The sequence below is a fragment of the Anastrepha obliqua genome, chromosome 4 (assembly GCF_027943255.1).
Source record: "Anastrepha obliqua isolate idAnaObli1 chromosome 4, idAnaObli1_1.0, whole genome shotgun sequence".
NCBI classification, from domain to species: Eukaryota; Metazoa; Arthropoda; class Insecta; order Diptera; family Tephritidae; genus Anastrepha; species Anastrepha obliqua.
Window position 1 is genome coordinate 120562961 of NC_072895.1, and position 65496 is coordinate 120628456.

The 65496-nt window shown below is 35.8% G+C and overlaps 5 protein-coding genes across 7 annotated transcripts; 3 read left to right on the forward strand and 2 right to left on the reverse strand.

The window, feature by feature from the left end:
• The first annotated feature begins 12661 nt into the window (after positions 1-12661).
• Positions 12662-15558, forward strand: LOC129244913 (heat shock protein 75 kDa, mitochondrial). Its single transcript, XM_054882820.1, has 8 exons — positions 12662-12938; positions 13001-13347; positions 13413-13764; positions 13829-14010; positions 14073-14241; positions 14321-14390; positions 14454-15146; positions 15223-15558. The coding sequence occupies exons 1-8, from the start codon at positions 12809-12811 to the stop codon at positions 15395-15397; spliced, it is 2118 nt and encodes a 705-aa protein (XP_054738795.1). The 5' UTR covers positions 12662-12808; the 3' UTR covers positions 15398-15558.
• Positions 15559-15835: 277 nt separating this feature from the next.
• Positions 15836-17242, forward strand: LOC129244914 (equilibrative nucleoside transporter 1-like). Its single transcript, XM_054882821.1, has one exon. It carries the CDS (start codon positions 15979-15981, stop codon positions 17206-17208), a length of 1230 nt encoding a protein of 409 aa, XP_054738796.1. The 5' UTR covers positions 15836-15978; the 3' UTR covers positions 17209-17242.
• A 2752-nt stretch (positions 17243-19994) lies between these two features.
• On the forward strand, positions 19995-31891 carry LOC129244916 (V-type proton ATPase 16 kDa proteolipid subunit c). Of its 3 annotated transcripts, none has more exons than XM_054882822.1 (4): positions 19995-20134; positions 21333-21459; positions 30235-30424; positions 30520-31891. In XM_054882822.1, exons 2-4 carry the CDS (start codon positions 21378-21380, stop codon positions 30722-30724), a joined length of 477 nt encoding a protein of 158 aa, XP_054738797.1. In that variant the 5' UTR covers positions 19995-20134; positions 21333-21377; the 3' UTR covers positions 30725-31891. The 3 variants fall into 3 exon arrangements, with proteins under 3 accessions (XP_054738797.1, XP_054738798.1, XP_054738799.1); XM_054882823.1 differs by lacking the exon at positions 19995-20134 and adding an exon at positions 20969-21085; XM_054882824.1 differs by lacking the exon at positions 19995-20134 and adding an exon at positions 21121-21276.
• A 10003-nt stretch (positions 31892-41894) lies between these two features.
• Positions 41895-44525, reverse strand: LOC129244917 (senecionine N-oxygenase-like). The gene is made up of 5 exons (XM_054882825.1): positions 44182-44525; positions 43911-44100; positions 43493-43664; positions 42878-43413; positions 41895-42362 (listed from the first exon to the last, which is right to left on the reverse strand). The coding sequence occupies exons 1-5, from the start codon at positions 44376-44378 to the stop codon at positions 42195-42197; spliced, it is 1263 nt and encodes a 420-aa protein (XP_054738800.1). The 5' UTR covers positions 44379-44525; the 3' UTR covers positions 41895-42194.
• Positions 44526-53624: 9099 nt separating this feature from the next.
• LOC129245924 (senecionine N-oxygenase-like) lies at positions 53625-60686 on the reverse strand. Its single transcript, XM_054884368.1, has 5 exons — positions 60345-60686; positions 60074-60263; positions 59827-59998; positions 54098-54636; positions 53625-54029 (listed from the first exon to the last, which is right to left on the reverse strand). Exons 1-5 carry the CDS (start codon positions 60545-60547, stop codon positions 53850-53852), a joined length of 1284 nt encoding a protein of 427 aa, XP_054740343.1. The 5' UTR covers positions 60548-60686; the 3' UTR covers positions 53625-53849.
• Between the last annotated feature and the right edge of the window lie 4810 nt (positions 60687-65496).

Here is a 65496-nt window from a genome sequence, read left to right on the forward strand (position 1 = left end):
GAGTTGTCTTATATTATGCAGATTTTATAATTCATTTCATTTGACATAATTTCGTTCTTTGCTAAATTAAAATAAAATAAATTTTTTTACTTATTATTTTTCAAAAATAAGTTAAATTTAAAATAAAGCAGTTTATTTTGAGACATTGTTAATATTTTTTATAATATTAAATATTTTGTTAAATTAACTTTACAAAGTTCCCAACGCTGGATCTAAAAATAATAATAATAAAAATTTTATTTTCCGCATTGAAAGAATTTCGTATTAATTATTCTTTATATCATTCAAATTCAACTTGTCTTCTTTTTGCATTGTATTTTTATTATATTACTATTTTTTTTGTAACTTTGTAATTACATTGCTTTGTATTACTAATTATTAATGATATGGTTAAATTCATATTTTTTATATTACTTTAATGAATTCATTTCATTGGCTATCAAATTGCAAAAAAATAGGCAACTATTTTTTTTATTTCTTTATTTATCTTTTTTTTATTACTCTCATATTTAATTTCATTTTATTTAAATAATTTCTGTTTTATCTTTATTTGATTATTTTATAAATTCATCATTTCTTTGTTTTACCCTTCCCATTCTGTAATTTTTTATCTCATTTCCCTTTCTCTTCAATAAACTTTAATTTTTTATACGCATCATTGTTTATATTTTTATTTATTTTAATGATTTTTCGTTTAACTTTATTTAGGTGGTTTTTTCTTAATTCTTTGCTGGATTAATTTCGTTATCATATCAACAATCATAAACACGATAAAAAAATAGAGGGTAGTTCCAGACAACTATTTTGGTCGCGTCGCCATTTGATTTTGGTGGCATTTCCCTAAAAATCAAGCTACCAGCTCAAATAAATAAATTATTTTTCGATTGTTGTTTAAAATATTGCAAGCAAAAAATAAAAAAATAAAAAATCAGTGTCCGTGAAAATTGTTCAGTGAACTATTCTTGTCTGCCATCGTCTACAAAGCCTAAGACCCAAGGCACATGAAACAGGTAACAGCCGCCGAGCAAAAACATCACACGGTGTGTATTTCGTTGTTGGTTTTGCACTATAAAATGTCAAAAAAGTATAAAATATTGTGATTTTAGAGTAATATACAAAGTGGCGCAAAATTATTTCGGTTTTTACTAGAATCATTTTTTTTATTAAAATAAAATTTTTAATTATTTCAACAAAAAAAAGTTATTTTAGTAAAAAAAATTATTTTACTAATTAAAAAAACATTATTTTGAAGGATGGAAATCTTTATCTCTACCTTTACGAGATCCATTGCTTGTCTCTTTGTATACTGCAGCTGTCTTATGCTCAAATGTCAAATATGATTGACGTACGACAGCATTTACAAACATTTTAACATCCTCCCATAGGGTGATTAATTTAGTGCCATTTTGTATAAGAAAATATTACAATTATGGGTAATTTCGAATGAAAAAACCCCATTAATAATATTAGAAGCTCGCATCCAGCATACCATAACTTGTATTTTATTACTGCCAACGTGGCAACACCGCTTCAAATGTGTGCAAGTCATGCCTGAATCCGTCTAAAAAATTTGAAATGGAACTACCTTCTATTTTTATTTTTTATTATGATATTAATCCAAGTGCATTGAACAGGTATTAGCAGTAGAGCAAAAACAACTAAATTTATATTACTTTTTTCCTTTAACACCTAGTGAAGCATAAGCCGTCAGCCACGCCTCTTTGGCAACGTAGACGGTTATGAGCTATACATATAGCGCAGCTCGTTCTACATGAAAAGAGTAAAGAGAGTTCTTTTCATCAACAGCAAAGAACAAAAGCAATGTACAGTAGGTTCTGTTTTTATGCGGTAGATACGTTCCGCAAGAAACAGCATAAAAAAAAACAGCATAAAAAAAGCTACTAGTTCTATAGTAAAACTATAGATACGTTTCAAATGCTAAAACCGCATAAATCTGAAATAATGTAATAAAATCGCATAAAAAAGGGCACTAGTCTCATATTATAACTATAGATACGTTCCATAGACCGCGTGAATCTGAAATAATTAAATAAAATCGCATAAACAAAATATTGTATTTTTGAAAATTATATCTTTATTTAAGAAACGTCAGAATCGAAAAATAAATTTAAGTCAGAAATAGAATCAGACAATACCCACATGTTGCGCGTTCGTTTAGGATTTGGCGTAAAATCACTTTCGTCACTTTAGGAAATGTACACGTCTGATCTAGATAGTTATGCAGGCGGTTCCATACTTGTAGGCTTAGCATTTCTGATGTAATCTGTGATGAGTTTTTGCTTAGCTGGTTTAGAATCTTGTTTATATGTACAATTCCCGATAGGTCGACATGCATTTTGTAATTAAAAAAAAAACCGCACTATTTCAAAACCGCATAAAAAAAAGCCGCATAAAAACAGAACCTACTGTATTTTATTATTTTTTTTTTAATCCCTAAAATGAAAAAATCTACAAACAAAATTTGACAACAGGGATACTAAATATTTTTATCTATAAATATTTTTTTCCTTTAACCCCTATTAGAGCACCTCAGGGCATCTCTTTGCGAGAGACCACATAAAATGCGAAATGCCCACTACCTGTTCAGTGCGCCTCGACCTCAACAGCAAAATTCAATCATTGGCGTAACACAAAGCAATAATTTGAAAACAATCAGCTAATACATAAAATAAATTCATATTTCGAAAAAATACCTATTTACTAATTTTAGACTTAAAGCGGTCAAATAATCTTGAGCTTGTAAGCCGCTTTCATAATATATCGACCGGCTTTTAAACGGGCAACATTTTTTAATTATTGAAAATTAACAGCAGCGGTGAGTTATGAGTGTACCGTTCCTTTAGTTAAGCAAACCACTTTTACTTAAAAAGTCTTCACATAAGCGAATTACTAGCTGCACTTACGCCGAATTTGTTAGTCTGATAATTTGTTAGTTTTGATTTACTAAGGCTATTTTTTCTAAACAGAACTTTGTAAAAAATAAAAACGAAAAAACGTAAAAAATTAGAATTAACAAATTTAAAGATTACCGAGCTCAGTGTAAATACAACTACCTCATTTATAAATATTTCACCATATGCTCCTTTTGTCGTTGGAAAATCGAACCTATTGATAATTTTGAAAATTCCAAATAAGACGTTCGAGAGAGTCGAAGTGAAAAAGCGACATATTTTATAAACTTATTTCAATGTCTACAATAGTAAGATGGTAAAATGGTAAAAAGGTAAAAATTCAAATTAAACCAAACGCACAAAATTTGCCTTCAAATTTTTAAAACTCGATCATAAAAATACAAAACTTACATATTATAAGTTATAACAGTCGAAAATAAAAATAAAAACCGCAAAAAATGTGTACTACGAAAACGACTAAAATAAAGTACTTGTAATGAACTAATTCAAAACTTGGGAAATTTTAAAAACTCACAAAAGCATCAATTGAAAAACAAAACATACATAGATACATACATACATAAATATTTTCAATTAAAACTGACAGCTAGACAAAGCGTAGAGAACTACCTCAAATTTTGCATGGGAAAACTGAAAGTTGAAAAAATTACAATTAAAGTATGAAGAACAAAAACAAATACAAAACATTAAACATTAAAGACAGTGCACAGACATAGGACAACTGACAAAAACCAAATACCAAAAAAGAAAAGGGAAATAAATTTAACTTTTTTACAATGCAACAGAAAGCAAAAAATCGCAAATTGATGTAAATTTTGGCATAAAGAACAAATGGCTTAACAGTTTTAGTCACTAAGAGAAATCGCGGAAGTTTGTTTATTCTGAATGTTAAATTTTTCAAAAAATTTAAAAAATGTTTTTCATTTTTATTTTGCTCAGTTACATTTGAGTGAAAAACACATTTTGCTCTATTTTAAATTAAAGGATTTCCAAGGCTTAAATTTTGGGTAGGTAAAATCGTCCAAAATCGCAAAAGCGGCCATTGCGCCCAGCAGAAAGAAGACGAAGAATAGAAGGTGGCGCAAAATTAATCATCCCATTTTGTTTTAATAACTTTTTTACTAAATTAAAAAAATGATTTTGAGTGATGGAAATCTTTATTTAGATCTTTACGCGCTCCACTGCTTGTCTGTTTATATACTGCAGCTGTCTAGCTCACAAGTGTCAAATATGACTAAGACGCCATTTGTGAAAATTATAAATCTTCCGATAGGGTGATTCATTTTGCGGCACCTTGTATTTCTACGAGTATATGATGGAAAGGGTAGTAAGGTACAGCTGCTGAGAGCCAGCGGGACTACACTTTTGGAGTTCCAAGAGGAGTGGGTATTAAAGGGAAAGTTGCTGCCAAATGTGATGGAATAAAAAATTGCGCAGTGAAAAATTGAAGTGACGAACTTGTAGATGAGATGTGTCAAAATAGTCAGTTTTTGTAAAAACAAATAGTTGCAAAGGGTTAATGTAAGCAAAGAATTTAATAAAGCAGAGAACGGAAAGAAAAAGTTATTTGTAGTAAAAAAAATTCATACAAAACTATATCAAATTCACTGCGCGTCGCGCAATCTTCTGTTTTCTTTCAACCAGGAGCTGTTGCGTTATTCTTCGTAAAACGCCTATGCATCCGTATATTTTATTTATTTATTTTTTTTTTCCTTGTTCACTCCTCTCGGGAGCTTAGGGCCTCGCCAAGTTTGCTAGTTCGCGCAGCATCGACCTTCTCCAAGTGTTTTTTGGTCGACCGCGACCTCTGCTCCCTTGCGGGTAGTTTTCTCTATCCATCGCCACTTTCTGCGTTTGATTTGCCGAAGAATGGGTTCCTCGTTCATTAATCTCCACAGTGCGTCGCTACTGCTGGTGTTTGGCCAGAATATTCTGCACATGATGCGGAGGCATTTGTTGATGAAGGATTGAAGCCTCCGTGTGATGGTGTTAGAGACCAGCCATGTTTCGCTTCCGTACAACAATACTGCCTTTACACATGACCCGAATATTCATTTATATGTATATACTAGCTTTAACCCGCCGCCCCGCTCGCGTAGGAGTAGTTTTGAGGGATTTGGGATATGTATGTATATAAAAGAATTACAAACAATAATTTCATAGAAAATAATTTTTTATCAATAACCATAATATTACAATACCCGGCATCCGTTGCTATGCCTCGTTGAATAAAATCAAAACAACCAATCAGAAAAATATCAAGCAAAATTATTTTTATTAATTTTCTATCTCAAACCGTTTTTGAACTTTGCATTTGGGTCATAGTTGAACAGCTTATGCGGATTATGAGGTCTAGAGTGTGCTATAAATAGTGGGAAATAGGAAAAACTAAGATTTTTTAGATTAAATTTAAGCAAATATTCGATTAATAGTGACGAATGAGAGTGGTGGCGCAGCCTAGGGGCTGTGGGAAGGGAGTTCCATCATAAAAACATGCCTATAACCTTCATTGGATGAAAATATTAATGTATACAAATTTTTACGTCATTTGGTGTTGTCGTTTCGTAGTGATGCGCGGACAACGTACAGACATTCACATTTATAGTATAGATTATCATATTTTTTCCTTTAACTCCTATTGGAGCAAATCGCGTCCATAAATATAGAAAAATAAATCAGTTGAGTTTACACCCTTAGCGGCATTTAAACTATGTGGCTTTTAATTTAGGCCAATATTTGAGCGAACGAACTTTTCGAACATCGAAAAAATTCCTTCTCTTGCTTTCGTGCTCATATAACTTTTTTCAATGGCACATTTACATAGAATAATTGTGTTCGAATTTGTTCGAGTCTTATGATTTGACTAGGCATAAATTTTTAAATTTGGTTTACCTAAAATAAGACAGTAAGGCATTTCTAAAGCCTAATCGGCCAAGCGGAAAATCAAAGCGCGTATTTTTGTTTATTTATTTATTTATTCCTTGGAGCAATTCAATTTAATACATTCAATAATTAATTACAAGGTGCAATTCAAATTTATATAAAGGACACAATTTAAAAATGTTCCACTCTCATTCAGAGCATAGGGCGGAGACTAGCCCCTTTCAATGTCTTATTTGACTCCATGAACCAAACCTTTCGCTTTAAATATGCACCGCTCGCACCCACATCATCTTCGGACGACTACGCGCTCTCTCCCCTTGTGGGCGCCACTCGAACGCCATTTTCGCAATATCGGTATTGTCTTTTCGAAGCGCCACCAGCTCCATTTTCTGCTTTTGATTTCCGAGTTGCTGGGCATAGTGTCCGTGAGCGCACAGAGGTCTTCATTTGAAGTGGTGTTTGGCTAGAAAACTCGGCAGATTATTTTTAGGCATTTGTTAATAAAAACAAATAAATTATTGTAGAGCGCGTCAGTGACTTTCCATGTCTCTGCGCCGTACAAAAGGATTGATTTGATGCTTGTGTTTGTCTAATAAATTCAATCTAAATTCAATTAGGAGCCTGCGTAATTAGATTTATTCGCATCAGTATAAACTTATGGAACTAATGTAGGTTTATTTGCTTGATATTATCGACATATGTAAGTTACCAAGGTAGGATTGTATAATGAGACTTCCTACATACAATACTTTGGAAGCTTCTCAGTAGTTCGAGAATTTTACAAAATACAAGGTGGCGCAAAATTAATGATCCAATTTTGTTTTTAAATATTATAATTTTCTTACTAAATAAAGGAAATGATTTTGAGTGATGGAAATCTTTACTTGGACATCCTGCGCTCCATTGCCTGTCTATTTGTATACTACAACTGTCCACTGCAGTTCACAAGCGTTAAAAATTACAAATCTACCAATAGGATGTTTCATTTTGTGTCAACTTGCACATTAGGGAAAATTCCGCGCAGACTATTCTTACGTCGGCCGTGAATTTGAGCGTAACTACCATTTGGTTGGTTCAAATTCAATGCCCACTATAGACATTAAACATGAAATGGTAGAAGCAGTAGTAAAATATCTGCCGCTCGCAGGAAGCAGAAAGCTGTTGTTGTACCTTACTACTCATTTTATCATGCGCTCAAGCATGTCCTCCTCATTCTGCAGTATTCTGATTGACTAAATTCCTATGGTTTAAATATGTTTTAAGTAATTGCATAATTAATCCGCCATCATTATTAATCTAGCGAAAGTTCTAATTTTGCGAAGACTTGAAACATTTATGTGGTAATAAGTAAAAGAAGTAATCTACCGAAAACACAGTCTCCCGGTAACCCTTTCATTTACGAGTATAACGTATTAAAAAAATTAAATTTTAAACATCATACATATGTACATGCATATGCACTTATATACAAACATATTTCGCTTTTATGTGTCGTGCAAGTAAAAAAACGTGTATTTTATATTGTAAATAGAGCCTTTCCATTTAGTGGATGCACACATTGTGCGTCGTGTAAGGACATATTTTCCAATTAATTTTGTTTTTTATGAAACATGCAAGGTAAATAGTTTAGTAAACAACTGCTTTAAACAGAAAACAACTGCTAAAATTTCACATGCGAAAATTTTATGTATTAACGGAAAATAAAAAAATAAAAAATTATTATATTAAAAAAAAAACACCCCACTATATTGAAATTTAAGAGCGCAAATGTTTTAAAACATACCACCTTTTATATTATAATTAAATACGCATGTTTATGGGCGTGAACCATGGAAATATACATATAAACATATGCGCATTTCTTTATAACAATTCATTATTTTAGTTAGTTATTCGGTAATCTCACAGTTGTTTAATCAATTACAGCCATTACAGTATGGCAGTGAAAAAATCAGATTTTGGTACGGTACTTACTATATACCTACATACCTACATACCTACATACATACATGCGTACATGCAAACATTCATACATACATATTTATCAATAGTTATAGCATTGTAATTATTAATCAACATGAATCTCTAATGTAATTACACACACATACATATACACATAAAACTACGTATTGTACGAGTAATATTATTATTAAAAAAATATATAGAATTGTAAATTGATTGTATAACATTCTGGCGTTTCTTTAAATTCATATGAATTTGCTGAGCCTCGCAAGGTAAGTTGTCCCAAATGCCTTGTGACAAACAAAATCAGCTGATCAAGTTGCTGACTTCCCTACCACGGAAAGTTAGAAATCTCACAAATAAGCTTTGTAGGCACAAACATAATCACCAAACAATTTTTGTTGATTTTAACGAATTAACATCAGAGTGCCCTTCCGCCAAACTGTTAATTAACTTTCGCACTTTTCTCGTTACTAAGGCTACCAACTAATTTCAAGTCTGTCTGTTTTGGGTAAGTTGTCGAAAATTGTTTAGTTACTATGTGCGCGCAATCGATCGCGTGTATCGAAGAGAGGTACATACATACATAGGTAGGTAAATAGATTTCTTCCAGCCAAGACAAATGTGTAGTGTGATAAAAAAAATTACTTAATACTGGGTAAAGCACAGCCAAGCAAGCGACGATACCGGTGAACAGCTGACTTTTGCTAGGGGAGCACGTGCCTCCCACTTAATGAGAATTCAAAAATGCGCTTGTATTTGCATAAATAACGTAACCAGTTGAAAAATAGCTCATCGATAACAGTGCTATCAAAAAATTCAACGACGTGTGTTCCCACGGCGGTCGGTTCTACGTTACCGGAACGACCCGGATTTATATCCGGCCAGGGAATGTCACTCCAGCAGCATTCCGCAAACAGGTATGCGGAATGTTTATGCTGCTACCACTACTACAAGTCAACGATGTGATTTGAGAGTGAATAAATATAAATGGAGGCCGCCGTAGCTGTTGTTGTTGTTGTAGCTGCATAAACAATCCCCATACTTACATAAGGGGAATACTGCTGGAGTGACAGTCCTTGGCCGGATATACCATAAATATAAATTGCCAGTAATCTTTTAATTCACATTCGTATTTTGAACACAAAAACTTTCGCAATATCTAAGAGTTAAAATTTAGTAGATGTAAGCCATTCTGTGTAAGTAACATCCAATCTGTATTTGCACTAAAATGGATACAAATACGAGTTTTCGAAGTATCTGAATAACATCGTCATCTAGAGGGCCAATGTTTTTGGAAAAGTATAACCTATGATTAGAGAGTACCGGGAATGTTTAAATAAAACAAAACAGAGTTAAATTTCAGGCAAATTGATTTTATCTCCTTCAAAATATGACCCGTCTGAAGCAAGACACATGCTCCAACATTTAACCCAGTCCTCCATGCACCCCTGGTAGGCCGTCGAAGAGATGGCCTTTAGCTCCTTCGTCGCATTCCTTTAATCGCCTCTATCGGCTGAAATCTCCTTCCACGAAGTGGTAACTCCAACTTGGAAAACAAAAAGAGTCCACGGAATCATATCAAGTGTGTGGGCAAATAGTCTAGCACAATTTGGGCTCGGTGCGATGGCGCGTTATCATCATGCAAAATCCAAGAATTGTTTGCCCACATTTCCGGCCGTTTACGACGTACAGCATTTCAAAAATGATCCGATGGCGGTAAAAAGTGACAGATGTGTGTCTTACAGTCCTACCAACATAAGAAAAAAATACGAACCGGTTCTCACGCGCGGTTCGTTTAAATCAAACATTCCCAGGGTACGTTTTCATCTGACCAACATGTCTTGAATATGAGCCGTAGATATTTAATATTTCCAGGAAACAAGTTCGGGGAACTCCAGAAGTAAAAATTAGTGAAAGAAATCGTCTATCGTTCTGGTACGCTTTGCAATTTTAAAGTTATTACGTAAATTTGCCAAGCAAGTAAAACCAGCACATTGAAAAACAGATACCGAAAATTAGTTTGCGGAAAAAATTAAAGCGAAAGCAGTAAAAACTTATTTATTTATTTATGTAATGCTTAGCATCATAATATGTCTCATGATAGTCTAAGGGTTATGCCATGCGTGACAAGTCATCGAAAGAAGCAAGGAGATATGTAACTTCAAGTGTTGAGTCAGAATAGAATAAGAATTCTGTAGAGAGCAACTTAGTGTGAATGGCGTAATGAGTGGCGTATCGGGCTGAGGGTCCTGCATACAGAATGAGGTCACACAAATGTGACTGTTAATTTAAAAAGTCATTGGAAAAATCAGCGGAGGTCGCCGACGATTTTCCAAGTCATGCATGCAGCTTGCATAGTGTTACGTGTCTGTTTCCAACTGGGTACTTATATTACACATATGTATGTATGTATGGTATTAAGAGGTTTTAATGTGCGATTAGATATCAATGCCATTCCTGAAACTTTTGATATGATCACTCATATGACGAAAATGCTTAAGCAAATATACATACATACGTAGATACATATGTACATAGATGTGTACTTGTTTATATGAATTTGGTTTTGGCGTGATTGCGTGACTTAATTCACTGAGCAAGCCCGTAGTTCAAAATTAACACCATGCAGCTAAAAAATACATACATACAAAGGTAAACATTGTCTTATCATAAAACTGCTAACTTTTTGCCGGGGAGAATATTTGGCTATAATATTATTTGTGTTATCGTTTCCTGCCAAATTGAACGAATATTGTTAGCTGCTCGAAAAGTTAATTGTAATCAATTTCGATAACCGTATTCACTATCAATGTGAATGATTTTATAAAAGGGTCTAAAAATGTATGCCCAACCAGCTACATAGTTTTTATGAAGCACGCGTTATTTGATAATACTAGTTTTTATGGCTATGGTTAAATTAAAATGATCAAAAAAACAAAACATTGTATGCCTTACTGCAAATTAAAGCCTTTGCGGAGCAAACAAATTGTCTATGCATCGTAGTATAAATAGATGTGGACATACATGTGAAATGTTTCTCAGAGCTGAGAACTTCTTATTTGCATTCTTTACAAAAAAATGTCCACATATTCATACACCCGCCAAGAGGGTACCTCGTATTAAAACGAAATATAAACTTCATTACAGCTCATTGTGGGCTATTTTTACTGGTATCAACTCCTTCCAGGAAGCATAACAGTTATGAGCATATGGAGGGACATTTTTGATGGTAATATTTAGTGTAACACCAAACCAGGAAGCTTCTCCTGTTTTAATACTTATCGGTTTGGAAATCTTGGTAATAAAAGATATTCATGATTGCCCCCACTCAAATAATTCGCAGACTGTCTCTTGGACCTTGGTGGAAGGGTAGAGTTCTCAAGACTTTCTATTTACAAGGTGATGCAAAAGTAATCATCAACAAATCAGTCAGACCACATAATCAGACTTCCTACAATATTTTAGAAGCTTTTCAGTAGTTCGTAAATTTTGCAAAATACAAGGTGGCGTAAAATTAATCATCCAATTTTTTTTAAATAACTTTTTCACTAGAAAAAAAATTATTTTAAATCATGGAAATCTGTATTTTGATCTTTACGCGCTCCATTTCTTGTCTGTTCATATACTCCAGCTGTCTAGTTTACAAGTGTCAAATATGATGGACGTCCAACAAGTCTAATGCTACTTGGACCGTTCGCTCGTAAGGCTCAAATGATGGGTGAACGATGGAAAATTTATTTTTCTCCAAGCGGCAACTATTCCTTGTGCCTTTTAAAAAACTTTTAGTTTTATCTATACACAATTTTTGTATCCCCTACTGTCAGAATTATCCCTAATTTTTTTTTTAATTTTTAACCCACATCTACATCTCCTATAGATTTTGTGAAAAAAGCATCTGTTAAAACAGAAGTTTCAGGTGGAAACGAATATCCACTGTTAAAGCATATCTGTCTCACCGAGTTTCTTGTCGTTACTGTCTTAACATCTACTGTCAATTAAATTTTCATTTTAACGTGCCATTTTCATCCGCGAATACAACGATCCGATTCACTTCATGGTGAGATGGTTTAAAGGTGAGCTCTTTAGCAGACCGTTATTCGCATCTGAGCAAACTTGACAGAATCAGCTGATGTGCACTTGGGGTGCGCTTACAAAAAAACTGAGATCGTGCTGGTGATGTACGAAAATAATCAACCAAGGACACTTCGTTGCCGTGCGAACAACGACTGATTGGACGAGTGTGTGAATATGTGAAATGATTAGTCAAACTTCGGCTGGCGATATAATCATGTTAGTTATATACGAAAAAATCAACCAAGCATTTTCCCAAGGCGAATTGAGTACTCTTGAGAAGTTCATCATCCTTGATATTCGCTCATATTGCTTCGTTGCTATTGAAGAACGACTGATTGTGTGAAATGATCGGCTGCCGAATCCTCAAGCGACAATTTTCTTTTTCACCACAGCTAAATAGCAAACTTGGTCGTTTCCACGACAGTCGGTTCTACGTTACCGAAACGACCCGGATTTATATCCGGCCAAGGACTGTCACTCCAGCAGCATTCCCCATATGTAAGTATGGGGAATGTTTATGCTACTACAACAACAGCAAACTTGGTAATCTCTTATCCTTGGATTAACTTGATGCGGTTTTGAAAATGAAATGCTAAGACAGCAGGTTGCACACATGAGAAAACGGGACAAAGCCAACAGAAATTGGCCAGATGTGAAGACACATTTAGTAGAAGGTACCGATGTGGGATTATAATAAATAAATTCTATGAATAGCTACTTTAATTGTACTTCAGACCGCTGAAATCGGAGCCCTTATTAAAAAAAAAAACACACCGTCTATGTGTGTCTATTGTGAATTTGCCTCAAACATTTGATTTTGTAAAACGACGACACAGTGCTGTCAAAGAAAAATTTCACATGTGAATTGAATGAGGATTCTGGACTTGATTTTCATATTTGGATAAAAGTTGTCAACAAAAAAATTGTAAATATTAGCGTAAATTTTAAGGAGGATGTCATTTACGTCACGTCTCTGTCGTGTTATCAATTCATCCGCGCACGTGCAACGTTATGCAACGCGTGCTCTCGGTAGCCCGCAGACGGGGTGGTCATTTCGGTGGAACCAACACTTGGGAAGAAATAGTAAGCCATTTGTCCTTGAAAACATTGAAAATCAGAATTCTCTAAGTACCACCATCTTGCAGGTCTTCAATTCGCGCGATGTGTGAGCTCGGAATCGGCATCTGCGACAGTAGATGAAAAATCACGTTTTCACACAATAATCAGACAAACAGAAAAGCCGGTAGGCGAAGTTGATAAGCATGAATTCCAAGCAGAAACACGTATGCTTTTGGATATTGTAGCTCGCTCATTGTATTCGGAAAACGAAGTCTTTGTGCGTGAATTAATTTCAAACGCTAGCGATGCGTTGGAAAAATTTCGTTACACCGTTCATACAGCGGGAGAAAATGAGAAAAATTACGAAGCTACCGATCGTCCATTGGAGATCCATATTGCTACTGAAAAACAGTCGATGCAATTAACGATTCAGGTAAAACGTTGTAAATATATTCATATATGTATTACGAAAGAGATTCAATAAAAATACTTTCTCAGGATACCGGCATTGGCATGACGCGCGAGGAGCTTATTAATAATCTAGGTATGATAGCTCGTAGCGGTTCTAAAAAATTTCTAGAGCAAATAAAAGAGGAAGGTGGCGGCGCAGAAAACCCATCAAATATTATTGGTCAATTCGGAGTTGGCTTCTATTCCGCTTTCATGGTGGCAGATAAAGTGGAAGTATTTACGCGCTCTTCGAAAGTGAATTCACAGGGATTGCGTTGGGCATCCGATGGTTCTGGATCATACGAAATTCAAGAGGCTGATGGTGTGTCACATGGTACTAAAATTGTCATACATTTAAAACCCGAGTGCAGAGAATATGCCGATGAAGATCGCATTAGAGGTTAATATAATATATTAAACCATTGTTTAAAAAAAAATTAACCGATAATTACCTAAAAATTTAGCGGTGATCAAAAAGTATAGTAACTTTGTCGGTTCACCAATTTTCCTAAACGGTCAGCGCGCCAACGATATTCAGCCATTGTGGCTGATGGAACCGAAAGATGTATCGCAAGAGCAGCATAATGAATTCTACCGATTCATTGGTAATACCTTTGACACGCCGCGTTTTGTGCTGCATTATAAGGTATTTTAAAGCAGTGCAAGTTGAAATGTAACTAAATTTGCTAATTTTACAATTACACTCAGACTGATGTACCACTTAGTATACGCGCTTTGTTATATTTCCCTGAAGGCAAACCAGGTTTATTCGATTTGACGCGTGATGCCAATGTGGGAGTTGCACTTTACACTCGTAAAGTTTTAATCCAATCGAAAACCGACAATCTGGTACCTAAATGGCTACGATTCATAAAAGGTTAATTATAGATACCGATTAATACATATTTATGTTACAATCAACATGAACCTTGATTTACTCCTTTAACTTTTTGCAGGTGTCGTTGATTCCGAAGATATTCCTCTGAATCTAAGTCGTGAACTGTTACAGAATAGCGCGTTGATCAAGTGAGTGATTAAGTGTTACTCACATTTTCTCTCTCGAAAATAAATTGTATATAATTTTTATAGAAAACTTTCCAACGTGCTGGCAAGTCGTGTATTGCGCTTTCTGCAGGAACGTGCCAATAAGCAACCTGAAGAATATGCTGCATTTTACAAGGATTACGGTCTATTTCTCAAAGAAGGAATTGTTACATCAAATGATCACAATGAAAAGGAAAACATTGCTAAACTTTTGCGGTTTGAATCATCTAAGAATGCCGATGGCAATCGTATATCCCTTGTAGACTATTGTACTAATGTTGGTGACCAAAAAGATATATATTATCTAGCTGCACCAAATCGCATTCTCGCTGAATCGTCTCCTTATTATGAAAGCTTGAAAAAACGTGGCGTTGAAGTGTTGTTCTGTTACGAGCCCTACGATGAGCTGGTTCTTATGCAATTGGGTACGTTCCAAAGCAAAAAACTAGTATCTGTTGAAAAAGAAATGCGTGAGGATGGCACAGCCGAAAAGATTACTGACTACGGGGAAGGTAGTTTGTTGCATTCACAGATAGATGAACTCTTGCCTTGGATACAAGAGCAATTGAAGGGTAAAGTGGCGAATGTAAAAGTGACAACACGCCTAGACACGCATCCCTGTGTTATTACAGTCGAAGAAATGGCTGCAGCACGACATTTTATCCGCACCCAAAGTCATCAGTTGCCTGAAGAAAATCGCTTTGCCCTACTGCAACCACAATTAGAGATAAATCCCAAGTAATGATAAAAAATAAATCTTTCTTATGAAACGCAATTTTGACAGTAATATTACCATATTTCCTTTCCTTAATAGACACGAAATCATTAAGAAGCTGAATAAACTACGTACAAGTGATCCTGAGCTTGCGGAATTGGTTACTCAACAGCTTTTCGCAAATGCTATGGTCGGCGCTGGATTAGCTGAAGATCCGCGTACGCTTCTGGTCACCATGAATAATTTATTGACAAAAGCTTTAGAAAAGCATTAGAAAATGTAGCTTACGTGTGTGTAATAGAATATATTAGCCATACTTTTTTATTGAAAAAAAATTCTTGTTTTTGGTAGGTACGAAAATAAAACAAAAGATGGAACATTTAGTATAGTGGATGTACAAAATAAAATAAATCAGAATAAATTTAATATTTAGAATTGTGCATATGTTATTTAATATATGTAAGGGGAGTGATGTTTGTTGATTGGTAAAATGTAACTTGAATGGAGATCAAATGATTAAACGAGCTTTATTCCGGAGTATGTAAATGTATATATGTATTTCTCACTAAGTTTAACCTATTTTTAGATTTTGTTGATGATAGATAGATAGATTTATATCAAGCCAAAGATTACCATGACTATTCGATTTTTATAATTTCTGAATTTTTTTTTTTAATTTTTTGAACAATAAATTTTATTCTTGCACATCATCAAGTCAGCTTATTCTTAGATTTCTGTGTGCGAGACCGATTTGAAGTTCTTGAAAACATTTCAAACAATTGAATAAAATTATTTTGTTGGCTTTTCTTTCGAAGACTTTTGCTGGTTATCAAAAAATTCCTGCTTTTCATAAAAATGGAGCCACCTAAAGACAAATGGAATTTGGTGCTATTAATATTTATTGTACACGGTATTGGGACGTTAATGCCATGGAATATGTTCATTACCGCTAAAAGCTATTTTGTTGACTACAAGCTAGAAAATGATTCAAACTCAACGAGTGCTTCAAATTATGCAGCGAATTTCCTCCAATACATGGGCTTCGCAGCGCAAATTCCGAATGTGGTATTTAACTGGCTAAATATATTCCTCAACTTGGGTGGAAATTTGTCAATACGAATGGGGATTAGCATACTGGTGGAGTTGGTATTATTCGTGATAACGGTTGTTATGGCCATGATCGACTCGTCAAGCTGGCCGGGAGGCTTCTTTTGGATAACAATGGCTAGTGTGGTTATCTTAAATATTGCTGCGGCTGTTTATCAGAATACCATATACGGAATGGTTGCAACGTTCCCCTTTCGATACACTGGCGGCGTTATATTGGGGTGCAATATATGCGGCCTCTTCGTATCTTTAATAAGCATTGCGAGCAATTACATATTTTCTACAATAAGGACAGCAGCAATCTATTACTTCATAACAGCGATGGTGGTTTTACTGCTGTGCTTCGACACGTTTTTTGCATTGCCACTAAACAAATTCTTCATATACAACCAACTTTCAAGAAAAAAAGACGACGATGAAGGTGTAAAAAACTCGGAAATACCATATTGGACTATCTTTAAAACAGCATCCATGCAACTGTACAATGTTTTCATGCTTTTCTTCGTAACATTAGCAGTTTTTCCTGCTGTGCATTCCGATATCAAGGTCTCATCGCCGGACTTCTTCATAAAAGATCCTATTATGTTTATTCAGTATACGTGTTTTTTAACTTTTAACCTATTTGCAATGCTTGGAAGTTTGACATCGTATTGGATTCAATGGCCTGGACCAAAATATTTGATCATAGCTGTTTCTTCACGCTTGGTGTTTTTACCGCTATTCCTGTTCTGTAATTATTTGCCCCTCAATGTTGAGAGGCACCTGCCAGTTCTTATAGGCAATGATTGGGTTTACTGGATAATCGCCGTCATAATGTCTTATACCTCTGGTTATTTCAGTGCTTTGGCGATGATGTATGCACCACAGACTGTTGAGCCAAAATACCAAGTCAAAGCTGGAATGTTTGCTGGGGCAATGCTCATAAGTGGAATATTCTGCGGTATTTTATTTTCATTCTTGACTCCTTACTTAGTTTAAAATATAACATTTGTATGAAAATCCTAAGTGAAAATGTATATATACGGTTTTATAAATAAATACAATTTTGACAAACTTTTAGATTGAAATATTAAATAATTTAGTTCAAATTTGAGCTAATTTATTTCCAGCAATAATTAAACAATTGGAGAATCATCCAAATATACCCAATAACTTGAGAATCTATAATATAAAAATGAATCGCAAAATGTGTTGGTAAGCGCATAACTCAACAACGCATGGACCAATCTTAACAATTCTTTTTTTTAAATGTTCCTTGAAGTCCAAGGATGGTTTTTACGGCGAGAAAAATTCGAATAATTTCCAGGAAACCCCTAAAACAGCCCTTTTCCCCCATACAAATATTGCGCGTTCGTGTGTGTCCGTGTTCGCGTTGGAAGTGATAATATCAAGGACCCGACCAAATTGAAAAGTCAAAAAAATGTAAGAGCTATAGATTTGATTGGCCTCGCAATATTCTTTCAGAACGAATTAAGGGGTAACACCACTGTACACGCGTAAAATAAACACGATTTTTAAAGAATTTTTTTGTATAGAAGAAAAGGGAAAACAATCACTCTGATTTGGGAAGTTATTACTTATATACTAAAATACAAAACTACAAAGTTTGACCGAAAAATTTTACAAAATGGCGGCATTGGAGACATTTTTGTAATGTGGTTTCTCTTGAAGGAGCTCCGCGGCACGCAGCACAGAGGGTGCAAATTTTAATCTGGAACAAAGAAACATTTTTTTTCTTAATCTAGATAAGAATAGCTAGAGAAACACGTAGGGGATTTAAAAAATATTTATTTTTGTGGAATTAGCAAGCATTTGAAGGAAAAAACTCTATTTTGGACTAAAAAAACGGCACTTAAATAATTATAACAATCGTTTAAATTAATTTATCGAAAATCCCCTACGCTCTTCTCTTAAGAAGGTTATTATACAGACGTAGTGAAAAACCTGATTAAAAATATTTAAAATTGTTTGAGTTATGCTGCGTGCCAATTTCAGAAAACGTGTTTTGAGAAAAACGCGTTTAAAGTTTGGAAATTTGGAGAAGTCGTTAGGTAGCAGTCACTAACGCTTGGTTAAAAGCTTAAAATATTTATGAAATAAACTTCGGTAACGTATAAAACTTTTTGTTCTGTATTTAAAAAGGTTCAAAGAATTTTTTAAGCTTATAAAAAAAAATCAATTTTTTGAAATTTCTACAGTGGTGTTACCCCTTAAGGAATGATTTCATTCACAAATAATAAATTAAAAATAGTTAAGTAAATTCTAAGAATAATCATGCAGGGCTGAACAAATCCAAACATATTTTAAGAATACCAAAAGACAAACATATGTTAACAAGAAAAAAACACAGACATATTTTAAGAAGAACAGAAGATAAACATTTGTTAAGAATAACAAAAGACAAACATTAATTAATCTAGAAAACCCATGTTTCTCACATTGTCAATTGTATGTTGCCTGTTCCCGTGTTGGAAAACCATCAGAATTGTTTGTATTGCCATTCACCAGGTAATGAAACAGAAAAAAATTGAGTATCATAAAGCATTACAATAAAAATAAAACAGATTAATTAAGATTCACTTGGATTAAAATAAAGCTATTACTGAAAATACCTACACACGTTTTATTCTTTATTATATGGGTTATTAACCCTATGTTAATAATAATAATAAATATTTATCTCTATGTTTTGTCATTGAAGCACCTTTAGGTTCCCACTATCACATTTCACACCTTTAGGTTCCCACTATCCCTTTAGATTATTTTTCAATCAGGTTTGGACCTTAGGGTTCCCCTCTTAGTTTGAAGCCCTCTGGCAAACATCCCAGTCGGGGTTTTTAGTGGGTCCCAAAAGGGTGACCAGAGTTCGTGGAAGCGAAGACACTTAGGTCACCCGAGATGACCCGTGCCACTCAACATTGAGAATAATTTATTGTATGCAAAAATCGTACAAAAGTGAAATTATGGGTAAAATACGCACGAACTTATGATTGACCAGATATTTTTTGGAAAAATAGCCAACATTTGCTTGGCTACGAAAATCTGACGGAAAACTATTAGAAAATGCAACCCAGCTTCACGTGAGCTGTCAAAATTGATTGAGCATATAACATTTAAAATGAAACAGATACAAAAACGCGCATTTGTTTTGGATAGAAAGAGAAAAATGTAGGAAATGGCTCTCACGTGCTTCGGCACTTTGAGCGCTCTTTACTACTTTCATGTGAATGTACTCAATGCCCCTCTTACTTGTTCCTCCAACCAATTAAATTTTTTCTTTGAATTGTGACAAATTGCATAAATTTGAGCAAATTTTCTAATGTTACAACATGCATTCCTTTTGAAAAACTGCAGTTTGAATATCGAATTTGTTATTGCTCATGCTTTGTTGATATTCGTTGAGAAATTAAAATTTTAGTGGTCACGCGCAGTTCGATGAGAGAATTTTTGTTCGTATACAAACATACACACATCCTAGTGCATTAAGTATGATGCGCGTGTGACATTTTCTACTGCTCAGCGTTCCCTTACCCCAACCCAGTGTTGCTTCTAAATTCTCTAGTCATATGACCAAATTTGTAATCATGTGAATGTAACAACTATATCCATTGGTAAGCGGCAATAAAATGGGTGTGAAGAGCATAGTCCTATAAAAGTTGTGTTTGTTAAGTGCGACAGCTGATGTGTATTGGGAGTTGACAACGCTACGCTACACAACGGGTAGAAGAACAGAAGGACAGAGTTTGACGTTCCGTTCAGTGCAGGAACTGAAATTAGAAATCAAAAATCACTCACAGTGTTGCCAGCGACCGAACCGACCAGTTCTTATTTGAACTCCTACGCTTTAGCAGCAGTTACCAGTCAAGACCCAAGAAAGGCCTAAAACTAACCACAAGTTAGTCAAGTGAGTGATGGAAAAATGTGTAATTTGTGAAGAATTAAAAAAAACTTACAATATTTACGGTCTGCGTAGTGTGTTGAAGTCGAAAAGTTAAAAAAAAATGAAATAAAGTAAAGTGAAGGGTGTTCATTGAATTTAGTTTGTAATGTTTGCTGAAAAGTGCTTTGTATGCCCACATGGTATGCTCAGAGTAGACGATAGTGTCGATTCACTTTGAAGATTGGCAGGGGAAATTAGAAAGAATACGCAAGCAAGGAGAGGCGTCAAAAATTGCCACGACATTTGTTGAAAGGCTACAAAAAGAAAGTGGCAAAAAGGAGCGCCGTTGCTTTGAACAGGAGTGAACTCAAAGAGTAATGACTCGATGCGAATGTGGTAAAAATAAATAACCACTAGCGACCAGCATCAATTTCGACTGATATTTACTGTTGCTGTTACTGTATTTGGGAAATTATTTTTTCAACAACCTTTCGGCTTGCTGTATTGCAATTTCTCTTTGTATCTGTCTTCCAGAATATTGGCAAAACAGATAAACAGACTCTCTTTAAATCTGTTACTTTCTATTCGTAAATTTGCTATTTCATTAATTGTGCCGCTGGTTTTATAAAAGGAACTCTGTTGAGTTGAGAGTCAGCCCTGCAGGCTATAAGGCGACAGCAGTCATAATCGAAGATAAATCGGCAAGTGTAGTAACGAATAAAAATTCGATAAAGTGTAAAATACAGCGGTACACAAACAGAGGCAGCAACAACTACGAGAAAGTACGAAAAATAGTACTTTTAGCACGAACACGCCGACGACAGAAGGTGACGACAACGTTGCCGACGTTAATGACGAGACAGAATAAAAAACGAGACGTAACGAAGCGAAACAATTGAAGAGAAAACGGCAAAAACAGTAGTCGACAAGCAGCAGTCACAGTGAAGAGCTCTGAAATTTGAAAAGTGCTATCAAGTAAAAACGCAAATAAATTTATAAATTCCTTCTTTGATTACAAAAGCAAGAAAATTATATATAAAAAGAAAATAAACTAATATTAAAGAAAGAAAATTTGCGTATAAATTCGCAATAATAGTACAGCAGAAACTCCCTTCAGCACACATACAAAAGAACCGAATTGAATATAAAAAGAAATAAAAAAAATTGTAAAAAACGAGTGCAAGCCCTATCGTAAAAATCAAATAAATTTTCTTTTTCGTAGAAAAACTTATAAAACACCCCGCACATACACCACAAAACAGAAATCATGTCTGATTCACAGAGCGATAACCCCATCTACGGACCCTTCTTCGGAGTTATGGGAGCAGCCTCAGCCATTATTTTCAGTGGTAAGTAACTTTGAAAGTAAAAATTTAATACAGGCACACTAACAGTCAGACGTAGTATCGGCACTGTTACCTTCCTACAACAGGCATTGGACCATTTGGCCATTAATGCCATCAGCCAACAGTTTTTCTGTTCCTTAGTTGGGTGACAATGGCCATGATGAGCTTTAGTAGCAGGCATCCCGTGGCAGCTGTATACATAGCAAAAAGGGAATACGTCAACAAAACTAAAAAGGCTTTGAACAATAGGGAACTCGGGTAAACATTGCATATGGTATGTCTAAATTTGAATCAAAGATTTCTTTTCATTACATATATATGAAAAGTATAAAAAAATAGCAAATTTTGGCAGATGGATAAAGAAAGATAGATGAAAGGAAAATGAAGGAAATTTGTAAGGCATGTACATATGTATGTATATAGTTAGTCAGTGAAAGGGCAGGGAGGTAGGACGAAAGAATTTATATATACGTATGTATACACATAAATGAGAATGGTTTTAATAGTGGGACGATATCAGGAAAGTAGAGGCGGAGCGGAGGGTATGCTGTATGATGAAAGAAATTAGGTTGCGTGTTGAAAGTTTCTCTCTCACTGAATTCGTACGGAAATAGTGGTTGAATGATTGCTCCAATATCATACTCATTGACCTTTACGGGAAAGGCTACTGCGGAAGTTTAAAAGGAAGGGAGAAATTCGCAGCATATTTTTTTTACGCAAAGTGTTGCGGATCCTTGGCTTGCGATGTAAAACGTAATGTAAGCTGAATGGGGTATTTATACAAAGTAATGTAATGTGTATATAAGAGAAGGCTTTAAGTGAGACTCTTCACGCATGACTTTTATATCCATATAACATAACAGTTTTTTGGGCTGCCAAGTAGTCCAAAGTAGTATTGGTATACAAAAAATTTACTATTCACTTAGCAAAATTTCGATTTAGGTTTTGTGAATCGAACGGAGTAAAATGAAAAATGAAAGACGTTATTAAGATTTAGTCATATGCATCCCCTTCCATTGCATGCTTGTATTGCATGTACAACAGTGCTCTCTAAATTGCCATTTGCATGCGCTCTCGTATAAGTTAAAAAGAGAAAACCAATTGTCAGATATTTGAATGAAAACGACAAGCAAGAGAGTAAGATAGAGAAAAGAGCATTTTTCTTGGGATATAATGAGTCAATAGAATAAGCGCCAAGGGGAGCTCAACTAACCAATAAATAAAACCACTGATAGAAAACCAGTTGGAATTGTGCTAGTGGATTTGTTCGTTGGATGTGGAGGGTGGTGCAAAATTTGAGGTTAAGCATGAATTGCGTACGGCAAAGTGCTCACCCACACAACCATATGCAATGCCGTTCAATTCTGAAAAGTCATGAGACACGCTCATGTTTCTTTGCCTTGGACAACGTTGCCATTGCGTACAATTCCTTGAGCATAAATATGGGTTTACATGTGTAAAAAACAAATAAACCATTTTTTTAATTAAACAGATTTTAAAGTATGTTTCATTACCCATTATAGCAGTCACGTGTTGATCCTTGATATCACAGCCATTTCATAAGGCCCTCGATAAGAAAGCAAACGTTGCATACAAATGTGCAAATTCAAGTAAAATTGGGCTATTTTTTAAGCTTGTAATGGTTTGAACCAAACTGTGTTAATAAATATTTAAAATATACGCTGTCAGTTAAATATCAGTACCTCAAATATAGTATTCAAAATGTTTTTTATTTTTATATAAAATTAACCGTTGGTATTAAAAATAACCAATTTGGTCACGAGACTCGTTTGCGTAATCGAGCCGGCCTATCCTCGTTCGTTTTCTTGCTCGTCTTATTTCTACCCTTAATTCCACAAATATCACATGACTAAATCTTTATTTTAACAAATTCAACTGATAACCATGTTTGATAAAGATACTGTGTTGTAGTTGGCATTACATGCACATTTGTCCTCATTTTTCATCTTTCGCCTGCCCACCTTTCTTAAAAAGTTAATTTACTTTGTAGGCGTTTGTTGACCGACTCAAGATTTATATTTTGTTATGCTTCTTTAAGTTGCATTTACGTAATAGAAAAATTACTAAAGTTAATTGAATATTAAGTCATTACTACTAGAAGTCATTACATGCACTCATATCTTTCAAGATGGGCGTTTCAATAATAGATCATTGGCTAACAACCTTATGCTAATATCCCATTAGATTCTTTTTATAATTAAATTTTTTGAAATGCTTTTTAAAGTTGCAAAATACTCGTAGATATCGAATTATAAGAAAAGCAGCATGTCTCCTCGTGCTTTACGTAAAACGATTTTGTATTGCCTGGTCTCGGTAGGTTATACAGTTGTATCGAGTCACATGAGTAACTGTTATCGTAGGTTACTATAATTTCCCACACACTCGTTTACTCGAATTTTGCTTTGTTTCTTACTTCGCTTACTATCATTCCTTTTTTCTTTGTCGTTCAATATTCCCTGCAATTGAGTCATTCACATGCACACAATGCATAAACATGCAAACAAAAGCTGCTTCGGATGTAATCGTTGAGCACATGATTTTTTTTGTTTTTGTTATTTTTAATGAATATAATAAGCTTTTTGTTTCCTCAATTCAGCTTATTATCTCGATCCTTCATAAGTACTTCTAATTATTTTTAGTATCGTGAAAACTGAAGAAAAGTGATGAAAAATATACATACATATGTATAATTGAGGATCAAGTTTTTTAAACGATAAAAACGAGGTTAATCCTGCCGCTTGACCATATGGGAGATCTTCAATGCTTATTTGCATGATGCTCTAAAATTTAAAATTACCTCCGTACAAAGGAATGTAGTTTTCTCAATTATCCTAGCAAATCTATTTCATTAATACTGTTGTTATTTCATCTGTAGAGGAGTTATATTATGTGCTCATAATTTTGAAAGGTTTCGTTTCATTGAACTTTTTACGTATGTATTTATATATGCCATGCCATCTGTTTTGCTTTATAGTTGTGTCTCATATTATTAACTTTCTTATCGCTTAAAGCGCGAGCGAACGCCCTTTTCGAACCATCAATGAGAATTACAATATGCGTTTTGTTTGCAGTACTTTTGAAGTTTTTTTTATAAATTAAAGTTATTCATTTAATTCGAATGGTATCACCACTGTTAAGTAGTTGGCACGTGATACGTGAGCAGTTATAGAATCAACTCTTTTTGGCTTAAAAACCGCAACGCCCACGAAAATGTTTGGGTTATATATATTATGCCAGCATGTCTAGACGCTTACGCGTTGATCGCTCTTTTTAATTTTGTATACGTTCCTCGTAATTTGCGAGCAACTCGTGTGTTCATCTTCATTATTTTTGTATTGTAGCATTCATCTTAGTCGTATGTAAGTGTGGAGGTATGTCGTCCACAAAGTTTCATAGCCTCCCTCCGGTTTGTGTTCGAAGAACAGAGAAATTCGCAATAAATTGCCATTGAGGCACGTACAGAATAGCATAACAATGACCTCCGTTGCTCAACGCTCTGGACACATTCTCTCGGATTGTTGGATACAGTTGCATCCGTATACAGTGTGTTAGAGAAAAACGTCATCATTCGAGATATAGTCAATAGAAATAGAGCGTACATATTTCATTTAGGGGAAAACGAAAAGGTCTGCTATGCTTACGCACGTCGCACTGGCACTTTTACACAACTCTATTTAATTTATTGCCGGGCATACATGATCGCTCAAATGTATTTATGTACGTACACGCATATACCTACACACATAATTGCTGTTTAATTCATTTATCATGTGTGTACTAATAAGAATGTGTGTTTTTTCTGAATTCAATGCCAGCGTGCTTTAAAAATATTTGACTCGTATTTAAAGTCGGAGAATCGATTCGTCTTTTTATTCCAATCGATTCATATAAATACATATTATGTATAAATATGTGCAAATACATACATATGTACTGCATAATTCATGTTCTCGTTCAGTTTTAATAACCCTAAGGTTTTTAATCAAACTTTAATGAATAACTTTGGCATAACTTTTACAGTGTCCAAAAAGTGTATTCGCTTGTAGCATCGCCATGTTTGCCATACTTAACGTGTGCAAATTCATATACTGAAATAGTGACAGCGTAAATGTGCAAGAATCCCAAATGAAAAGTACCACCTACCACCTGCTTCTAAATTGTTCATGAGATTCATACATATGTATATCTATGGTTTTTATTATGATGCGCATTTGCAAATTTTTATTTTTTAGTTTATCGATTTCATGCTTGCATTCTTTTCTTCAGCTTGGTGGGCTCTCAGTTAATTTGCATATTAAATATTTTACTATTCCTGTGTTGATAAGATTAGCTCTCGCGTTTGCTGAAATTCTGTAGTATTTTCATTTACTTTTCTCTTGCACGATTTTTGCTTTTTGTCGGTGCTCCTTCATTTCATACTTTTTTGTTTGTTTTATTATGTCTGCTGTTTTTAACTATACTCTCTACATTGGGTATACGAAAAGCAACGTTAGTGCGTCTGTATGCTTTTGTGCTCAACTGTGACGTAAAATGTTTTTAAATATGAATTCTATTAAAACAAATCGCAAAAAATAAAAGTATGTTTCATTGTTGTTTTATTGGCACCGATTTTTTTCCTTTGCCGTTGTGCGCTAGCCTGTTTTTGTTTTACATGCACTGGCTGTTTCAATGCAGCTTTGTTGTTATAGTATTGCCGTTTGTTTTGTAATACATTAACATGTTTTTAATGCTCTATTTTGATTTCTTATAACATATCACATAATTTGCTTTGACTTCCAACTAATTAATATTAGTTCATCAGTTCATTAGTTCATTAAGCCTTATGCGCTATTTGGACATTTGTAATATATCTTGACCAGAGCTGTGGAGTGTGAAGCCATTTGCAGTTCGAAGTCGCTAATTAATTTTTAAATATTCACTTACTCAAAGGAAATATGAATTCACACATGGACGCATTCAAAGCAAGAATGAAACGAAGCTCAAATAAACTTTTATAACAATGGAGGGGCATTTGGAGGAATGTGTGTAAATTCATTCATTCAGCACTAATAATCTAAAACCACTTTTGAATTGGAAAAAAATATATGCCATATTGCATTTCTTGTTCATGGTGTCCCAAAAGCTATAAACAAAAAATATTTTATTGTAAATAACACATAACTACTTAATTACACTGTTTTATATAATAGCCGTAGTACTGGTCGATACATTCTAGCATGATTGGCAGTGACGCTATAGCATTCGCATGCTCTACTGAATGTTTTTCTTCTACTAAATAACATCCTAAATATTAATAAACATTTTTCAATTCTTCCGAAAAGTGGTTCTTATTTCTTATCTATATTTACAATCAAACAATGTGGTTTAAATACCCACTGCGCTGATCTTGTCATCTATTTGTTAAGAGGCAATTGAGTAGAGTTAAAGTGAAATTTGCTAAATGCACATAAAGTGAATTCGTACCTTTTCCAGCCGGAATAATTAAAGCTACCTTCATAAGTAGAAATTTATCAAAATCCATCGGCAAAATTCATATAATTTGAACGCGTCAATGGTTGTACCCAGTCAAACGGGTTTCACGTGCAGTGTTGCTTAATTTATAACTCTGCTGTTTGTTTGTGTGCACAAATATGACCTGAAACATTATATTCAATAAAAGAAAAAAGTGGTATTGGCAACTTGAAACTTATTCGAATAAGAGAACCCGATAAATCGCACAATTAGTAAAGTCATTGCGCTACCCAATAAAAGCTAAGCTTCTGCCGTGCAATCGTTATGAAAACTTGGCTTTTCGAGGCTATTCGTCGTTTCGTACGACGGCCAAAGCCAAGTGCCACTGACATACTAATTTTACTTTCAAATTTCATTATTCAAAAACGAATATTACTGACTAACAAACACGTATGTATAGTATGTATATGCATACATGTACGATTATGTGTGGTTTTGTAAAGACAAACCGGCGATTCTAGTAGTATTAGCACAAGTGATTTAGTGATGGTAGAGGCGGTAAGCAAAAAACAGAGACTGGGCTGGCTGTTGCAAAAACGCGCATTGAAGTCCCAATGCAATAATTCAATTCATTTCAGTACAGCTTATTATTGACAGCTTTTGTTGGGATGTACTTGTACTCAGTGTTTGCTTATGTATGAAGATCAGTTCAATTATATGCAATTGTGGCATTCCTCCAATAAAAATATGCATGAAAAATACACATATACTTATTTCTTCGTACAATGCACTAGATAAAATGGTGAAGTTCTCGAAGTAGTTGCAATATTTTCTCTCTGTGAATAATTGATGGCTTCGTTTCATTTTATCTAGATTTGATCGCGCGATAAGAGCTTATTCCAAAAAAGGAAATATACATAGTTTGAAAATGTGTTAACACAATATTGTGTGTGCCTCACATTTGGTATGTCAAGGTACATAGCAAAAATCGAACAGTCAAGTGCAAAGCTTTTTCTTTCCCACCCCTCAATATCTAGCAATAAGTTTCGATGCTTTTCCGTAAAATTTTGACAGCTAGCAAAAAGTACGCACGTAATTGCTATTATATTATCACGGCTTGTGTTAATAATTAGCATGAAATCACATGACGGTCGTTATATTTCATGATTACCTGACTGTTATTGTCGCTTTTACTCCCAACTTCACCCTGCGTTGTTGGCAACTAGTGATACGCCACACGTAAATACTGCGATCGTTCCGCTTTTAAGTGGTAGTGTGAATGCGTGTGTATGTTCGAGAGGCGAGAGGCATAAGCAAATCAAATGTCGGTTTTCTGATCATTGTCAATATGTACATACATATGTATGTGTGTACATATTTGTTCGATGCTATGTTCCAATTGGGGAAAATGTCCTTCAAGCTGAGTTAATTTTGTTAGCAGTACATATTAATGTCGTTTTATATATATTGTAAATACATAAGCACTCGATATTTGCTGAATGTACATATACATATATGTATATACATTTATTTATCTGTGTAAATAATATTCAACTCCATTTTACGCGTATTTTTGTTCGGCTGCCAGCTATATTTCAAGCTTTGAATGTCTACTGACGTTCGCTCAGCGGCTGGTTTGTGCAACGTTAATTAATTTGTTGTGTTTTCTCGCTATTGGCTGTAACCGGTTATTTCTCATTTTTTATAAGATTTTTATATACATATACGATATGTATATATACATTTATCCGATATATGCGGTCGCGTATTCTTAATTAGAATTTCTGAATTCATTGGTATGCTCGTAAGCAAGCATTTATTATCTGGTCGCAGAAAAATTACCCGAATAAAATCGATGATTCATTCGTTTATTTTAAATACAAAATATTCCTTATTTTTTTATGAGAACAATTTTGCTGTGGCTTTGTTCTGGAAGTCCCTCATTCTTAATTTTACTGCTTTATGATTTTCTAGAAGTGAATGCTTATCAAAAACATTGCATTCTTATCTTGGTTTGCAAGGTAAATCTGTACTTCAGTACTTACTCTGGTCTCCAACTCTCTCATTATTGAATCATGCGCTTTTGCAGAGGCAAAGGCACAGACATTTCAAATTTCAGGCATTTCTTTGGGATTTTTTTTAACAGCTTTTCTGCCATTTCTCAAAAGCCACTTCGGTTCTGCTTTTTTTTTAACAAATTGAGGCGACCTTATCTCTATTCAAACAAGTACACTCGTATCTGCTTTACGAGTATAAGTATGATATCTGTGTTTGTATTTGTACTACTTACTTATATATAAATAGTTACCAGTACCTCAAGTTTTTATTTTACTATTTCATTTGTCACTTCTGTTTGTTTTAGGAGTTGCTTAATGATTGCGCAAGCTTTTTTCTTTAATTGTATGCCTGTCATGTGACCAAAATGAATTCGGTAATTGGAAGAAGTTGTATAGTGCCGAAAAATAAATACCTTAGTACCTAATGCCTGATTCATTAAGAATTATTGATTCGGCATTTTGGCCACTTAAGTTTTTGCTTTTAACCACAACAAGCTTTATGATGCGTTCTAAAGCAAATTTTTTTAAAAATAATTTCAAGTTTTTTTTTTTGTTTTACAAAACATTTATTTAATCCAAGGAGAACCTTCTTCAAACAAATCATTTGCACAACTTGAAAGCATGCCAAAGGGAAGTGTGAATGGGATAACTAATACACCCATTTCCGTTTTAGTGTCAAATGATGAAAACTGGTGAAAAATCTGACCTAAATATGTAGGGCTTTCTAGGGTAAACTTTTATTTAGCCAGCCTTCACTAGCCGTTTCCCACGGCAGTCGGTTTTACAGTAACAGAACGACCCGGATTCACATCTACGGTCACTTCAGCAGCATTCCCCATGCATGTATGGGGAATGTTTAAGCAGCTATAACAACAACTAAATTGCTTTTGTTCAAATTGTATATAATTGATCTTTTCATTTCTGTATCGAACAGAGGGCCTCGTAGTAGTGGGCCTTTAGAGGTACGAATGTTATAACTCTGTTTCAAGTTGTTGTTTTTTGTTTTTTCAAAAACTAAAGTACCTGAATTGGTAAAAAGATTTGTGCGTTTGCCAACGAATACTTGAAGGTAGGTCCAACTCAAAACCATACGTATTATTTTAGACAATTTGTATTCGATGCTTTCTTCCCGTTTGCGTACTTTTTCAAGGCTTAAAAAAGTGCCTTTGACTGTAATAATTCTTGAATTTATGTATATACGAGTATAATAGAGCTTTTAAATTATTTCTATCCTTCGTATTTTTTGTAGCTCTGGGAGCCGCCTATGGTACCGCCAAATCAGGAACTGGTATCGCTGCCATGTCAGTGATGCGACCAGAATTGATCATGAAATCCATCATTCCCGTTGTCATGGCTGGTATTATTGCCATTTACGGTTTGGTCGTAGCTGTCCTTATTGCTGGTGCTTTGGAACAACCTTCAGATTACTCACTGTTCAAGTAAGTTATAGTGCGCTTTAACTTGCTCAACTCTACAGACCGTTTATTCCGGCATATTTATGTTATTATTTTTATTTCTCTTCAATGTCCTCCAGGGGTTTCATTCATTTGGGTGCCGGTCTATCGGTAGGTTTCTCTGGTTTAGCGGCCGGTTTTGCGATCGGTATTGTTGGTGATGCTGGTGTAAGAGGTACAGCACAACAGCCGCGTCTGTTCGTCGGTATGATTTTGATTCTTATTTTCGCTGAAGTATTGGGTCTGTACGGTCTTATTGTTGCCATTTACTTGTACACAAAATAAATCAATTCAACAATTACAACAAAAACAAATCCAACATCCACATCAAATAAAGCAACAAAATGCAAACAAATCAACCAACCAAACAATCATTAAAATGCAACAAGCAACATCATCAAAGAAATTTGTAATAATATAAACGCAGCAACAACCAAAAACAAAGTGGAAGCGAGAAAGATCACCAACAAGATTTACAGAAAAAGCAGCTGTCAAGCAAAGATGAAAACAGCAGTAGCTGATCTCCCAAAGCTGAAAGAATTGGTTGCACAGAGCCAAAGAAAAAATTCAACAAATGAATGGCTGGTTTAGTATTGAAATATTCGTAACATCGAATAAGGGAAGAGATGAATCGTTGCACAAATATTGAATTACAAAATGTGCAACATTCGATATTATGCAGCGGGATATGCGTCGAGCCAAAAAACTGTTTCGTCTCTATGTATGTTTATATTACCATTACCCAGCTTGATTCTATTTATGTTACGTTACTTTGTGATTTTAATTTATTTTCGGGGAGCTAAGACCATTATCGACAACAACAAAAACTCAACAATTTATATTTGTATATACATAAAGTAACCAAGTGTTAAACTAAAAAGAAAGATTGGGTCTATTTTTTTCGCCGCGATGAAAGCAAGGAAGCAAAGTAACCACGTAAATGTTATTAATATTTCAACACATAAATCGTTACAAATAACAACGCTAGTAGGTTACCTCAAAGCGTGTTAGATCGCAACAATCGACGCTGCCAATTGTTTTTTTGTTAATTTTCCGTATTTTGTTAAAAAAAAAAAAAACAAAAAGAAAAAAAAACGTTTTCTGCTGTAAGATTTGAAAAAACTTTCTCTTTTCGCGTTTTTTGCGTTTATATTAACAACGATTTTCTTTTTTGTTAATGTTTTTTCTGATATTTCTTTTTTTGTTTTTTGTGTAATTATAATTATAAATATTTTCAACAACGTTTATTGTTGTTATTTAAAGAAAAACTTGCGTATTCAAAGTAGAAAGAAAGCAAAAACACTACAACCAAAAGCAGTAAAAGTTTAAAAAGCAAATGGGAATGGAATCAACCAACCAACAAACTTATTAAATAAAATGTACATGTAAATTTAAATTTAAAATTAATATTAAAATTAATTAAACTTAAATAAAGCAAACAAAGAAACAGTATATAGTTAAAAATATTAAATAATTAGTGAGAAACCACCAACAAAGCAACAACAAAGACAACCATTAAATGAATAAAACCACCACCACCATAAACAACAAAATGAGAACGCTTAACTGAAAACTGAGGCGACTGCAATTTGGATGCTGGAAAAAGTGGGGCGTGATCATGACAAAAAGTACACTGAACCGTAAAATTTATTGATTTTCTATTGGTATATTCACACACTTCTCAACGGGACGCTTGCGTACATCGCATTATAAACAACACACACACACACACATCGAAGAGAAGGTTGTTTAGCAGCAACTATATGCGGCCCAAAAATTTGTAACCACCACTTCAAGCCTACTTTTAGGCGGTACAATTTTTCTTATGAATATACTCTACACTCCACATCTTCGTTTGCGGTTCGCATGATATCTTTTTGTTGCATTGATTGAAGGGAAGACCACATTGTTGAGAACGAACAACTGCTCGTCAAAATTAACGCAAAATAACTATAAAACTATAAAAATAACAAAAGGACGAACTTTTACAACCAACAGCCATCTAAAAAGGAAACACACACATCTATGCAAAATAAAGGAATAATTGAAACAACATCGATATACCCAAAAACATCAAAACACACGCCAACACACACACACACTGTAACTAAGTCCCTATATATGTGTTTTTATTTTTAATTATTGTTCAATTTGTAAGAACTATTATTAATAATAATTATATTATATTTCTTTTTTTGTGATAAGCTTAAATGGAAGTTGATTATGAAACATTTGAAATTTTGAAGCGAAAACGTAAAAACTAAACTAAATTAATGGTATTTATAAATGTATTATTATATCTATAAATACTTAATATACATACATACATAATACAATATATATATATAATTATTAATAATAATTATACATACTATACATATTTAAACAAAATGGAGGTGCAAAGGCGCTGAAGTTGTTACAAAAACAAGTAATTTATAGAACTGCAAAAAAAGTGAAAATTAAAATGAAAAAGTGTATGTGGAGTAGCGTTTAAGCAAACCAAGAAAAAATAGCAGCAGTTGGAGTTGAATTTGCGGCTGAAGTTGATACAATAAGAACCAAGTATGTGTGCGCGTTGAAAATAGCGGAATCACTGTGTTCGCAGTAGCATACTTGCACACAAACTCTTAAATCACTTCTCATTCACTCACCTATTGATGCCAATTGCACAAAGACAATTTCCCCTGTTGCTGGAGAACGAGTAATTATATTTTTCAAAAATTGGTAAAAAACAGTTCTTTGTGCAATACACTACACACCCACATATACATATTTCCTCTGTTATGTATAGAAATGCAAATAATTATATATATATGAAATTAAAAATGCAAACAAAAATATTATGTAAAATATGATTATTACATATATGAAAATAACAACCATGTGTCGTATTTAGTGAAATTTCGCTGAAGAATATAAAATGTTGAATAAGCAGTAGTCGAAGTCGAAAAGTAGGCGCTATAGCGTTGAAAGTCGAAGACGTAGTAGAAAAAATGAATTGAAGAAGGAACGAAAATCTAAAAAAATATGAAAAAATCAACCAAAAAAATAGCAAAATCCCCAACATAAAATTAGAAATTTCGTATACAGTACTAAGCAATCTGATTTGTAAGTAATAAAAGCGAGTAACTATGTAAAAGCCACCAGCACACAACAGTGGTGTACCTTGAGCATTTGCTGGCCAGTTGCAGTGGCGTGCAGACGCGTGCGCATCCAACATATACACTTGCCAACCACAACGCTGCCAGTGGCGCTCCCCTTGCATGCCGATACGTTTGTGATGCTGAGAGCGTGGAGGTGTGCAACCTGTGAGCAGCCATTGCTTGTATGGATGTGGTGGTGTATGTGCAAAGCGCAAACTTGTGAAGTGTTCCACAGAGCGCTGACAGATGTCAAGAGTATACCAGCGATGTGTGGCTGCGCTGTCTTTGGCATAGTAGCTTGTCCCATGCGTGCGTGCGGGCGGCTACTGCACTGGAGGGCTTCTTCAAACAACAACAACAAGAATTAGCGTACTAATATTCACATAAACAATAACAAATTGTATTTGTATAGTAACAACAAAACATCTGTTGCACAAATTACATACACATATACATTTTTCGTATAGAAATATTGTCATTACATTTCGTTATTAGTTAGTTTAAGTCATATTAATATTAGCGCGTCTGGCTTTTCGTTCGTTGTGTTGCTTTGTTGGAGATCTGCGAATTAGAAGAATTGCTAACAATGGCAGTCGCAGCAGAGCGAAAAAAGAAGTGGAAGGCGGCAGTAGCGGTAGCAGCAGAGCGGCAGATTATTTTTATTATTTTGAGAAAAAAAACGACTTTTTGTATTGTACTTGTATTACGACGATCGATAAACATAAACAAATTACCATCACAAATCAACCAACAAACAAACAACAACTTGAGAGAATGAATAAAGTGTAATTTCTAATTTCCAACAAAAAAAGTGTGCTTTCAATCCCAGTGGTTTGGGAAGTAGCAACTCATGTCATTTGTAGAATGGGATAGTTATTGTTATTATGCATAATGCATTTTTAGCATATAACAGGGGGGCCAACCTGTGGCTTTTAGAAGTATGTATTATTTGTGGATCCCGTTAATTGTACCCGAGTTTCAATATAAAAAAATAAAAAACACAACGCGTACTTATGTATATAATATAAAAAAGGTAGAAGGAATATTGACGGAATTCTAAAATAGATTTCAAGGCTTGAAATATTTTGTATCGTCGCTTGATTTTTTTTGAATCCATTTGGAATTAACATTATTCAAGGTGAGCTTTCCTTTTTCCATATAGCTATGACCCAAAAAGCATCTGGAGAATTATAATTAATAGAGATGCAAGATGATCAAGCTCTGCAATTTAAATATAAGTCGACGTCGATTACTGAATTTTGAAAATTTGTAGCAGATTCGCCGTATCCTAAATGAAAAATGGCAGCTTGTCGAATTATTTCAATATTCGAAGCAAAGTACGTATGTGAATGATTTTATTCCACTTTAAGGGGACAGCGGCTCATGAAAAATTTCAAATTTTGAAAAATGGTTCGGGCTATCAAGTAGCTTGGCCATCGCTGGCATATACAATTTACTTCTGTTGCATCTGTTTACATAGGGTTAAGGAAAAACGTTTACAGTTTCAGCAGCCATAGCTACTTGGTATCGTGTAATTTTTCTCCACATTGTGAGAAGTGCGCACAGTTTTTTACTACTGGACGACAGTGTTTTTTAATGAATATTCACATGCCCCACAAAGTCTGCGTTCACCCTACAATAACTTTTTAGTGAATGAAACACACAACCTGATTTTATAATTTTTATAAATTTGTATATATTTATATGTTTATTGTATGTTTAAGTTTCAAAAACAAAAATAAATTTCAAGATTCCTCACATAAGTTTTAGATAACGGTGAATAATGGCGGTAACAAGTAAATAAAGCGACCACAAAGTCTGCGTTCAGTCTTAAAGTCTAATACAAAAACATGATATGCTATATGCAAAAATTAAATCTAATATTTAGTTGGATATCCACGTTGCTTCAGGACTTCACTCAGCCTATTTGGCATTGAACTTACTAGTTTCTCTGTTTCCTCTGCTGTTATCTTCCTCCATTTTACCTGCATGCACTCCGCAAAACCTCTTTACTAGTAATCACTTGCTGACGAATTCTTTTTTCCAATAGATCCCACAGATGCTCGATGGGGTTAAGATCTGGGAACTGTGGCGGTGTTTTAAGCTGTTTTGAGGCGTTGTACAAGAGCCAAAGCTTAACGATCTCGGCTGTGTGCTTCGGGTCGTTATCTTGTTGAAACCAAAATGTTCTTGATAAGCCAAGATTTTCTGCTCTTTGCTTTAAATTCCGTTTTAGTATGTTCAAGTATCCCCATTTATCCATCGTCGAATCAATAAATTCTAACTGACCCATCCTATTTGCCGCCATGCAGCCCCAAAACATAGCCCCGCCACCTCCGTGCTTAACCGTGCCAACAAGATTTTGCTTTTCCAGAGCAGTTCCAGGTTTTCGCCAAACAATTTGACGGCCTTTTATTCCGAATATACAAAATTTACTTTCGTCTGAAAATATTCAGCCCTATCATAGAATCCGTCGTAGACTGTTTTTCGTAGAAACTAAGAAATTGTAATCATACAATTCGAATAGCTCCGAACGCACATTCGAAATTCGTAGAGTAGCATTCACTGAATACACTCGTAACGTCAAATCTTACCGTTTCGTACAATTTTTCTACGACAACGTTAGACTAACGGACAAAAATTAGAAGTAGTAATAAATAGAAAATTTAAAAGGAGAAAAATAAGAAAGCTGTAAAATGTAAGTCCTATAATAACTAAACTATAAACAAAAAGGAATTTTTTAAGTATATGAACTTTTATTTGATTTTTACAGGTACAAAGTCGTGTTAATGTTGAAGATATAGTCGTGTTAATGTTGAAGATATAGATTCCCTTATCCGAATAGCTGCATCAGTATATGTTGAAGGAGAAGGTTCATACGTTTGATTAAAATGGTTTTCTGCAACATTTTCTGAAAAATCATCAACCACGCGATAATGGATACAAATATTGTGCAATGCTGTGGCAACGTTCACTATTTGGCAAACCTTCATGGGTTCGTAATAAAGCTCACGAGCACCCAGAAGGCATCTGAATCGGTTCTTAAATACACCTATGGTCCTTTCTATAGTATTTCTGGCTTTTGCATGTATTTTATTGTAGTTTCCTTCGGCGCTTCCTGTTGTAGGTGAACGAAAAGGTGTCATTAACCATGGCTCTAGAGCATATCCAGCGTCTCCTGTGGAATAAATAAAATCATTTTAGCAAAAAATTATTCAAACGGTCTAGATGTGTATGCACATACCCAAAAGCCAAGTGTTTCGTTCGCCGTTTAGGTATTTATTTTCAAAAAAATTTCGCGCGCTGCTTACGTTCCAAATATGAGCATCGTGGTTGCTGCCAGGATACTGCGCATTCACGTAGCGAATTCTCATTTTATTATCGCATATCTGCAATAAATAAAAAATTAGAAAGATATTTGAAATATCAGTTTTTTCAAGACTTACAATCATAGCATTGATGCTATAGTACCCTTTACGATCAAAATACAGGAATTTGTCCTTAGCTGGCGCAACAATTTTAATGTGTGTTCCGTCTACACATAAAATCGCACCAGGAAATCCATATTTTTGATAAAAGTCCATCTTTGCTTGTCTTTTTTCTTCGTTGCTTAAATCAAGATTCACCCACTGAGGACATAGGTGACATTGAAGAGTGTGTAACACGTCTTTTAATACGCCACAAAATGTGGATTGAGCCATGGGAATGTCAAAATCCTTTCCCACTCCATGCTGGTACCCACCCTCCGCAAAAAAACGTAATACGGAAGACAAACGCTGGAGCGAAGAGATGGAGCACGACCTCATTGAGCGTGCATTTCCATCTAGGACACTTAAGACGTACAAAAACGCCACCTTATTCAAGCGGTAATTTTTAGTAAACCTGTTTCATAAAATAAAGTTAACCTATGAAGTTATGAAGTTATTCCTATACTTACATTGTGTCCTCGACATCGAGCGGATTGCTTACGTCCCTTAATGTTTTTCGTTGAATTTTCATATTCGATCTACTTCTTTCACTTTCCGCCTCCACCAACATTATAGAAAATATTAACGAAGAATCCATAACACTCAAAAGCTTTGTTTTTCCAATATATATTGCAGTCTAATTAAATTTATTTACGCTTGTCTTTATTGAAATTTTAATTTATTGCAAAACATGTGATTTCGAAACGTCAAAATTTAAAATTTGCGTATGGCAACATCTTTTTCGAATTCACATGGGTTGCATGATAAGAAATTGCTCCGATTCGGAGCGGACATTTACATTCGGAGATTTGCTACGATGGATTGTGTGATAGGGCAGATTACTTTTTTCCAGAACTCGGGAGGCTTATTTATGTACTCATTAGCAAACTGAATGCGTTTACGTCTGTTCACAAGGGAAATGAAAGGCTTTTTTTCGGGCGACTCTACTATGGTATCCAGCTTGACGTAGAACATTTCTGGCAGTTTCAGCGCAAATACTTTTTTTAAATGTTTGATTTATGTTTTCAACTAATTTTGAGGATGTAATCCGGGGGTTAACCTTTGCCAAGTTGATTATAGAACGCTCTTCCCGGGTCGATAATTTTTTCGGACGCCCTGACCTGGGCTTAGATGTAAAAATTCCAGTTTGCCGAAAATTTGTTACAACTCGCTGAATAGAGGAATAGATATGTTCTCCCAATAGATTTTCCAATATTTCGGAAACTTTTTCCGTCTTTCCACATTTTTTTAATTATTTTCCTCTCAGAAACCCTTATTTCTTTTCCCCTTCCTTCCATGTTCTTTTATTATCTCCAGTTATAAATAAAATGTTCAACTAAGCTTTGTTAACATTCAGTCGAAGTAATGCGCTATCAAAAATTAATATAAACAAGGAAAAATATCTTAAAATTAACGGTATCAGACTTTTTGGTGCCACATTTACATGCTGCTGAAATTATTTTCCCGTTATCTAAAAAGTGAAGTGAGGAATCTTGTTTTTTCCCCCCTTAAAAGCTGGGAATGTAGTGAATAAACAAATTGTAAAGATTTCAATTTAATCATAATATTCTATTTTTTTTTAATAACTTTAAGAAGGCTATTCGGGTGAACGCAGACTTTGTGGGGCATGTGTATGTACGAGTAAATCCAGGTAGTTCCGGTAACGTAGATACGTCTGAAAGTTGGAACTAAATGCACTGTTAGGGACCGTTTCCTCATTCCACCATCAGAATGATTTCGTTTTCTCAGCAATCCTGACTGATTTATTTGAATATTACAATTTGAACTTAGCTACAACATTTTAAAGCGAATAGCAACTGGTCTCTCTCTTTGCTTTTCTGAAGTTAGTTATTATAAGTAGTTTAAAAGTTTGTCGAGAGCGCGCATTTTGATAAGCTTTCCGGAAACCGCATTTAATGTGGTTAAAATTTGAAACTTTACTTGTTGAGGAGAGCTTTGACTCGGCTTCGGGTGTTTACTGGAATTATCCAATTGGCAACACTTTGTTTGAATCTCAAGGATGATAGATTTACCAGGTTTGCTTTTTAACTATGGTGAACAGGAAAATTGTGAGGTGAACTTCGGCTGCCACGTCACTTGGCACATATTTCACATATTTCATTTCACACATATTCACACACTCGTCCAATCAGTCGTTGTCCAGATGGCAACGAAGTGTCATTGGTTGATTTTTTCGTATATTAACAACATAATCTCGGTTGTTTTGTAAACATATGACGTCAGTCCATCAGCTGATTCTGGCAAATTCGCTCAGATCCGAATAATGGTCTGCTTAAGGGCACACCTCTAAAAGTCTTTTCACCGTGTTTGAATCTCGTACACATTGTTGCGCCAAGATACATATGTAGGTACCCAGGCACCATTTGACTGGCAGCTGAATAGATTGCTGTATTTGTATGGAGAACACCGCTTTGTGGGATAATTCTGTGAACGTGATTTGACTCTAGTGATCTATTTGTATTGTGAATAATGTGTCACAAAAGTTTATTCTTGATTTTCTCAAGTCCTACTGGACGCAGAAATGTCGCTTCCCAGTCCCGTCTCATACCCGTGTATTGAGTGCAGCACTACTTTTCAATGGGAATATCGTTAGAAATACATACTTGCAACAATGCTACCATTTAAATGTTGCTGGCCACATGCTATTTGCATGTTCTTTAGCATTAAGCTTAGCAACAAAGTTTCCCGATACTTGTATCTGCAAGGTGTTACTCGCATTTAGACAGTTTCCGTGTTGTCTACTGGATTAAGAGGTTAGTCCACTGTAGCGGCTGAAAAAGTAGTTTTATTCTCGCAACTTTTTCAACTGGACAATGAAAGAGAATGAAATGAACAAATGAATCAGAATCTGACAGAGCCCATTTAGTATACATTTCATAAGATAATTTTTCTCACAGTAATAGAAAAGAAAACGTTTTTTTTCGACGGAGCGGAGTTGGACAAGTTCCATTTGCAATTTTGAGTTTATGGTGAACAAACTTTTTTTTTCTATTGTCTGATCCAAAATTTTTGGCAAAAACGGTGTGTTAAAAAAAAATAAAAATAAATGAATAATAATGGAGTATTCACCTGCATAATGGAGTATTCACCTGCAGAAACATCGGTCACAGCTCTATAGGAAAGTGGAGCTCAGGTTGCACAGACTACATGACTCCGTACTTTAGTTGGGAGAGAAGGCTGCGCATTACAATTGGAGAGGAGGGATGGCACAAAGGCATGAAACCTGACCATAGAACTTTTCACTTTATACAGATGGCTTTAAGACTTTAGACAGAGTGGGAGCGGGTATTTACTGCTCAAAACTAGGGATAAGGCAGCCTATCAAGCTGCCAGACCACAGCAGTATTTTCCAAGCGTAAGTTTTTGCTGTGGTGAAAGCCGCGGAGCTAGTCTACACTAGAACAAGAAAGAACTCAACAATTAATATATACGTGGACCGTCAAGCAGCAATAAAAGCAATAAGCTCATATTGTATTAAGTCCAAAAATGTTCGACGGAGCAGGGAGGCCATAGAAAGGCTAGCGGCAAACAGTAGGCTGCATATCTACTGGGTACCTGGTCACAAAGGCATTATGGGGAACGAAATAGTAGATGAGAGAGCAAAAAGTGCTGTTAGACTACCTTTTGAGCAAGAGAACGACATAACAAAACCGCTAAATACAATATACAATGAAATGGACGACTACATGAAAAGGCGAGTGGGAGCTAGGTGGACTAATCTGACCACATGCAAAACAGCAAAAGTCTTGTGTAGAACTACTCGAAAGGACTGAAGAACTATCATAGGTATGCTAACAGGTCATAATCTATTGGCTGCACATGCGTACAAGATAGGGATTGCTAACACTGACAAATGCAGGAAATGCAGAGAGGATGTTGAGGAAACTTTAGAACACCTCCTGTGCGTTTGTCCGGCATTATTAAAAACGCGACTAAAATGCCTGGGAGCCCCACTGTTTCAGGGTCTGGAGGACGTCTCAAAAGCGGAGTTCCCAGCTCTACTTATATTCGCCAAAAGCGCTGACATCGTACATGATGTCTACTTTCGGTATTCATAGAGGTCGGTCTCCATCTGGTATCGCTAGGGACCAAAATATCTGTGCGTGGCTTGTTGCCAACCAGGCGAACCTAACCTAAATGAATAAAATCATCCATACTTTAATACAGAATGTAATTGTGAATTCCTAGCTAAAATTTTAAATCAATTAGTCATAATTTGCTCGAGTTCTGAGCCCGCTTGACTTGAAAAATGTAATATAGTTTCGAGAAAGTCGAGTTTAAAGTTTTCGGCATCGTACGTAGAGGCGTTGGGGTCAAATGCAAAATAGCAGTATTTAGAAATGTTTTCACCCCTTTACTTTGAGTATTTTAAAATATTAGAACATTTTTAAGCAAACCCGAAATCGATTTTTTGAAATTTCTATAGTGGACGGAGTTACGCTGCATGATTGACTTTTATTTCGTTTAGGATTTTTTGTATTTTTCAATTGCACAACAACAACTACAGCCTTGTATTGTGTAAATCATAGTTTTTTACTTTTATACTTTTTTTATAAATACTAAATAAACAATTTAATAAAAACAACAAATCTTTGATATACGAGGGTCGTTTGAAAAGTCCGTGCAAAAATAAAAACTACTTAATTGTTTGGGGCAAACCGTTTGTATATTTCAACATAGTCGCCTTTTAGGCGTATACACTTCGTCCAAAGATATTTTAGTTCCTTTCCGAAATTTGTTAAAGTCCGAAAAATAGCCTTTCGTTTCTGCAAACCCCGCGTCGTTTGAATAAAACCCTTCTCCCGCCAGCCATTTCTTCAAATTGGGGAACAAATAGTAGTCCGAAGGATCTGAGGTAGCCAAGTCTGGACCATATGGGGAATGTGAAACGAGTTGGAACTATATTTTGCGATCACTTGACTTCTAGATTCAAACTAATACCAACACAAAGAAATATACCGGTTTGGCTGAGACTTGGTGATCATTCTTCCAAGAGATGCTACTAACTAAACGTAGCCTCAATACGCGCCAGTAGTGCCATATCTCATCTCTCACTTTGCACAGACTTTTCAAACGACCCTCATATTAAAAAATGGTATAGTTTTTTACAAACTGGAATTATAACTAAGCGATTCGTACAAAGTTCTCATCATCAACAACTCTGAAACGACTTTGCCGATATGTATCCAACTCAAAAATATATCTCCTGGAGCACGCTGTCATCATTTTGCACACTACGGGCTTAAGTTTTGTAATGCCCGCTGTAACAGCTAAGTCATCATAGTAGTCAAACTGCAATGAAAATGCAAAAACAAATAATATAGTCCATATTAAGATGTAAAATATTTTGGAGGGGGATTTTGGTGAAACTCCAAGCCCCTAATACTACTTTCGAAAATAAATATTAATATATAATATTAATATAGAGAAGATAAATAATAATAAAATAAATATTCCAAAACAATGGTTTATAAGGCATTTTTGAAATAGAAATGAAGAACTTAAATTTTTATGTCTATGAAGATAGTTACATTTTTGAGAAAAGGAGGCAGAAACAAGTTTTTCTGAAATACTTATTTATCTTAGTCAAGAATATATTTTTTGTTTTGCTTCAATTATTTTCCACGAAAACCGTCCATTTATAAAAAAATACTTATTCCCACTAGTTAATTTTAACTCCACTTGCCCCTGATAATTTTTTATTATTATTATTTTTTTTTTCGCGGAAAATAGTGTAGAGATAACGTAAAGCTATTTGATAGCACCAATTTAAGCAACCGTAAATGTATTTGTTTGTAAAAATTCACCTGCTTTGGCCCCATTTTATGCGCCACGCGCTTCGATACCCCGTTCGCCCAACGCTCCTCCATATCGGCCTCCATTTCTGCCATCATATCGGTGCGACTAGGCAGCTGCTTATGCCCCGTAAAAAAGGCAAGCGCAAAACGCACTTGCAAATCGAAAAGTTGAGCCGGACAGATTTGATGAGGCAAACCAATGATGGCCATAGAAGGCTTATTAATATTTAAACAGTGTTTGTAGAGTGGATGCACCCAATTGACATCCACGCTCAGGCCACAATCGACGCTCAGAAAGGGGAAGGTGTATTTATAACCAGTGCAAAAAATCACATAGGAAAAGGCACAACTGCTGCCATCTGTGAAAATGGCGCCATCTTCAGTGAAACGCTGAATATCTGGCTTCTGTGTCACGTTCGGCATAAATTCTGTACGTGGTGCAGTTTCTAAGTGATGGCTGAGATAAATGTGCGCGGCATGTAGGTATATGTGGTGGACAATATCAACGGCACTCGGACCGCCACCAACTACTAGAACAGTATGGCCTATTGGGTGGCAAGAGAGAGAGAGAGCGAAAACATTCGTTAGAAATATATTTGGAAATACAGTAAAATCCACTGTTACCTTTTAAAATGTTCGGAGTTCTATATAAATGACTATGTAGGCGGTTGCCTCGATATTTGTCCAGATCTTTGGTTTCGGGATACATAGGCGTTGTGAAGTGTCCATTACAGACAAACACAAAATCAAAATACTCCACAAAATATCTGTCGTTTCTGAGGTCGTGTACGGTAACCTGTTAGAAGAGAGGTGTTAAGACAAAGGAAGAGTTAAATGAAAATAGCTCAGATCGTTCACATTTTCGGTAAAAACTATGCAGCGCTTAACGCCTTTAGATTTACAAGCAATTCTTCCTAGTTAAAAGTTATACAATCGCATGACTTGCATTATATTACGTACAGGCCTCTTCAAAAGTAAAGTGAAATATTGGTTGGCTACTAAAATGCCGCTGCAATGCTTGTCACAAAATTGCCTCTCTCACCTCCCAACCATCGTTACGTGGCCGCACCCGTACTATCTCGTGTTCCAACTTGATAAATGGTGATAGTTTAAAATGCTTTGAATAATTTTGCAGATACTCTAATACCAACTCAGATTTGATAAACGACTCTTCAATATTTGTATCGAAATCATAATCTGGAAAACCCATTACTTCCTTGGGCAAATTGGTGCTGAAAAAAACCCAGTTGAAGAAGATGATAGTACTCGTTTTAGATATTGAACAAACGGCTTCGCTACTTGCAACTACTTACTGCAAACCACAATACATGCTGCTGTGCACATCCTCCTCATTTTCATCCTCCTTACGTTCCATATAAATCCAAGTGCCGCCCACGCCTGAGTGGCGTTCGTATGCGACTGCCTCCAAATCGTGCGCCAATGAATTCTTCAGCGCCGTGAGCCCAGCCATTCCAGCCCCTATAATACACACACGCCGTGTGGTGGTCATTTTCGTCCAATATTTGGTTTTTATATTAATAAAATTTTAATAATTTCGATATTAAGGTGCGCCTCTTCCCACTACGAATGTGTAGATATTTATGTACATATTTATCAATCCACTTTCTTCGCTAATGAGCGTCAACTTTTGCCGTCTATGAACGACTGATCAATTGCTCATCACGCTCAGCGTGCAATTTATTTGTTGTTATGTGGTAGAATTGCCGAAAAGAAAGTGGTGGATTTTTGATAAATATGGTAGGTTTTTCCATTCGTTAAACAAAACAGGAATTTACTTACATATGACTGAATAATAAAAAAATGTATAACTATTTTATTAAATTCAATTCAAACTACAAAAAAAAAACGCTCTACATGCAACAGATGTTTTTTTCCCCTTTTCGACAAACAAACAATTAAAATTTAGTCAATGAAAAACACATTCCACTTACAAAATTACACTAAAAAATAAGAGGAAGGGGCGTCGTTCCACGACAGTCGGTTCTACGTCCGGAACGACACAGATTTGTATCCGGCCAAGGACTTTCACTTCAGCAGCATTCCCCATATATACATGTGTATGGGGATGTTTATGCTGTTAGAACATCAACAACAAGGAAGGGGCATATTTATAATTCTTCCCCTACATGCAGCCCCTGATTTGTGTAACGTTTTTCATCGCTCAGCTTTGAATCGATTTTCTCTTCCACATCGTCAGGGGGCAAAACAACCAACTTTCTTCCATATATGCGTGCTCATATATTGGCTAAGTTATCAAAGAAATATCGAATATATGTAAGTATTCTCATTTTTGTACAAACTAACTAATTTATATTCAAAAATTTCTTTAACATTTCGTTTGCTTAAAAATGAACTATCATCACTCTTCATTATTTTAATTGTTAGCTAATTGTGGCGCTTTTGGGCAGGTTGCACACTTATATTTTTGCGATGGGAGCATTTATTTGAGCATTTCGTTTCATAAAAATATTTACAATGTTATTTTTGCAATAAAAATGATTTTCTTTGGGCAAATAAAACCAAAATCAGTAACGAAAACTCTTCTTATTTTCTGCAGGATGGTATAAATCTTTAAGAATGAGTTCCATGGGATTTTCTACGAGTATTTATTTATGCCTCTGTCTGCTGTTATTCCCATCTTACGCGGCATTTTCATAGCAGTCAAACTTTCCAAGTGGTCTCAGAATAGCACACAAAAAACATTCGTTTAAAAATAGACGTTGTTATCGGCATTTATTATTCAGAAAACATTCCCAAATGGGATTTTAGGCTTTGCGAAAAAATATTTCCTCAACATTTCTAACTCTTTCATCTGCTACTTTTGCAATTTTAAATAAATCATGCGCGAAGAGAGCTGAAAGTTTTTCTGGTATATTTCCGTGGTTAGTAAAAAATCCATTATAAAACAAGGTCAGGAATAAATAGATATGTAAATAAATACGGTCACAGCAATTTTTTTGTCTACCCAATAGGGTTAAGGTGTTACGAACACCTGCCACCGCTTTAAAAAAATGCTACATTTGTAGTCATGGCTGAGTAAGACAAGGAACTTAATCTAGCCGTTTGCTGCAAAACTTCAACTTATAGTAATGGAAATGGAATTTATTTTTCATTGGCACCCAGACCTTTATATAACACACTCAGTTGAACGCCAATAAAATTTCCAACGTCATTTGGGTTCCCGACTTTGCGAGGGGCAAGTCTTTCATTATTTTTATTAAGAAATGTTTTGACTGAACTCATATTTTCAACATTTAATGCATCAGGGCTAGCGTTTTAAGCAGATATTTCTAAATCTCTATGATATTTTCTATTCGAAGAGTTAAAGAGTTATTTGATTGCCATTTGATTTATTTCAATACGAAGGTCGTTTGAAAAGTCCGTGCAAAGTCAGGGATATGGTATAACTAGCGCGTATCGAGGTTACGTTTAGTTAGTAGCATCTCTTGGAAGAACGCACACCAAGCCTCAGCCAAACTGGTCTATTTCTTTGTGTTGGTACTCGTTTGAATCTAGAAGTCGAGTGATTTTCCTTTTACATCACGAAAACGCATTAGCTTGCGCCTCAGAAGTAGTGATCGGAAAATATGGTATCAACTCGTTTCATATTCCCCGTATGGTCCAGACTTGGCTGCCTCAGATCCCTCGGACTACTATTTGTTCCCCAATTTGAAGAAATGGCTGGCGGGATAAGGATTTTATTCAAACGAGGAGGGGTTTGCAGAAACGAATGGCTAGTTTTCAGTCTTTTCAGGAACTAAAATAGCTTTGGAAGAAGTGTATATGCCTAAAAGGATACTATGTTGGCAAATAAAAAAAGTTTTACTCCAAGCAATTCGGTAGCTTTTATTTTTGCGGGGACTTTCCAAAATTAGTCGTACAATTATAAAATTATGCGGATGACATTATGAGACACTTCTTTCAAGTAAGCCACCGGTACATCGGCTTAGAATTTCGTATACAGACATGGCTGGAAATCAGATTGCCTATTTCTCTTGAATTTGGAATTTTGGAAAATGAACTTTGTTTGATGTTACATAAAAGTGTAATGCGTTCAGCAGTTCCGCCAATGCGCAATTCTTTGAATTTCTTTAACGTGGCTAGACTCTTGTGAAGCTCAAAAGCAGCTTGGATATTGGAATACTATGAAATATTATATACTTTACTTAAAATTAAAATAAACGAAATAATATACAATTAAATAATATACAATAATACAATACAAGTTTCAATTTACGTGATTACATTTTACGCTACAAATTAAATTATTATTATTATTTAGTTGCCGGTATTACGAGCTCAACTCGAAGTCATTTTCAAGAACTTTTGATTGTGTCTGGTCGATCGATTACAGTAATATATTTAAATATTTTCATATAAAATACATACCGCCAATATGACGTTAGAGATCATTCCATAATTTAATTTTTCTATATTTTTTCGTGAACCCCAGAGGGGGTTTGGCGTGCCGCTGCCCCTAACTAGGGAACTGCTTTTAGCAAAGGTAAAATCGTGAAAAAGCTAAAATAAATTACAAAGCTTGTGTGGTAGTCTATCATGTCTTTTAAGTTAAAGCAAATATATACATACATATGTGTATATGACAGATCCACCACACCTGTGACTTGTGGTAGAACTTCAAACATTTGTCAAGTTGTGTTGATTTTTTATTTTTATTTTTATTTTATTTGATCGATGATCGCTGCCGTCGCTGGTTTCGTGCGATAACTGGCGATAAGCTGTCTGTAGTACGTACATACCCATACATACATACTCATGCACAGAAGTGTGAGCACATATGTATGTAGAGGGAAATTCTCTTCAATATATTTTTGCTCTCTTCGAGTCTGCGTTATTAAATGTGATGATATTATATTATATTTGTGTACTTTTGTATTAGTATGTATGTGATTACAGGAATGATCCAAGTGATTAAGTTGAAAATATGCAGCCTTTGAATGAACAAATATTTTATTATAATCTTAATCTGCCTTCCACAACTTTGCGACGCTTTAAGCAAACAAATGGAGAATCATCCGTTTGAGTTATGAACATTTTGTATTAAATTTTCTTGCAGTCCTACTGGCCACTACACCTACAAATGAAATATTATATGAATTCGGAGTGGAAGCCACAACAACAACAGCTTGTAGTACTACAATAATCTGCACTCAAAACGTATACATATGTATGTAGATATATGTTTTTGACTCAGAAGTTTTATTTTTCAGACAACGCAATGGATGATGATATTCAAATTCCCAAAGCTGAAATTATTACCTTAGAAAATGATGCTGAATATTGAGTTGTACTTCAATTCAATGTGTTTTTAATTGATTATTTTTACATTTTTATGTTTTCAGTGGGTTTTTACCCCATATGCACATCTGTGTTCACAATAAGAGCAGCATCACTTTTTCAAAATTTTTGATTATTTATTTTTTAATTAATTTTTTATTGTTTTACAAGGAATATAGTTCATACTACAGCAAAACTCATATGACTCAAAATTTCAAACTTCAAACTTCAATAAAATAAAAAATAAAAAAAATGTAAGGAAGTTTTATACAATTTTTAACCTTTTTAATCTGAGTTTTTAGAATAATTTCGAGTGTTTACTTTTATAACACATTGAATTTGGTAGTACTTTGCAGTCCCGTTGATTTTTGACTATTTTTCTTGCTGGCGGTCTTGTACATTTTCTCCATTTAAAAAAAAATGTCAAGCATTCTAACTAAAAAGTTTGAAAGTTTGATAAACATTTGTTGGATTTTTTTTAAATTTTGTAAAATGTTTGGAACTTTGAGTTGCATATATGATTTTTGTAGTTGGAAGAACTATATTTTTTTTATAAAAAATAAATAAAAAAAAATTAAAAAGATTAAAAAAAAATGTAATTAAGGGGGAATTTTCAAAACAATCCATTTTTTTTTGCATTTTCTTAAAGTAGATATATTCAAAAATATGTAAAAAAATTTAACGTAAAATCTTGAAAATTGACGAAGTTATATATATAGGGTAGGCCATGTAAAATTTGCTTTTTGAATCGGATATAAAAAAAAACTAATCAATATTTTTTCAAACTTTTTTTTTTATTTTGAAGATTGAACATTGTCATTTATGAATAAAAAATAATATCATTCAAATGACTGCCACGACTGGCTTTACAGTAGGCCATTCGATCAACCCAATTTTTAAGCACATTTTCGATTGTTTGGGCTCCAATTTCATGAATGGCAACTTCGATTTCGTGTTTTAAAGCATCAATCGTCTCTGGATGGTTCGCATAGCATTTATCCTTAACGGCTCCCCACAAAAAATAGTCCAACGATCTTAAATCACAGCTACGAGGCGGCCGATTGATATTGGAATTTCGGCTGATTATTCGATTTTCAAAAACGGTAGACAAAAGTTCGAGTGTAACTTTGACAGTGTGACAAGTTGCACCGTCCTGTTGAAACCAAATGACGTCCATGTCATCTTCTTCAATTTTTGGAAACAAAAACTCGTTGATGATGTCACGGTAATGCTCGCCATTTACTGTAACCGCGGAAGAAGAAGAAGACGCACCACTTTGGAAATAGGTTTTCAATATTTTCCAATTTTGTTCAAGCGTATAGCGTCCCATTTCGTAAATGTCAAACCTTTAAGTAAATTATGAACACATTTGACATGTCATTTGTGTTACGATTCTCAAAAAAATAGGTGGTTCAAAAAGCAAACGCTATATGGCCCATCCTATACATATAATTGGCGCATACACCCTTTTTGGGTGTTTGGCCGAGCTCCTCCTCCTATTTGTGGTGTACGTCTTGGTGTTGTTCCACAAATGGAGGAACCTACAGTTTCAAGATGACTCCGAACGGCAGATATTTTTGTGAGGAGATTTTTCATGGCAGAAATACACTCGGAGGTTTGCCATTGCCTGCCGAGGGGCGATCGCTATTAGAAAAATGTTTTTCTTAATTGTGGTGTTTCACCGAAATTCGAACCTACGATCTCTCTGTGAATTCCGAATCGCAGTCACGCACGAACCCATTTGGCTACGGCGGCCGCCATTTGACGAAGTTATACCCAATACAATAAGTGCAGGTAGTGAGTTACAACGGCCAATGAAAACTTTAAACCCGTTTTTCTCAAAACGACTTTTCTGAACATGGTGGCCTCGATTTCTCGAAGACTTATGAACCGATTTTAACTTTTTTTTAATTGTTGTACTTGTATTGGCTACAGTCGTACATAGCCGTTTTTAAAAATTCCAAAAATTAATATTTTTTAAGCCTTTCGAAAACAAATAAAGGGTAAAAACACAAACTCATTTTTCAAACCGGCACCATTTTCTTAAAAAAAAAAATAAAATAAAAAATAAAAAAAAAACGCCTCGTACGACGATAGCCATTGATGTATAGATTAAGAATTTTTTTGGTTTTTTGCTTTCAGATGATTTTTCACCGCTGTATCGTGGCCACCAGGGTGCATCAGTTTTTTATGACGTCATTGGCTTAATATTAATAGCAATTGTAATTATCAGTATTTTTTAATAAAAATTCGTGTCAGTATAGTTGAATATATGTTAAATAAATTATAATATGCTCGATCCTCAAATAATCATCCCTACTTTAAAAAAAATTAATGAAAATCACATAATTTTCACGCGTTCACAGTGGATGTCCCCCTTAAAAAAATTAAATAAAAAAATGAAAAAATTTAACAAATTTAAAAACAAATTTTATTTAAAAAATTAAACAAAAAATAAATAAATAGTGAAAGCTTTGCAAAATGACGCACTGCTATTATTACGAATTCTTATAAATATAAATAAGTGTCAGTTGTTCATATCTGGTCGATGAAGCATATCCATAAGATCTCGAAGATGGATCCAGACGAACTCCAAGAAAAATGTAACAATATAAAATTCTGTGTTTTATTTAACTTTTCACAATGAACTCAACTTAATGTTAACATTTTTTATAAATTTATAAATATAAGTGACATCAAAAAGCAGCGAACATCACACTCGAGATCCTCATTCGATACGGCTTGTTCAAGTGCACATGGCTGCTGCTCGCTTATCCCCAATCTTATCTCAAATACTTAGTTGAAACAAATAACATTTGCAGTCATGACTGCCACAGATGTCACCCTGATTCAAAGAAAACAAATGCACACATGTTTCTTAAGAGCCTATCTCTGAGTTATCTGACTAAAACTGACTAAACATCAAACGATATGAAATTTCTGCGAAATTGGAGCGCGTGGGTTCTTATTTAAGTTCGGGATATAACAACGCCAGTATGAATTTATCAAATTTGATATTGCCATAGTAAAGTTTGACATTTTTTATGATAATCGTACGCAGAAATTTTAACCATACAAAAAATTCATTTGCGTTGTTTGTAGCTGCTGGAAACATTCGTTTTTTATTTTTAAAAACAACAATGCAGCAATCATAGATGACATGTATGTAAATAAAGGGTCTTTCAAAAGAAACGCGTAGATAATATATATAATTGGCGCGTATACCCTTTTTGTGTGTTTGGCCGAAGATCCTCCTCCTATTTGTGGTGTGCGTCTTGATGTTGTTCCACAAATGGAGGGACCTACAGTTTCAAGCCGATTCCGACCGGCAAATATTTTTATGAGGAGCTTTTTCATGGCAGAAATATACATACTTGGAGGTTTGCCATTGCCTGCCGAGGGGCGACCGCTATTACAAAAAACTTTTCCTGCATTTTGGTCTTTCACCGAGATTCGAACCAACGTTCTCTCTCTGAAATCCGAATGGTAATTACGCACCAAACCATTCGGCTACGGCGGCCGCCGTAGATAATATAATAATATATGTAAAAATGTATATTCCTTCATGTTTCACTTCAGGTCGAGATATCGGTGTTGAGGCTTATTCAGCAACCCTTTGCGGTACAGCAGCAATATTCTCAATAGAAGGTCCAGTTTTTGGTCTGCGTTTTTCTACAGAACCAGTTTCTTGAAATTATTTCACCAACCTTTGAGTTGTCGACTCATTCGGACGATTATCTCCACCCATAAAATCACGAATCTTGAGATCTTAAAGATCGAACTTTTTCATAATAAGTTTCAATAATTTTAAAGCGTTGTTCTGTGGTGTAAACTTATATATTTACAATATACCATATTTAACAGGTCATCTATTATTATAACAGATGAACATTTCATGAATAATGATGGCAGTGTGCGACGGTGTGTTATCATGGCGCAAAATCGACGAGTTGTTTCCCCATAAATCCTTTCCTTTTTGACGAATTGCTTCACGTAAACGTCGCATAACGCCCATATAATCATCACCATCATTGTTTCCTTAAATCTCTAGCGGGACATAGGGCACCAACAACACCTACGCGCCATCTCGTCCGATTACTGGCTAATCCCTTCACCTGCTTCGAGTTTAACGTGAGTTAAGCCGTCTCGTATTAGTCCGTATTAATTGTCCGTCACACAGTTAGGCTTTTAGCCAAAAATTTGTGGCGTATAATACCATAAAAAACGTGATATAATCCATAAAAACCGTGGGCATTACTTTTTTTGACTTAAAACGACGTGGTTTTGGCCTTACTTGCCTGATGTCTGGATTGCATGTCGTACTCATAAATCCATGTCTCGTCTCCAGTAATGATGCGTCCGATGAATGTTGGGTCGGATTTAGTCTTGGAAATCAAGTGATATCAACTCGGTTCGTTTTTCGCAAGATCCTTTGGGACCAAGCTCCTAGATGGTTATCAACTTTTCTTTCCTCTTATTGATATTTTCATACGTTTTTGATGTCGACGGCCGGCCTATGTTGTTGTTGTTGTTGTAGCAGCAATAGACTGTCAATACCTCTGCCACTGCGTTCGTCATTCTCGCTGGACTCACGATCTCCTCTGAAGCGTATACCCGTAAATAGTCCTTCATTCTTTAGATTATCATTATTGAAATAGTTTCCCAAAATTTCTAAGGTTTTCGGACTATTGTACGCAAAGTTTAATACAAGCTCGTTGTTGCAAATTCAGATCCATTTTTAAAACGGTAGAAAACCAAAAACATGCGCAGAGGGGGGTTTACTCAAGGCGGCGTAACTTTTACAAATGCTAAGCAATGGCGCTAAAATTTTGGAAGGAATGTTAATCATAGATGTGGCAGTCTAACAAACAAAAAAAAATCCAATCAAGGCGAATCTATTAAAGGTAAATCAGCTGAGTAGGTTTTTTTCTTTCGCCGTGTCCATGTGGCTGTCAGCTCAGAATGAAACAAGGCAAATTCATAATTTGTTTCCTACTTTTTTAATACTTTGGTTTGACAATCAAGCGTACAGAACAGTGTGATTGGTCTAGTGCCACCACTTTTAATGAATGCGCCTTGACTCCAATCAATTGACTTATAACGTCACCTGGCTGTAGATACGGGAACTTTTTGATCAAGTTGGTATGATTTTTATGTCGGTGTATTTGTTATTGCGTTGCTCACTACTCTTTTGTTAACGACAGAGTTGAGTATAATACTCTACTCGAAATATTTTTGATATCTTTTGGCGCACATTTCACGCCCTCTGAAGTACAAACGTCAGATGCTTTGTGGGGTGTACGAGTACAAATCTAAGGGATTCTGAAGTACAATTGATAACTGCGAAGATTATATAATACTTTCTGAAGCGAAATTAACTATTCTGAAGTACATTAAGCGGTTTTTGAAGAAACATTGTAAAATGAGTAGATTTCACTTGTGATCCTTCCGCCAACGCATGCGCGTGCAGAGATTTTTTTTCTATTATAGTTTATTGGAATTATTATACGTTTCATTATAACACTAAGCTTAAAACTGGCAGAAAAGCAATTAATTAATAAATTTAAACTTATTTTGCTTAAATTACCCAGTGGCTAAATAAATTTAATACACAAATGTCAACCGTCAACTGTTTTTGTTTTTTTGTTTTTGTTTGCTTGCCTTACATTTCGCCCAGTTTAAATTGCACAAAATGTTCATCGTCAATTACTTTAAAAGCTGTTTTGCGATAATTTTGTAAATCATAGAGAAATTTGCCGCCACAACTTTTTGAAAGTGTCTTGATGACTGGCCTGATATTGTCGATGCCCGTCAATGCCACCAGTTCATCATAGTAATCGAACTGAAAACAATTAAGAAAATTGTTGGAAAATACATATTTTTATTAAATTGCATTTCCTCTCCACTCACTTGTCGCTCGCCTACCACATGCGACTTTCTACGCGGTAATCCACGCTCTCTACGCTCTGCCAAATCGCGTTCCGTGTCCGCTAGCATATCTTCTGTACTGGGCAATTGCAATTTTCCGCTGTAGTATTGCATCACAAAGCGCATCTGTATGTCGAAGAGTTGTATCGGGTAGGCATAAATTGGTAATCCTATGAAGCACATCGTCGGATGATAGATGTTAATGCAATGCTTGTAGAGTGGAAATACGAAATTGTCATGCACTTGTAGATTGCAATCGGCGCTGAGGAAGGGAATTGTTAAATTGTAACCAGTACAGAATATAATGTGAGTGAAGTTGGCTTGAGTGCCATCCTTGAAAACGGCGCCACTTTCCGTGTAGCGCTGCACAAGCGGCTTTTGTACAACATTCGGCATAAAGTCTGTGATTGGTGGCTTCTGTTGGAGGTGGTGACTGAGGTAGATGCGTTTGGCATACGGGTAAATATGATGAGTGATGTCCATGCCGCTGCGGCCAGCACCCACCATGAGGACCGTGGCATCTGTGGGTTAAATATATATAAGAAAAGCAAATCAATAAGAAATAATTAATTCTGAATTCCTTTTATGATTGTCTAAGGCTTATGGAATGGCTGAATATCAATTTTTATTGCCTGAAGTCGCGTTTAAAAAACGTTCGAAAGTTTGCTTTCGGTTAGGCACCCTAAAAGTGCTAAAGTGAAACTCGAACTGGCTGCAAGACGCCCTGAATTGTGGTCGACAGCGGTATCCACAGATTACGACACTGTAAATATCCGAAGACATCTATTAATATATACTGCGGCGTTATGACAGAAATCCTAGAATGCTTCCAAGGTCAGGTAGGGTAAAAAAGGCGCAGAAAGTAGTTAAGGTGCCTGTAAACACCATCCGAACGGGATTTGTCGAATAAAAAACATAAAACTGGACTGGATCACGATTTACGAACCCTACGCATAGAAAGCTCAGTTATGGAACTATTGGCCTGGTCCATAGCTGAGATTAAGTTACAGTTATGTAAATATCACACTGATGCAAATATGAGTCCCAAATAATTGGCTTAAATGACTGTGAAACATCTAGCTAAGTACCTGCTTCTTCGTCAAAGTATTTGCAAGCTTTATAGCTGGACAACTATTTATGCTAAAATTGTGTGAAAGGGATTGCCGAGCAATTAATTCTACATATGAGGGCGGCCACCGTAGCCAAATGGATTGGTGCGTGACTACTATTCGGAAGTGCGCAGGCTCGAATCTCTGTGTATGGAGCACTAAATGATAGAAAAAGTTTTTCTAATAGCGATCGCCCCTCGGCAGGCAATGGCAAACCTCCGAGTGTATTTCTATGATGAAAAAGCTCCTCATAAAAATATCTGCCGTTCAGAGTCATCTTGAAACTGTAGGTCCCTCCATTTGTGAGACAACATCAAGACGCTCACCACAAATAGGACGAGGAGCTTCGGCCAAACACCCAAAAAGGGTGTACGCGCCAATTATATATAAAGGGTGGGCCATATAGCGTTTGCTTTTTGAACCACCTATTTTTTTGAGAATGGTAACACAAATGATATGTCAAATGTGTTCATAATTTACTTAAAGGTTTGACATTTACGAAATGGGACGCTATACGCTTGAACAAAATTGGGAAATATTGAAAACCTATTTCCAAAGTGGTGCGACTTCTTCTTCTTCCCCGGTTACAGTAAATGGCGAGCGTTACCGTGACATGCTCAATGAGGTTTTGTTTCCAAAAATTAAAGAGGATGACATGGGCGACATTTGGTTTCAACAGGACGGTGCAACTTGTCACATTACCAAAGTTACACTCGAACTTTTGGCTACCGTTTTTGCTTCCGATATCAATTGGCCGCCTCGGAGCTGTGATTTAAGCCCGTTTAACTATTTTTTGTGGGGAGCCGTTAAGGACAAATGTTATACGAACCATCCAGAGTCGATTGATGCTTTAAAAACGGGAAATCGAAGTTGCCATTCATGAAATTGGAGCCCAAACAATCGAAAATGTGCTTAAAAATTGGGTTGATCGAATGGCCTACTGTAAAGCCAGTCGTGGCAGTCATTTGAGCGATATTATTTTTCATTTATAAATGACAATGTTCAATCTTCAAAAGAAAAAAAAAAGTTTGAAACAATATTGATTCGTTTTTTTTATAGCCGATTCGAAAAACAAATTTTACATTGCCCACCCTGCATATATCTATATATATACGAATTCATCCGTTTTTCGGGTTGTGATGAACTTTACGGACAATGGCTAAACCGATTTTAACCAAACTTTGCCACATTGAAGAGACCCATGTGGAGAAGGAAATTTTAAGAATCGGATACCAGGGTCTCGAGAAATAAGCCAAAACGTGGTCCCGGGTAACCCTGGGATGCGTTTGTACAATATGGGTAGCAAATGGAAGCTGTTGATGATCTCTATAGTATAGAGTATTTTCCATACCGTTGCGTGACTAGGGTCTCGATATATAGGCCAAAACGTGGACCCGGGTAACCTTTTGTTGTGTATGTACAATACGGGTATCATATGAAAGCTGTTGATAAGTGCTTTAGTACGGGGTAATTTCCGTACCTATTGATGACTAGGGTCTCGAAATATATGCCAAAACGTGGACCCGCCGTGTCTTTGCACCGAATTAAACCAAACTTATACACATTGTTCAGTAAGTATTGAAAATGGGTTTCGTAAAGTTTGGTTGTAATTCGGAACACCGGCAACGCGTACAGCGTAATGTCGTTTAATTTTTTAACGCTTGGGGCGGAACTGAACTGTCAAATTGACAGTGTGAGTTATAATGTGTCAATATTTCTTTCTGATTTGGACGCCATAAGGAGAAGACGTAAGTGCAAAGAGTAAACAGTTTTCGTGAATTGTTTTGGAGTGGATTTTGGAACAGTGAATAATTTCTTACGAAATTTGAGAATTTAATGTGAAATCCGAATGTTCAAATGAAATTATGTTTTGTGGATTTATTTTTTCGGTTCATATGCGATAAGCTACGATACACCATGAGTGAAAAAAATGGTAAAAAAAATTAAAAAACAAAAGAAATTGTTAGAGGATGCAAAAGAAGAGCACGAAAAATGCGTAACTTTGATGAAAAATTTAATAGTCTTATCATGCAAATTGTCAACAATTTCCAGAAGAAAAGGGATGATTTAAGAAAATCACAACAAAATAAAATAATCCTGACCATGTGGACTAGAGTTTTTAAACACATATGCATCGAACATATAATCCACAAAATTCAAAAAAAAAACATGTTTTAAAATCTCAGAATACCATAATTACAATCATGTTTATTACAGTACAAATGCCAAGACAATCACGTAATCATATTGGTCGTTCGACAAATAATAATAGGCGCATGAGAAATGCCCGGAATAACGCGACATCAGAAGAACGTCAAGAACAAAATGAAGTAGTCAAACGATTGATGAATAATGTTATCCAAGCAACTATTCTAATAGGCAAATTCAAGAATGAAGACGTTACACCTGAATTGCCATTTGAATTCAAGCGTTTCAATGATTATCAATAAATCACAGGGGCAAACTTTAGAAATATGCGGGATGAATTTAGAAGAACCAGTATTCACCCATGGTCAACTATACGTTGGCTGTTCACGTGTTGGGAAGCCAACAACATTATGTATTTACTCAAAAACAAATAGAAAAACAAAAAATATTGTTTATGCCAAAGCGCTTGAATAAAGAATAAAGAAATAAATAATATGAAAACCATATCTTTTCTGTTCTAAACCATATCTATTCTATTTTAGTGTGCCCAGCGAAGCGGGCCGGGTTTGCTAGTATATACCTATATATATTATATATAAAGGACTTCGTATACTTAGGAACCAGCATTAACACCGATAACAATGTCAGCCTTGAAATCCAACGCAGAATCTCTCTTGCCAACAAGTGCTACTTTGGACTAAGTAGGCAATTGAGTAGTGGACGATGACAACATCCGATGAAGCGACGCTTGGAGTGTTTGAAAGAAAGATTCTGCTTAATATTTTTGGACCTTTGCACGTTGGCAACGGCGAATATCACAGGCGACGATGAGCTGTAAGAGCTTTACGACGACATAGATATAGCGCAGCGAATAAAGATCCAGCGGCTACGTTGGCTGGGTCATGTCGTCCGAATGGATACAAACGCTCCGGCTCTGAAAGTATTCGATGCGGTACCAGCTGGTGGTAGCAGAGGAAGAGGAAGGCCTCCTCTGCGTTGGAAAGATCAGGTGGAGAAGGACTTGGCTTCACTTGGTGTGTCCAATTGGCGCCGGTTAGCACGAGAAAGAAACGACTGGCCTGCTTAGTTGAACTCGGCCAAAATCGCGTAAGCGGTTATCGCGCCAATTAAGAAGAAGAAGAAGTTTGTTGCAAGTAAACATTTATCTAGTAAAAACTTGCAACGTTCGCTCAAAATATCACTTTGCTTTCTCTCTTTTCTTGAAGATTTTTGGATACCAAAACACTGGAACAAAATATTTCTTTCCAACTTCATGAATAAAATTATTGCATTCTATTAGTTTTGTTAAATAAATACTTCATTTTAAATGTTTTTAAAAAAACAAAAACCGTTAACGATGGCTGTTGCTATTAGTTTCTGTTTTGTAACAAAATATCTCTATACTATATTTTAGATTTCTTATGTTTTTTTTTTAATCAGTCATTTAAGGTCCCACATCCCTTATCGTCGGGCATGTGATTGCTGCACATATTTTTACTTACACATTTATTTTTATAAACATGTGAGCTTGTCCTCATTTACTCTATTTTTATTTAACTAAAACTTTATAGCTTCGACCAAGTGATAAGCATTCCGGATCTTTACCCGTTTCGATGCTGCTTAATGTTGTCTAAGATTATTGAATTTAATGGAAAACAAAACAATTAAAAAATTTATATAAACCTTTAATGTATATATAAATATATTTACTATTGGGGCTCACTCCTTTTTTGGATAGTCGCGCGCCAATTCATTCGGCTGCGGTGGCAGCCATATTATTAAAGTATAGGGTTTTCCAATAGCAGATGTTATTGGTGAATGGATTGCGATATCGAGAGATGATTAATGATTTTTTATGGCCGGAATTGGATGGTTTTGATCTGAACAACGTTTATTTTCAACAAGACGGCACTACGTGCCAGACAAGCAACGAAACCATTGATCTTTTACGGGAAAAGTTTCCGGACCGTGTTATCTCTCGAAGTGGTGATTACAATTGGCCACCAAGATCTTGTGATTTAACAGCTTGTGACTTTTTTCTTTGGGGCCACGTGAAAGAGAAGGTCTACGTCAACAGCCCAGAGTCGATTCAAGGCCTCAAAGATGGAATTCGTTAGGCTATCGAGGACATAGGGCAGCCACTTTGCAATTCGGTTATGGAAAATCTCATGAAAAGGATATTGTCCTGTAATCGTGGTCGTGGTGGTCATTTGTTTGATGTTATTTTCCACTATTAACGGTATATCTTCCTCTTTATAATGAAATAAACATCCGATGATTTATATTAAAAAATAGCATTTTTCTTTGAATATCAAAATAACACCTCTGCTTGGAAAACCCTATATTTTAATAGCATGAAATATAACAGAATCCCATATATATAAGTATATTATACACACACATACATACATATATATATATATACATATACACTCCACATACATTGGAACTCACCTTTGAATGTCTCAGCTTTGCGAAAAACATGGCTATGCATTTTATTGCCTTTATAGAGATCGATGCCCTCAGTACTCGGATAAGAGGGTGTAGCATAACGGCCATTGCATATGAAAATATAATCGAATTGCTCCGTTGTATAGATGTCGCTGAGCAAATCAAGCGTTAAAACCTAACTTGATAAGCAACGTAAAATCAGCACGATTTAATAAAAAAGTTTAAATATTGAAATCAAATCTCAACCCACCTCCCATTTGCCTTGCAATGGCCGCACGCGTATTACCTCTTGCTGCAATTTAATATGTGGCAGTAGTTGGAAGTGTTGCGCGTATGCTTGAAAGTATTTCAAAACATCACTAGCCAGAATGTAGGATTCGCGCAAATTCGCGGGAAATTTAAAATCGGGAAAATCCATCACCTCCTTTGGCAAGTTGGTGCTGCATTCGATAATTGTTTTTGAAAGTAAATAAATATTTCACCTACTGATAAATGAAGGCATTCGACTTTTGTATTCTTACCGCAACCCTTCATACATGCTGCTGTGCACCTCCTCCGCCGTTGCACACCCATCAAGGGCATGTTCAGTGTACACCCAGGTACCGCCGATTTCATTACATTTCTCATAGGCCACCGCTTCCATGCCATATTCGCGTGCGTATTTGAGCGCGCAGAGGCCCGCCGCACCGGCACCAACTACGCAACAACGACTTTTCGTGGCCATCGTTTAGTGTTTTTCTTTGAAATTTTTAGTGGAATAAAACGTATCTAATTAAGCACACAACTATTTCATTAATATTCATACAAAGCCCTGCTCCAAGCTCCGCTTCGTTGTGTGTTTACGTTACAACTGAACAGCTCCACGAGATCGTTTACAGTTTTATTTCTGTGATGCGTTGACAACACTTGTGGCTAATCAGTGCGACACCCAAAGCTGCTCATACGAAACATTTGACTTTGATATGAAAATGCTCGTGATTCGTCTAGTACCGATTGCAAATGTAAACATGTACTCGTGCATATGTGTATGTGCACGCACATGAGCGTACAAATGAAAGCATATGCATTGGCTACAACAACAAGTGGTGGTCTTTAAGGTGACGGTAAGGCAAACTATTTGCATACTAGAGCTCGTACAATTGATAGTTACAAATTTATGAAAGCATAAACACATACATACATACATACAATATGGACTCATTACGGGGTCAATTTGTGTAGAACGATTTTTTTGATATGCCCCAAATTTTCAAAGAAGCTGTCTTGAATGAATACAAAAATAGAGACACAAAAAGTGTCGGATATTTTTTTAAGAGCCTGAGATCTGATAATAAAGGGTTTTCCAATAACAGGAGTTATTTTGAATAGCCCGCTATTTCGGTAGATGTCACTTTTGAAGCTGGCATTTTTTTATTTTTTGACAAGTAGAAACTACGCCATTAATAACAATCGAACGATACAGGCTTAAGCAACGCATTGAAATTATTAAAATTTACAATAAAAATGGTGAAAATTTGGCAGAGACGGTTCGTAAAACTCGAACATTTGCATAAAGATTTGGGTCTTAAGGCCTATAAAGTCCAGTAAACACAAGAACTCAAACCGGCCGATCATCAACAACGTCGAGTCTTTGCTGATTGGGTTGTTGAAATGCATGAAAATTATCCGGATTTCTATCGGAAAATCATCTTGAATAGTGAGGTCCATTTCCACCTCGGTGACTTTGTCATCAGGCAAAATTGTCGGATCTGGGGCTCAGAAAACCCTAGAGTTATTGTTGAAAAGCCTCTCTATCCTCAACGTGTGACTGTTTGGAGCGGTTTATGGTCCGGCGGAGTCATTGGGCCTTACTTTTTTGAATATGAAGCTGTAGCAACATTTACGGTGAATGGATTGCGTTATCGAGAGATGATTAACGATTTTTTATGGCCGGAATTGGATAGTATTGATCTGGACAACGTATATTTTCAACAAGACGGCGCTACGTGCCACACAAGCAACGAAACCATTCTTTGAATATCAAAATAGCACCTCTTATTGGAAAACCCTTTATAAACCAGAAATATTGTTGGAACTAATTTTTCTTATATTAAATAAAATCTGGTAGATAACTGCATTGTATTAATTTTTTGTACCTATATGATATCCGGCATATGCCCACCGCGGCTACGAGTTACATGGCCCATTCGATCAGTCCAACTTTTTACTACTTTCTCCAATAAATCTGGGCGTATGTCGTCAATGGCGCTTTCGTTGACATAAACCAATGACTTAACATAGTCACATAAAGAGTAATCCAGAGGCGTTAAATCGTTCGAAAGAGAGGGATAGTGAACAGTGTCGTCAATGTTTAGCTGATTAATTTTTTGAAACAAAAATTATGTAAGCATGGTTCAATAGCGCTCGAAATAAATAAGGACCGGTGATGCCGCCAGTGCTCCATGAACTTCGCAAACATATTTAAGATAATATTCACAATACTTGAGTAAATATTTCTCTTCACATTTACTTCGTTTTAACAAAAACCACTTTTGAAATTTGGGGGGGATCTCAAAATTGAGTTTAGAGCTATGCGGTAATCGATTTTTTATCATAATTTTATATAGAATTCGAATCTGCTAGGAACGATATAAAAAATTGAAAATTGACCTGCCTTAATGTGCATAGGATACGCCTGTAAAATGCGTATGCACGAGTATAGAGCATATTTCGCGTCTTTGGCGGTACAGCAAAACGGGCGAAGTCTTTAGTTCACTATCAAGTCATAGGAATTTTACTGAGCAGCAACTATGGTATATCTTATAATACATATATGTATAGATTTTTAAATATTTATTATTTCTTCTTCTTAATTGGCGCGATAACCGCTTACGCGATTTTGGCCGAGTTTAACAAAGCGCGCCAGTCGTTTCTTTCTCGTGCTAACCGGCGCCAATTGGACACACCAAGTGAAGTCAAGTCCTTCTCCACCTGATCTTTCCAACGCAGAGGAGGCCTTCCTCTTCCTCTACTACCACCAGCTGGTACCGCATCGAATACTTTCAAAGCCGGAGCGTTTGTATCCATTCGGACGACATAACCCAGCCAAGGTACCCGCTGGATCTTTATTCGCTGCGCTATGTCTATGTCGTCGTAAAGCTCATACAGCTCATCGTTCCATCGTCTGCGATATTCGCCGTTGCCAACGTGCAAAGGTCCAAAAATCTTACGCAGAATCTTTCTCTCGAACACTCCAAGCGTCGCTTCATCGGATGTTGTCATCGTCCAAGCTTCTGCGCCATACGTCAGGACGGGCATGATGAGAGTCTTGTAGAGTGTTAGTTTTGTTCGTCGAGAGAGGACTTTACTGCTCAGTTGCCTACTTAGTCCAAAGTAGCACTTGTTGGCAAGAGAGATTCTACGTTGGATTTCAAGGCTGACATTGTTATAGGTGTTAATGCTGGTTCCCAAATACACGAAGTCTTTTACAACCTCGAAATTATAACTGTCTACAGTGACGTGGGTGCCGATACGCGAGTGCGCCGACTGTTTGTTTGAAGACAGGAGGTACTTCGTTTTGTCCTCGTTCACCACCAGACCCATTCGCTTTGCCTCTTTATCCAGTTTGGAGAAAGCAGAACTAACAGCGCGGTTGTTAAGGCCGATGATGTCAATATCATCGGCATACGCCAACAATTGTACGCTCTTATAAAATATTGTGCCTGAGCGATAAAGTTCTGCGGCTCGTACGATGCTCTCCAACATCAGATTAAAGAAGTCACACGACAGGGTGACTCCCTGTCTGAAACCTCGTTTGGTATCAAACGGCTCGGAGAGGTCCTTCCCAATTCTGACGGCGCTGCTGGTGTTGAGCAACGTCATCTTACATAGCCGTATTAGTTTTGCGGGGATACCAAATTCAGACATCGCGGCATACAGGTAACTCCTTTCCGTACTGTCGAATGCAGCTTTGAAGTCGACGAAAAGATGGTGTGTGTCGATTCTCCTTTCATGGGTCTTTTCCAAGATTTGGCGTATTGTGAATATTTGGTCGATGGTAGACTTTCCAGGTCTGAAGCCACACTGATAAGGTCCAATCAGTTGGTTGACGGTGGGCTTCAGCCTTTCACACAATACGCTCGCTAGAACCTTATAGGCGATATTTAGAAGACTAATCCCGCGGTAATTGGCACAAATTGCAGGGTCGCCCTTCTTATGGATTGGGCAGAGCACACTTAAATTCCAATCGGCAGGCATGCTTTCATCCGACCATATTTTGCATAGGAGCCGATGCATGCACCTTACCAGCTCCTCGCCGCCATGTTTGAATAGCTCAGCCGGCAGTCCGTCGGCGCCCGCGGCTTTGTTGTTCTTTAGCCGTGATATTGCTATTCTCACCTCGTCATGGTCGGGTAACGGAACTTCGGGATCTTCACATTCTCTACGACATGCGCAGCTGTCACTGTTTAACAGGTTCGAGAAGTGTTCCCTCCATAATTTAAGATTGCTCTGTACGTCAGTCACCAGACCGCCGTCTTTGTTCTTACAGGAAAATTATTTAGATATATTTATTATTTGCAAGAGTAATAATTACAAATAACCAATACACTAAAATTTAACAAGAGCGCTGGCTACTAAGGCCTGAAATGCTGAAATGCTTGACTCAAAATTACATCAATTGGCGCCTGCTTTTGTAGTGGAAAATCTGTATAAACAATATCGTTATTTTTTACAAAACCTAAACGTCATAAATTAAGCTTAGACATATGGTAAACAAACTGCTTCGACACATTAGTGATTTTGTTTTGGTATCATATACTTTTCGTTTTGTGAAAATGTCTGATTTTGTGCCGAATGATCGTCATTTGCGGGAAGTGTTGATTTTTCTCTTTCATTCGAAAACAACGGTGGCTGCTGTTTTAAGTGAAACAACGTGCCGAGATTGGTTCTGTCGCTTCAAAGACGGTGATTTTAATGTTGACGACCGTCCGCGTGAAGGAAGGCCAAAAGCCTGCGAAGGCGTTGAATTGGAGGCATTGCTCAATGAGGATCTGTGCCAAACGCAAGAAGAGCTTGCTTCAGTATTAGAAGTTACCCGCCAATCCATTTCCAAGCGATTGCATGCTTTGGGAATGGTTCAGAAACAGGGGACTTGGGTTTCTTATGAGTTGAAAGCAAGGGATGTTGAACGTCGTTTTTTCGCCTGTGAACAACTGCTCCAGCGGCAAAAAAGGCAAAAAAGGAACGGTTTTCTTCATCGCATGGTGAGGGTGATGAAAAATGGATTCATGACAGCAATCCAAAGAAAATAAAGTCATGCGGACTGTCCGGTCATGCTTATACGTCGTCGCCTGGGTTGAACATTCACGCTGCGAAGGTCATGCTATATATTTGGTGCTACCAAGTTGGTGTTATTTGTTATGAACTGTTAAAACCAAGCGAAACCATCACTGGGGATCGGTATCGACTTCAATTGATGCGACTGAGCCGAGCACTGCACGAGAAGCGGCCGCAATACGCGGAGAGGCATGAAAAAGTGATTTTACAGCATGACAACGCTGGGCCTCATGTTGCCAAACCCGTTAAAACCTACCTGGAAACACTGAAATGGGAAATCCTACCCCACCCGCCATATTCTCCAGATCTTACGCCGTCCGATTATCACTTATTCCGATCGATGGCACATGGTCTAAC

Bases quoted from the DNA above. Each gene is read 5' to 3' on its own strand.
- LOC129244913 (XM_054882820.1), top strand. From the start codon at position 12,809: ATGTCATTTACGTCACGTCTCTGTCGTGTTATCAATTCATCCGCGCAC. The intron at 12,939-13,000 runs GTAAGCCATTTG...ACCATCTTGCAG, and splicing joins CCAACACTTGGGAAGAAATA to GTCTTCAATTCGCGCGATGT. The intron at 14,242-14,320 runs GTTAATTATAGA...AACTTTTTGCAG, and splicing joins ATGGCTACGATTCATAAAAG to GTGTCGTTGATTCCGAAGAT.
- LOC129244914 (XM_054882821.1), top strand. From the start codon at position 15,979: ATGGAGCCACCTAAAGACAAATGGAATTTGGTGCTATTAATATTTATT.
- LOC129244916 (XM_054882822.1), top strand. From the start codon at position 21,378: ATGTCTGATTCACAGAGCGATAACCCCATCTACGGACCCTTCTTCGGA. The intron at 21,460-30,234 runs GTAAGTAACTTT...TATTTTTTGTAG, and splicing joins CTCAGCCATTATTTTCAGTG to CTCTGGGAGCCGCCTATGGT. The intron at 30,425-30,519 runs GTAAGTTATAGT...AATGTCCTCCAG, and splicing joins TCAGATTACTCACTGTTCAA to GGGTTTCATTCATTTGGGTG.
- LOC129244917 (XM_054882825.1), bottom strand. From the start codon at position 44,378: ATGACCACCACACGGCGTGTGTGTATTATAGGGGCTGGAATGGCTGGG. The intron at 44,101-44,181 runs GTAAGTAGTTGC...GGTTTTTTTCAG, and splicing joins AGCATGTATTGTGGTTTGCA to CACCAATTTGCCCAAGGAAG. The intron at 43,665-43,910 runs GTGAGAGAGGCA...CTCTTCTAACAG, and splicing joins CACGTAACGATGGTTGGGAG to GTTACCGTACACGACCTCAG.
- LOC129245924 (XM_054884368.1), bottom strand. From the start codon at position 60,547: ATGGCCACGAAAAGTCGTTGTTGCGTAGTTGGTGCCGGTGCGGCGGGC. The intron at 54,637-59,826 runs GTGAGTTCCAAT...TTTAACCCACAG, and splicing joins CAAAGCTGAGACATTCAAAG to ATGCCACGGTCCTCATGGTG. The intron at 54,030-54,097 runs GTGAGTGGAGAG...AATTGTTTTCAG, and splicing joins ATGTGGTAGGCGAGCGACAA to TTCGATTACTATGATGAACT.